Genomic DNA, 72,089 nt, shown 5'->3' with positions numbered 1-72,089 from the left:
TCTCCCCAGTTTCAGAGAAGTGTCTGCCCACCCTTTAAACCATCCAGAATCACTCCAACTTCTTCAGCAGCTTTGCTTTCTCCCAGGGTCCTTTCATTCCATTTGTGAAAAGAAATGACCAGATGATTTAGAAAATAAACATGAACACACAAAACCCATAAAAAAGCATGAGTAAAACCAATCCCCTTTTATGACATATCATCTCTATTCTCTTTAGTCCCTTTCTGAGTTCAACTCTCACCAAAATCCACATCAGATCAAGTCTGATTGTTCCCGGTGCAGTGACCCTGGGGTGCAGCTGCTGGAGAGCAAAGGAGATGCCGCCGTGTTTCGTACGCCAGCGATCAAGTCACCAGCTCCATCCTAACTATATAAACTTCACAGAAAGAAAGAGAGGGAGAGGGTAAGGTGCCCAGCAGCGTACTTCTCCCAGGTACCACACACCTTCCTCTCTGTGAACTCAGCAGATAAGAATGGAAGTCACTGATAGAAAAACAGGACACCAGAGAACACAGATCCCTCTGTGATCTTAATTGCAGCTTGGTGGTGCACAGGCCTTTTGCACATACACGCTGCAAGCATGGTTGAAGAAAAACAGCACTCAGTGCTGTCAAAAATGATCTCATTTAGCCTTTGAAAATAAAAGCAATGATTATGAAAGAGGTGATAAGGTTGTTCTGGATATTCTAATTGAAAAATTCTGCCATTTTCCTAGATCCTCTGGGTATGGGGCTTCAGTTAATCAGAATTCAATGATAAATAGTGCTGGGAATGAGAACGAGTTTTGGATTGTTTGCTCTAAGAAGAAGACAGTCAACAAAAAAATCAACGAGGGGGTCTGAGGCAGACATCAGCCTATCTTGGTGCATGGAGACCTCACAGGACTTTAGTATCAGAAGAAGAACAAGCAACCACCACATTCAGAGCCGCTAAAGCCATGCTCACAGTTCGGCAGCCTGCAGAGCTCTTTCACACACCACCAGCAGGGCTCAGCAATGGGGCTGGACTCAGATGCTTTAGCAACAAGCAGAGCAGAAAGCCCAGAAGAAGACTGAATCTGGAGTCTTTCTTTGGAAGAACAATAGCAAAATCATCCAGTCAGGATTTGAATCAGTAGCTGGTCCTGTCACCTGAACTACTAGCAACCCCAAGGGCTGCTTTAAAAAGAGAAATAAAATCACAAGATTTGTCAGCAGATTTTCATTATAAGGAAGCTGAGGTCAACCGTAGTCCTAAATTAATTTTCTAGTACATATTGGTTAGACTTTAGGTAATTGTCCCTCCTCCATCCCCCCACCCCCCCTTTTTAATAAGTACAATTTACAAGAGTTGCATAAAAATGAGTAATACATTAGTTTCACTTAGCTCCAATATGAAATGAGTCATTTCTTTCCAGCACATGACCAGGCTGTTATGTCTCTGCTAAGTATACTGCAGAAAGATAAAGATGTTACTTTTTGCCCATAAACAGATACTGTAAATCATCTGATTCCTTCAAGTGACAGTATGTTCACCTCCTGAAAAGGTCCATTTGAAATGCACCTTTCCCTGATATACCCACATCTCCACGGCTATGAGAAGCCCTGGGAAAGGGGCACATACTTTGTTCTCACTCAGACAAACCATGTTTATCTCTCTTGGGCTGACAAGGGGGGGAAAGTCTTTTTGACAATGGGGTCCCAGAGGGAATAAACATGGTCCCTTTATTTATAGATCCAAGGCTCAATAATCTGATCACTAGAAGCTCCCTCCCCTTCAGGCTTTGAGTAACCAGTATTTATTCTTTCCCTGTTTTCGGCTTTTCTGCCTCACTCATCTTTCCAGCTCTCTGCAGCCCAAACACACTCTTTAGAAAGGTGGTGGGTTCTGGCTGGGACTACTAAGTGCAGTGTTTGTGTAGATAACATGATTACATTAAAACCCATATTCTCTCTTCCCTAAGCTTGGCTTTGCCCTTTGGTTTTATCCCTTATGTTTGAACAAGAGGAAACAGCATAGGCCAGGGGTCCATGATCTTCTCATAAATCAGGCTCAATTTAAGAAAATCTGGGCAACTAAATCAAGAAAGTTATTCTCTCTTAAACCAGACAAATTTATGTTTAAAATTAAATATTCAGCAGAAACAAACCCTCCAGAGCAGGGTACAGCCCTTCAACCTTTGTGCCTCACACCCCAAATTTTGCCATACACAGGGCAGCACATGCTCTGCAGCACTTGCAGGAGCTCACCAGGGTTTGGGAGCCACTGCTGCCCCAGGAGCACGACACCGGGCTGTTTCCATGCCCCAAACCAGCATCTTACCCGTGGGCAAGGCAGGAGGGATCAGCGCTATCTTGCTCTGTAATGGCAGCAACTTTTCTGCTTGATCTGTCAGATTACACTGAAATTAGGGTGGATTGACTGACTTTTTTCCTTTGCTAAATTTACCTCTCACCAGTCTCTCTGGAACTACTTGGCAAACTTAAAAATATATTTAAGTGGAAATCAGTCAGGATTAATGGTAAAAACCAAAACAGTTACTAACCTTTTTACTTGAACACGGCCTGACAGAAACAGGTTGTTGTGTCCAAAATCCCACCTCAGGGAGAAGCTCCAATACTCCTTTCATGTCTTTTATACCTTCTCTGGTCTGCTTCATATCCAAATCCACAGAGCATATTTAAAACATACAGGTGGATGCTCCCTGGTGTCATTCTCATTGACAGTTCCGATCACTGTCAGAAAACGTACCCTGGCAAATATCCCTGCTATAGTCTAACCTAACCTTGCCCTTCACTGCTGTCCAGAAACCAGCCTATAACTCACTGACTACAGAATACATCATCTTTTTCCTTTCCAAGGAAATCTCTTTATTTGACCAACTGATACGGCAGGAAGAGACAAAATACCTTTCATGCTCCCAAGCCTGTTCTCAAGGCCAGAAATGGGAGTAAGACATTTTTCATTCACACTGGAGTGTTAGTTTGTTCATTGGCTTCACATGACTGACTGCATGTGCCATACTTCCAAATCCACATGCAACTTTCAGCTCTCTTAAAGTAGTAATTAGTGTATTGATTAAAGCATTTTCTATGTGAGGACGTTCACCCTGAACATGAACATCCAACACCACTGATAGTAATAAAACAAAGTATTCACTACATGTATGCATACACCATACTTTAGTCCCAGTAAGGATACTTCAGTGTCCTACTATGAATAGAGATTCAAACTTTTTTCCTCACCTTAATCAAACCTTTGTTTCAAGAAAAGTAAGAAAAAAGAGAAAAAACAAACCAAACCAAAACAAAACGCAAAACGTTATTGTCACTTTTGAGTCAGAGGCAGGCACAAGAGGATCTCTTTTCATGTTTTTTGGTTTGATCCACGATATAGGAAGAAATCATCAGTTTCCACAGGACAACCATATTCCTCCGGATTTACACAAATGTGCTGGTAAAAATCTGCAAAATCTGGTCTCCTGCCTTCACATCTGCAATGCAGATCTCCATGACACTTCTGCAAATTCAAATCCCACCCATTTAGCTGAACCCATGGAGCTACAAATAGGTGACCAGAAGCTCCTCTTCAGATCCCAAATCCTGGAACTTCTCTTGTATTGTTCAAAGCAATACTGAAACCCCATTTTTTCTTTATCTTTTTATATGAACTGTATATCACCGTCTTCTCACTTCACAATCTGAGCCAGTTTTTAATCCATTGCCTTCCACTACCTCAGTCCTGAGGGTACACTGAGGTCACGTTTCCTATATTTTCTTTGAAATCATAAAACCTATGGGGAAAGAGGAGGGATTGGGTAAACTATATTTTAAGACCTTCCATAACTCAAAACCTGGAGCTATAAGAAAGGACTATGCATTGCAGCACTGATGATCAAATCATGAGTTGGCAAAACTGGGCTTTCATTCAACTGAACCACAAATGCACTTGAAACAATGACTTGCTTTTCTCCTTTTGTTTCATATCACCCCAGCATCTTTTCTAAGATAAAATGACCCAGGTCATTTCTGCTCTGAATCATTAGCAAAGAAGGGAAAGGAAGGAAAGTGAAGATATCACTCTTCACATCTTCATCCCGCAGCGTATTCCAGAGGGCACAACTTGATCATAATTTCTCTCACTCTCCCACGACCTCTTGAAAAAGAATCCCTCCTCACATCCAAGTTATAAAGCAAAGCAGTTCCTTCCACACTTAAAGTGCACACTGTCTGTGATGGCAAGATAAAAGTCATCCAACAATGCACAGAATTTCAGCTTACCTTGAGAAAAACGATACCTCAGCCACAAATGGTGAGGGCCATGCAGTGAATGCACCTTGCCCAAGGTTATGGGGGGATCCACATTAAGGAGAACTCAGACTTTCCAGCCCTACACTGCTTTAGCACTCAAGTGAGGCAAGAGGACTGTTGCCCTTAAATTGTGGATATTGAAGATCCACCACAGTCAAACTGCACAACAGCACTCATCCAAGGGAGATGCCTTCCCCCTCCCAAACCTCAGGAAGCACTTGTAGGACATGGCTGCACTGTGCAGCTACCTCCAGACCAGTATCCAGGTGATGCATCCACACGCAGCAGAAAGCCAAACACATGCCCTAAAGCAGGGCATTTTATTAGTTCAGGTTTGAGGCTGCTTCTTACTGAAGCCCGTGCAGGAGGTAAGGCTACCTGTTTGGGACCACGCTTCCTCCTCTATTTTCAGTCACGTGGACACAGCACACAGATGTAGGAGCTACAATGTCCAGGCCCGCAGCCTCACTGGGAAGACTGGAAACACCCAGCCCAAGGAAGCAGCATCATTTCCAGCCATGTTCCTCTTCACCCCCAGCCTCTGCTCCTGGGCAAGCAGCTTTCATTGCCCACCCTTCCTTCAGAAGGTTCACACCTATTTCACTGCATAGCAGAGAGGCAAACACCAAGCTGCAGCTCACCACCAGCATTTCAGGTTCCTTTATGTATCAACAGCAATGCCTGAGCCAAGTCTGGATGCAGGTTTAGGCTCTCCTTGGTTGCAGTGTGTATCCTGGGGAGAAAGTACATCCTGATCCTCTACCAAGGACCTCTGCTAGCTGTGAGACTCACACTGATTACAGCTAAGGAGGGAGAGAGGAGTATGCTACATTTCTTTCATTTAGACAACGCTTCAAAATTCCAGCGTTTGACTATGGAAAACACAAATGATGTGGTTGTTTAAACTGATCACCCTGGCAATGATTTAAAAAGAAGCAAAACAGAGACGGGAAAACCCAGATTTATAGAGCTGCAGCCTATTTCCTAATAGCATGAAGCAGAAAACCTGCCTGTACACACATGTTTTTCCAGCACCCAAATTTGTCATCTGTACTGGTCTTACATCCAGGGGTATTTCTCCAAGATAACTCCAGGTAAGCAGGAATATAATCACAACCCTTTTTAGTACAAGCCAGACAGCACTAAGGCAGCCAAAGTTACAGGCCTGCCCTTTTGTTTGCTCTTAGACACAAACATTAAGGTCACTGAGTAGGAGAAACACTGGGCCAGTACCTCCTCAGGAAACCCCAGATACATTTCCAGATAGCAAATTACACATGTATAAAGACTTGGCAAATGGGACAGGCCTGCTCTACAACTGTATGCTTACCTTCCACATAGCCTTCATCCATTCATTTTCATCATTAGCCATTTTACTGCATAATCATGCCTTTAAAAGAGTGCAATGCCTTCTCCTGATAACATCACCCTTGGGAAGCCAAAGCACTTCAAATGCAATGGTTGGCATTAAACAAGGAGAGTTATTGTTACGCTTCTTACCCCTACTTAAGCTCTATTTGGGCATAGATTAGAAGTGCAGAACAGACAACTGCTGAAAGCAGAGAAAATACTGAGGTTTCTTGTCCAAAGCAAAAGAGGGGGAGGGAAACGGGCTGGAGGTGACTGTTCCTTAGCCAGCCTCTGCTAATCGAAGCAAGCTATCCTCATCAATATCACTTTGCTTTGGCAGCTTTTCAAGAAGAAAAAAAAACAGAAAAAAAAGGAAGAAAGAAAAAAAAAAAAAAGAAAAATCACATTCCCCTTGTGCAACATGCTTTAATTGCTATGTGTGCTGCACAGCAAAGAGGGAATCCAGGGGGCTAGCAGCAGTGTGATGAGCTGCATCACCTTTAATGCTTGAAAGAAAAAATTCTTGCAGTGGGGAGCAGGAAGGGGGAAGGCGCATCCCCCCTCTGACCCACAGGGCACATTCTTTGCCACTCCATCTGCCACCCCCAGCTGCTAAATCCCCGTCACCAGCACAAGGTGATCTCAGACCGAAGTGCGCTGCTAACACATGAAAGGAAACAACTTTGGCTGGCTGCCTCCTTACAAGCCCCGCTCTCCCCACCCCCTTCCTTCCCTTCCTCTCTGACATGTTTAAAGCATCTGAATGTCAAGGTACTGAGATATCACAGGGCGAGTTTCCCTTCCCTATCTTGCTCAGATGGCTCTTGTCAGCAGTTCCCTCCAGCCCTAGTCTCAACCCCCTGCTTTCCATGAGGATTTCCCTCCCTCCTTCCTTCCCTCCTGCTCTGGAGCCGCTGCTCTGGAGCTCGCATTATTTCCTTTCTTGGAGCCTACAGTCTGGAGCCAGCGAGGTTTGTCTGCTTCCCTGGGTTCAGCTAATAAATTGGGATCAGGGGGTCACACAGCAGGGGACTTGGAAGCCTGAGAGCCTCTGACACCATTTTTATTAGTTTTTACTATACATACCATTTCAGGAGCCAGGATGCCATCCCAGTGGGGCCCTACCCATTGCTTAGTAACTAAGATTTTGTAATCTAGGTTTTGACAAGGTCATTTTTTACCTTGGGAGAGGGTGGGGGAGGGAGAACCCCCACGTACATTAATTACACAAACACTGTGGGGACAATGCAAATAGGAACCCATTTTCCCTTTGCATCAGGGCTAAAGAATGAAAAATCTTTTTAGTATGGGGCTATTACAAGCTAAACAGGCCAGGATATTTTAAACGACTTACTGATACAGTCCCATCCTTTGCTTGCAGATTGGATGAGTGCATTCCAGCCTTTCCCCTGTCTATCCCTAATAAAACATGACTGTCAACAAAAGTGACCAAACCTGGAGGTAGCCACAGAACCCTGATGCCCTGGTTATATTAAATGCCCCTCCACGCCTCTGCTGGCAGCATAGAGATGACCCTGATCAAGGTAAAATTAAGTAACAAAACCTCCACCAGCTTCAGCATCATCATGCTGATTAACTCTGTGTTTAGTTAATCACTGCTGGCCCACAGGGTATAAATTACCTTTGGGAAGCTCTAGTCCCAGTAGACAGAGGTGTGAAGAGCCCAAACAGCCAGTGGCCCTTCGGGTCAACCAGAGACAGGTTTTTTCCTGATATAATGTTTCTTAGGCTAACAAGCAGGACATTTAGAAACCATGGGAAACAAGGAAACAGCCACTGAGAGCAAGTCAGAGACAAGAGAATTTCATGGGAGCAGGTACAGATCAAAACCAGACCAGCTGAAGCAAGGCAAAACAGTCATTTGGGCCCACAGCCACACAAGATAGTGCAGAGAAAGAGCCTGTCTGCCAAGCTGGGCTTTCTCTCGTGCATTTAGTGCTGCTTTCTCCAATGGCAGCTTTGCTGTGTTCAATAACCCTGCGCATATCTTCTTTTTTTTTTTTTTTTTTTTTTTTTTTCCCCTTCCTTCCATCTGCTGCTCTGCTCTGACAAATTCATTCAGGAAGGAGGAAAAAGGTCCTTTGGTCACTGCTACCTTTCCCTTCCACTCTCTCCCCTGATCGAGAGCTGTGTGAGGTATATGCCTCTGATGTGGTTAAAGTAGGACTGAGATTGAGTAATCCTTTGAGGTCCTTCGGTATGCATTTTGCTGGCTGTCACCTCACTGGGCTCCAGCATATGCTTTGAGGTTAAGTCCCAGTGTTTGTGTTTTGGGCCTTTGTTGTGGTTGCTTGATTTGTTCATGATGGCCTTGGCTCTGCCACCCCACAAGCAAATGCAAAATTCACAAAGTGGTGACTCAGTCATTTTATCCACTGGCAGCAGAGGCAGCTGGCAGAGGCTCAAAACAGATCAGAGAACAGGGCAACAAGTGTCTCCAAGATGGATTTCAGACAAACAACAGAAAATGAAAAACCTGAAAAAGCATGGAGAGAAAAATCCTGATATTAAATAAAGAGACAGAAAAACAGCTAGAATGTCAAGTATAGACTGAAGAGATGAAAAGTAAATCAGCTCTGCAATACACCAGGAACTGTGCTGTGCTCCTGAACAGCAACACTCAAAATATGGCAACTCACTGGCCCATCCAGCTTTTTCCATTGGTTAAACTCAGCCTGAATGTCAAAAAAAGTTGTGTTTTGCTGCCAGCACTGGAAGCTCAAAGCAGAATCTACAGATTAAGCTGTTTTCTTCCTGCTTCAGGCATCAGCCCTAAAAATAACATGACCGCGGAGGATTCAATAGCTGGCTTGCTCGTTTGGCTGATAGTATATGAACTAGGATAGCAAGGCTTGTGCTTGTTCTTCTGCAGTTATATGGGCTCTGTGGGTTTTCAAATAACAAAAATATGTCCCCAGACATGAAGGGGGAACTCCATCCTGATCTGTTTTTACATCATAGAAACGTCTTCATCCCGGGAGGAGAGAAGAGTGATCCTTATAACATATCCTCTCCTATCTGAGTGTACAGTACCAAAGGCACTTAGTGGTCACACAGAACTGTGAATAACATCAATGAGTGATCACAGTACCAGGGCACGTGTCTGAACTGAAGCTGTGAATTTTCCAATAAAAGCAAGACATTATGAGCTATGATGCACATAAAAAGGACATTTCTACATTAACTGTGTTTCAGGTTGAACACATCAGAAAGTATCACATATGGACTTATATGATAAGGTACTCTATAATAAAATATCAAGTTCATAGAGCGAGGAAAGATGGTCTTGTTCTTAAGCATGGCACTAAAGTCACAACCCCTGGATCTTGTCCTTGGTATGACCCACAGTCATCCTGTGAGACCTCAAGCAAGTCTTGCCTCAGCTATGTAGTTAGTACCTGTGAAATCACTACAGAGTGTAATGATTTCTTTTTTTTTTTTTTTTTTTTTTTTTTTTAATACAGTGCACAGCAATTTACATTCAGAGAGCTTTATAAGTCATTTATGTCTGTTTGATCTCCAGCCCCAACTTTTCTGGCAAAATAGCAATTAGAGCACAAGTGCTGAGCCGGCTGTTTGTTGCTGCCCATGCCCTAACAGACTCAGAAAATGATTGTGACTCAGTCACCTAGGCTGCTTTCTGTTTATTCATGTGCAAACTGGGAATCATTATAATTGCTTTCTAAGCATTAATTGATTATTCCTCATAGAACTACTATAGAATTCCTAGAACAGAGAGGAACAAAACCAACAAGAGGAGCAGACAGCAGCAAAGCTGCAAACTGCTAATAATTTTTTGTTTACTTCTTTCTTTTCTTCTGAGCACTGAGATGCAGGAAGTTCCTTCCACTCATGTCCTGACTTCAACATGGTGTGCCATGGTATGCTCTGTGACTTCAGTCCATCCATCTCAACTTTTATTTGTTCAGACACAACTCCATCTCAGAACATTCCCAGGGGTGAACTAGCAGGGGTTATCCTGACTCCCATGAAGACAATGAAGATATGTCCACTTATATCACTACCTATATTTGCTCAGATCAAGAAATCTTCTATCTTTCCCTATCATTAGGACACCATATAGTCAAATGGATATCAGGAGATGACTCATGAATTTCTAGCTGCAGTTACCTTCTACAACTTCTCTGTGAATTTGTGTGTCTCCAGCCACTGCTCTCACAGATATATGCATATTTTCTCCAGTTGGCTGAAGTCCTTCTGTAGCTCTGCACATCTCCCTACCTCTTAGAGCAAGAGACTGGAAAGCAATTGTGATCAACACACCAATTTGTATAAAAAGAAATTAATCATCTTCCTTCCTGGGGTCTTTCCTTTCCTGAACTGCCTTGAGTGCAGTACAGATGGATCAACAACTAAAATCCCAGAACAGATAAGGAACCAAGTCAAAGTGGCAGTAGGTGTGTTACATGGGTAGATTGACTTCACACACTTAATCATTTCCAGCAATAAAAGATCTAAAATAAATCAAAGACTACAAAACTCAGGTCTGGTTCTCCCTCAGAAAAAAAAAAAAAACTAACAGAAAAAAATCCAAGCCAAACAAAGCAACCTTTGGAAATTACTTATATGGGAAGAGGCAGGTATATTATAGGTTGATAATGCAAACAGTCTCCTTTTCTCTAATGGAGTATATGCTCAGCTCGTAACAAATACTGCTTTACAGAGTCATAGCTTTAGTTTTTATTTTTATGGTGTTAGGCTAAAAATATTTTACTATTATAGTTATTTAGTCACAGGTCGATTAGTCACACAATAACAGCTATCACAGAAGATTAACTGGAAATATGATCTGCACATTTTACTCCTGAAAAATCGGTTTCCTCTCATTTCAGGTAACAACATGAAAACATACTGAAAGGACAAAAGGAACATTCAAACAGAATAAGAAAGGCTAGCTAGTAAAGATTTGAGCAGATATTCTCAGCTCTCTATAAGACACAGAATTGTCCCACCTGAAACCCAGAAATTTCTCATGGTGGAGAAGAAAGTTATTTCGGAAAAATACACAAGTGAAATATCAGACATTTCTGCTAGCACGCAGCTAGATGAATACTCATTTCTCTCTTCAGAGAGTGTTTTAATGGAAAATCTGACTGATTTGGCAGAGACCGTTCTAAGACAGTGATACTGAGTCATAAAGCAAAACCGTAGCTACCATACAGCCCGATCCAGTGCCCCTGAAGTCAGTAGGAAGGCTCAGGAACAGGCCCATACTAATTAAATAAAGTTTGCAACATGGCTGTTATTAGCTCAGACCCTCTGGAGGAGATGACAACGAAAAGCTGCTGCTGCTGCTTTCAGGGAGACCCTTCTTTCACTGTTATCAGTGTCAATTCTGTCCAAGGATGTTCTTTAAATTGAGACAGGCATCAAACTGAGAAGTGTTCTTTGGACTTTGTTGTTCAAAGAGAAGGGGGAAAAATGTTTCACAGATGTAGGTTGAGCATGAAAAATGTAGCAGGTGACAGAAAGAGGGTCACCACACTGTGAGGGGGTCTCTGATGGTGTATGGGCTCGGTTTTCTGTTATATTGTGTTAATTTAGTGCTGGTAAAACAGGGGGGAAATGCTAGTCTATTTAAATCCTGGGATAAGGAGCATCAGCAGCCATCACTTTATAGGGAAAAATACTCTCCTTTAGATGAAGTGAACAAAATCTGTATAAAGGACAAGCAGTAACAGAAATCAGACATGGAACTGTAGTTGGGATATAAGAAAAAAGAAGCGCCAGAAGGGACACTGAACAAGCCTAACCGATCTCCTGGTGCAAGGCACATCCCTTGAAGTTAGACATCTCTTTCAATATGGGATAGGGACCAAAAAATGATGAAGTACAATAATCTGACAATTCAGAATGACAAAGAAGAGACAGAGACCAGATTGTATGTTATAGGACAAAAGAAAAGCCATAAAGGGAGCCCTTGGCCTTCAAGTCTCAGTTTAGATGCAAGACAGGAATAGCAGAGGTGGTAACAGCTTCTTGTGCTGTAATGCTTAGCTGTCACTGGGAAGGACCCCAGGGAGGTAAGGAGAGCACCCAACCATCATCTACAAACAGCAGCAAACCCTGCCCTTGATGGATTTCCATTGGAGACTATGGTCAGGAAGGCACTGAATGCAAAAAGAGGATGGGAAGAAGAAATTATTTAATTAACTATACACCAATGACAAAAGCCCGGATAATAAACAAGAAGAAATAGAATTAGTCATTTACATGCACTAATTTGAACTAGCTCCTGTTACTGAACCTCATAGAATGATTTGCATGACTGAATGTTTAAATCAATGGTTATAATCCACTTAGATAAGGCCCAGGTCTCAGAAGAAAATGAGGAGTAGAAAAGATGGCATTACTTATACTATCCTGAACGATTCCTACTTGATGACCCTGATAAAGCAACAGGATGACATATTAATTGACATCCCCTACCATCATGTTCGAAAGCAGCATGACTAATACAAAACCTGTTTGTTTATGAGGTGTAGGATGAAAAGATAATCTAACCTCAAGGACTCCCATATGAGAGGTTGATGCTAACTCCTACAGAACTGCTAAATATCCCAGCTGTAACCTGTCAAGGTGGCAGAGAAGTCACCAGGCTGGAGAAAACCTCTACCAACTTTCTCTTGACAAACAGAGGAACTGATCGCCTGAGAAACAGTGGTAATATAAGTACAATTATTTATGAATCAATCACCCTTGTTACAGACAACAAGATCAAACTATCTAAACTAGTAATGATACATACTCGGTGCCCTGAAAAACTTTCAGCTTTGTGAAACTATTATGGGCAATTCAGTTGAGGGGAAAAGTCTCACTGACCAAACGTGACTGTGAATTGTTTACAAACATCTTACTAAAAGCACCAGATGCCACAACCCAGTAGTCAAGAGAAGAGATGGTACTAGTCAAATAACTCATCTACACTAACAAATTGCAGAAACCTAATAAAAGCAGGGAAAATTATATAGCCAGTAGGATAATACAAAAAATAGAATAAATCTGAAATTTATTAGGAAACCTAAATGGAATTTGTGCTTAGAGCTACGATTGAAATGCAAAAGACTACTACCAGAGGAAGACATTTTTCAAGACAATACACCTAAGCAATTCCCATCTAAGAGATCCCAAACTGGGAAGCAAATGCTTTCAGCATGCCTTGGCAGAAGGAAGATTCTAGAAAATAAACCTCCTGTTATGCCAGTGATTTAATACAACGAACACATACATTACTCAGATTCTGAGACTGATGAAAACAAACTAACAAAAGGCATCATGTGAACCTCAAAACATGGAAATGGACAAACCTATAAGCAGTCAACATGAGTTTAATGAAACCACAGCCTAACAAACAATTTAATTTCTCTTATGAGATTATAAATGGAGCTAATAAAGTCAATAGCTTATGATCAGGTTTCTGGGAGGCATTTGGAAATAAATTTATATAGAATTGAACATTATACAATGGGTCAAAATGCATAGGCCTATTGTACCCTTTGGCTTTATAACACATGATACTAAGAGGGCTGGGAACCTCAGTGCAGGGAAAGAACTGACTGCCACCTTCAACAGGGGAGTGCAGAGCCAGGCATCCTGCCACTTCCATCACAGCACCAGCACTACTAAGGCTATTTACAGCCTCAGTGCGGATAGAGTTTTCAGATGTAGTAGGAGAAAGAATGGTCTTGGCTTAACAAGATTTTACAAACACGGTAAGGCATATTTACTATCCTAGTTCATTGTTTCCACAATTCCTCCTCCTGACACATGGACAAACACCTGAGGAATGGCAACACCAAAATAAAATGCCATCCAAAGGCACAATACTTCTCTGAGGCCAATTGATAACTATGCTCTTTACTGGTAGATCCCAGTGGCGCTCCATATCCATACTAATACTACATCTCCATTTGTTGGTATAAAACGACCAAGTCTTTAATTTGGTTTAAGTCATATGCGTTATTTCCTGCCGTATCTTGCTCATCTCCAAAATACTCTCTGAGTATAAGGACCTAGCAAGCTATGTGTTCACTATCATTGATTCTAGAAGATTTTTCAGAAAGCAAAACAAAAGCCTTTGTGTAATGATACATACAGTGCTTTCTGCTGAAAATTGTGGAAAGCAAGAAGTGGCAATTGCCATTGACTGACCTTCTAGCATGGTTGGCATGCAATGACCTTGACCTTATTTTTAACCTTTTACATGCCATGCCTTGATGCCAGCCCTGCAGGGTAATGCTAGTTGAAGCTTCAGTGATTATTTCTAAGTGACAGATGGAGTGTCAAAGCAAACAGCATCTGTCCAAAGGGCCCCAGTAGGTGATGCTTCACAGAGTATCTCCTGAACATCTGCAGTAATTAAATGCTTAAGCTGAACAAAATTTAATTTTGCAGGCTGTGTTGAATCAGATATAGTTCACTGCACAGGGGCCCTTGATCTGCTCTGTGCTCCTAGAAAATAGTGTTGCTTCTCCCTGAGCCCGCTTCACCCTGCATTTCAGAACTGTGGCAGCTTGTTTGTTCAAAAATTAGGCATTCAGTGGCTAAATACCTAATTTGGCATCCAGTTAAGTTGTTTCCCATGTCTGAAAGGAGACCACAATCAGAATTTAAAAATGTCCATCTATTCTTAATTCTTTTATGGAAGAGGTGGGTTATTTTACCAGAGAGGAAGGCTTTTTGGTTTTGTTTGCTTCTTGCAGAACTCAGTAATGGTATCTTAATAAACCTGGGTTCTCTATGAAATCCAGGCAAGCTGAAAACCATCAAGAGATGTTACTGATGGGAAAAAGCATGAAGAAAGTGAGAAGTGGGAAAAGGCCAGAAATTTATCAAAGTGGGAAACATTTGAGTTTGACAGTCAGCAATCTTAAAAAGCCCTGTGCAGAGATGAAATACACCCTCTTCTCTCCCATGGAAGGGAGGCAAAGCTCAGCAAGTCAGTACCAAAGACACAATAGAGACCACTTAATACGTTTGCATTTACATACACCTGGAGTGGGATCCACTATTCACTCCTTGTGTCATTCCCAGCTTGTGGCATTCCCAGCAGCTTGAATTGACGTACCCTGTGGTTCACTCGACACTCTCATTCTAAAAGTACAAAAAAAATGTCATTTGCGAGAAAAGTGACAACAGTGTTAGCAATTTGAAGAAGAGTCTGTGACCAGTACAAGCCAAAAAAGCACCTGTAGAATCAAGCGAAGCAGTCAGGAGGCAGACAGGTCTGCAGAGAGGAGATATCACTTTTTAAAACAGGTGATTGCTGTCAGACTGATATATCAAGCCTTGCTGTAATACTCATGGACCTTACTGTAGCCACAGTTTCCTGGCTACAGATAAAACCCATTGATATGTCCTTTCCAAAACAGAAAGGGCAAGGAAACTAAACCCCTTTGTGCTGCACGGCAGGAAACGCTATTATGGAGGGACAATTTTCTCAGAGTCCCAAATATCTAGTAACCCAGATTGTTCTGAACAGGGAACAGGTCATAAGATAAATGTTCAGCCTTCGGCACTTATTACTCAGTGTGCAAGCTTCTCACATGGAAGTTACCATATAATATTGGATTGTGGTAATATACTACATTGCATTGCTGATAGGGTTTTTTCATTGGTTTTCATGTTCATTGCTTAACTCTCCATAGTTTATATTATTTTCATCTATCTATCTATCTATCTATCTATCTATCTATCTATCTATCTATCTATCTATCTATCTATCTATCTATCTATCTATCTATCTATCTATCTATCTATCTATCTATCTATCTATCTATCTATCTATCTAATCAATCGTGTTTCTCAGGCACCTATCACTTGGGGATCCTTTTTTTATAAGGAGTAATCTATTTCTTGGACATACTGGACACGTTGGATAGATACACCAGTTACATGCCAGCACTGGTTCTTTCCCTCTCATTCTGTTGGGGAACCGAAAAAAGATGCACTGTTGATTTCATCCTTTGCCAAAAGCTGAGGCTGTTGGTCTGGGAACTGCACATATTAGGAAATCCATTTGTGCTCCCTGTTCTTACTCAATGGCTTTTCCTTTTCCAGCTACAGAGCAAAAGTCTGCAGGTCACACCATAAGAGGGTAATTCATTATTTTTTAGTTGACAAAGTTGGGGGTGAGTAGGAAAATAGCTGAAACAACGGAAATGCTGATCTCATTCTAAATCATGAATTACATTTAATTCTCTGTTGGTGTTTGCTCTTTGCTCGCTAAACCTAAAATGTTCACGCATCTAGTGGGACAAGTTCAGAGCCATAAATGTCAGCAGGGGTTGTAACTGGAGAATGAGCAGAAGATAAACTAATGGTTGGAGTCAAGGCTGGCATATGCCCACAAGTCACATTCAGATATAACCATCGAAGACCTTCAGCTTGTCTTGCAAAAGTCTGATCCCACTTCAAAACACCCAGCAATTGTGCTCTCCCAGATATGACTTACTTGGACCCACAGTGTCATGGCCAGCTGAAGTTTGTCTTACCTCTGAAATTAAAAGCCTTTGATGCTGGACACAGTTTGAGTAATTCTGGAGTTTAAAAGATTATCAATATAGACTTCTCTATGTGACAAGCCCTGGACCCACTATTACAGAAGGCCTACACCTTCTCATCAGAGTAAATCCTGCACCAGATACCACTTTGGACGGCCAGAAAAAATGAAGGAAGTAAGGAAAGGGAGAAAAGAAAAAGTCTGTGAGAAGGAAGGGAAACTCACAACATGCCCAATATGTGAATGGGGGATGGGAAAAGAGAAGATGAAATAAAGGCCATGTCAAAATGACTCTGCTTTCCCCTCTATTTCGTTTGGAGAGAAGATTAGGTTACTACAGTTCAACAGGACTCAGTTTGCTTATTGCTTTGGGCATTAAGAACTTAATGCAAAAGTAATGAAGTTAAACCTGTGGCATAGATAATGGTCATTAGCAGCCTTCTTTCCCTGCCATAAACCTGACCCTTGTTAACTCCCATTTTATCTTTCTACACAGATGATTTTGAGTGGGGCAGGAAGTATTCTCTATTCTGTCCAATTTGGGAAAAAAAGTCAGCTAGAGAGTATGCATTGATATTTCCCAAACTGAAGGCCCTCTCCCCCACATTACAGCCTGGATTGCATTACAAACTAAAGGGAAACACTAGGAAGAGCGAGCAGAACTGGAACTCTTGACAGAAAGAGCATAACTTGCAGTAGGGATGAGAGCTTCAAGAAGTCAGTTGGGATTGAAATCTCCTAAGAGGAGGCTGTTAGGGAAATGTTTTAGCAAGAAACAAAGCCTATTTACAGATTAACCCCTTTCATTTCTGTCTTCCACCTCCCAGATAATGAAGCTCTTTTGCCATTCATTAATTAACTCTTTCAGAGTTTACTGACTGGGCAAAATTGCCCCTGCAAACAGATCTGTGATAGCTGTTGCAGTGTTTCTGTGTCACTGCTCTGACAAAGAGAAACCTGTTACCCAGCTCTATCAAAGAATATCTCCTCCCCTGGACGAGAGATATTTGAATAGCTCAATATGACCAATTATCCTAATTCTTCAGTAGTTATCCAAAACAAATTTTCTTTTACCAGTGACCCAAAAGGAATATAAGTATAGCCAAAAGGAACCCATTTTTTATGACTGCATGGGGAAAACTCTGTCTTATTATCACCCAGGTCTGAAAAGCTGCTCTAGTTCATCTGCTTTTAGAAGCAAGATGATGATTACTAACTTTTTTTATATGTTTGCCTAATAATAATGGTCAGGCTTTTTTCCCCTGGGAATTATGCGGTGCCATGAAGAACCTTAATTTAAGGTTACAAACTGATGTGACCATGTTGTTGTCTGTCTACAAATGGGGAAGGGCGATATAGCAACATTGACCTAACAGATAAATTAATCAATTTTGAAGTTTCATTGCCAAATGAATCCAAACATACTAAAAAAGCAGTAATAGAGCCCTCAAGCCAATTACAAAATTGCACTACCTTCAAAGGAAGGATCATCTGGCCCTCAAAGTGAAAATGCTTCATAATAATATCAGTCATCACAAGAGTTACACCTATATTTGAGTAACAGGGAGCAGATTAGTCATCACTTGATGAGCAAACAAAAAATGAATTTTTGGGTTATAGTCCCAGAGAATTATCTGTTTTCCTGTAAATTCACTAGAAGGGAGGAAAACCACAGACTAAAATCTCAGCTTGGGGTAATTCTGCATTTCATGCTGAAAAGGGGTCTGTACAGGACATTGCTGAATAGACAGATAAACCAGTCAAATTTTAAGGTGTAGAAGCCAATATGACTGCTTGAATCATCTCCCAATCTCCTGTTCAGCTTCTCATCTACTTTATTTACACAGACATATGTGATTTTGTTGCCAGCTGGTGATTTGGCAATAAAATGAAATCTGAGCCTAATGTGCCTAGAAGATTTGTTTGGAAAAAAATAAACCCAAGATAAAAAAAACCAAACTAAGTAGTACTTGTTTATAGAAACATTACGGTACCTTTGATCCTTTCTTCTGTTCTGCTTCAATATGCTTGAGTAAAAAAAAAATGCGCTGTAAATTTCAGAGAGCAGCATGGGGGCTCCTATGTTTGTGTTGCAAAGACAGACTGAAGCCTTTAATCAAGACAAACTCCTGTAGGGCAAATTTCCCAATCCAGCATTAGTGCGGTGGTGTTGCTAGGTGGATCTCTGTCCAACCAATCTGCAGTTCCTGTAAGTTGTCTGACCCATTTCTGTGGCAAGGCAGCCCTGCAAAATCATTTGGACATGAGAGAAAGTAGGGAGACAAGAAGGTGACACACCAGGAATGAAGACGTAAACTAATAAACACATAAATAAATGGAAAATTAATACAGGACACTTAAGAATGGCTGAGACACTGAACTAGAAATACCAAAGAAGAGATACAAATATTATAGAAAATATAGCATCCATATGAAGAATGTTTCACATACCCATGACCCTGAATAAAAACACTAACAGCCCCTTGACCTTTTTCTATACATACACATCAGACAAATATGTACATGCTGCTCTTTAAAATCTGATATTTATTATATCTCACATCAAAGCCTAACTGTACATGGACAGATTATGCAATAAGCACAGGGAGGGGGAAAAAAGGCATTAAATCTGCCTGTTTTATAAAAGTCCCAGTCAGGTAATAATATCTAAAAATAGTGGATACATTTGTATATGAAATTGCTGTAATAATTATACTTAAAAATCAGATGTGCAAATGCACCCTTAATGTCTGTTAGGACACCACCTCCATAATCTAGAATTTTTCATTGGGATTCAGAGCTAGTGTCTTCATTGGAAAACCAATGGCTTCTCAAATAATTGTCCAAAGTGCATAAGGTACATACTACTATGCTGTGCTACAAACTGAAGTATGTTGAGGAATATAATACAGCATTCAAATAAGAATACATTTTAAAATTACAGAAGTATTGCCTTTAAAAACCCTGTTTTCAAGCAGTGTAGTGTGTTCCTTTCACAACTAAATCTTGTCCCTTTCCTCAGAACAGCTGTGAATATGCTCAGTTGATTCTAAATTCTCTGTGATCAGATAAATAGTTACAGTTAGAAACTCTTAACAAAAACAAATCAGAAGGAACTCCAGAATGGCCAAGGGAAAGCATCATTTGCCTCTGCAAGGATCCTGTGCATAACTGACAAAAAGTAAATTAATTTTTAAAATAGAAGTTAGAAATCATTACCAAACCCCTGAGTTATGGAAAATAAACAGCTGTACTGTAACACAGCACCCAGTGTACTCAGGAGTCATGGAAGAACACATGGAAAAATGTACACTGTTGCAGCTCCTGCAGCAGGAACGGGTTTCATTTAGCTGCTTCCTCACATCAACATGCTGAAGAAGTTGTGAGGAAATCCCACAGCAGCCACCTGATGTATCTACGTGAATATTTCCAAAGTCTTCTCCACGGCTGTACGTTTCTGCTAGGTCAAGCCTCTGAATGCAGATGGTGCTCCATGGATAGGTGGGCTGATTTATGTTCAGTTCAGGGGTCACAGCACAGAGGTGGCTGATTGCTGTTGGTTCAGAGGGATCTGGAATCGGGGCCTTCTCCAGCTTCGTAAAGACAAGTGGAAGCCATATGCAATTTCCTCCAGCCATCCAAAGACAGCAGGAGCTGAAAGGTAACTTCCCCACCCACATGGAGGAGTTTAAAGCCTGCTGAGAACTTCCCTCAGCCAAATGTTCAGGCTCCCTGTGCTGTAGTGATTTCTGCAGACTTCTCTATCTTTGAAACATGAGCAAGTTATTGTTGGCACACAAAGAAGCTGGCAAAGTGTCATCCCATGATTCAGCATATCAAGAAGCATAATGAATCATTGTGCAAAACGGTTGCGCAACACAGACTGAAACAGTCCATATAAAAGCACTGTTGTATTGGAATGGATATGGCTTTTTCATGGAAGATACCCATCTGCCAAAAAAAATGTTGTATAACTAATGTTTTATGAGCAGAAGATGCAGAGGCAGATAGAGGCACCAATACTAGGACCTCGCCTACTGTGACACAGACATATGAGAAGATACTTTGGCTTGCCAGGATGATTTGTTTACAATTGTAACATCTGGTACAGAAGGTTTTGAAAGATATTCATGAATTAGAAAGAGGAGAAAAGAAGTCCTGCATCTGATTTAAACTGCACTGTGAATTGGAGATAATCACTGGAGTCAATGGAGATAACCTGGCACAAAACCATCCTCAACGCAGGGAGAACCAGAGCCAAAGTGTGTTAATGCACAGAGCCTTACTGCATTTCTTTATCCAGCCCACAGGAAAGTCTGCAATACCTCAGGTTACTTCAGCTATTTCCATCATACAACTGCCTTTTCACCCCGCCATGGCATCACCCAACAGCCCCCATCCCCATTAATTCCTCCCCAGGTGCTCTGACAGGGCCAGACACCGGCATCCCAGAGGATTCCAATGCTGCACTCCATCAGGGACCATGCCTTTTGTCCATTACCACCCCTCCATCCGCCTTGAGAACAGCTCTCCAGTTTGCTAACTGGTTATGTTGAGCTAGTCTCCACCAGAAGAGCACTCCCATACCCTTCTTCCCAGCCTTTCCTCCTTTCTGGCAAAAAGAGAGCATCATTCCTAGATGAAAGGCTCCAAAAGGTCTTTTAGGATTTAAAAAAAATATCCAGCTTTTAAAAACATAACTCAATAGGCTCTTTTTGTTGAAAGAACTGATATTCTTAGAAAGAACTCTTCTATTTCAGGATTCTTCAGCTTGCCTTAAGTTCATGGACTACTACTAAGAAATCTGGCAAACATGACTAAGAAAAGCAAGTTCACGCATCCCATAAGGCTGTTCATTTGAGTGGCACTTCTAAACGGGGGCAGCACTGCCTCTGGAAAAAAAATCAGAAAAATTGAAAGGCACTGGGCTTTCTTTTGTAACTATTATTTGTGAACTGACATTGCACAACCACCGAGCAGCACGGTTCTGTCCTGAGCTCGGGGTCGAGGCCTGCCCGTGCCAGCAGCTCTGCACCATGTGGACTGGGACCAGCAACTCCTTCTCCTGAAAAGCCACCAGGCTGTCATCAGATGGTGACAGTGGCTGACCCTGGACAGACCTGACATGATAAGCCAAAGAGAAAAAGCTCTGCCAATCATTAGCCATATCCCTCTGCATCCTTCAGACATCCAGTCCCCACCCTCTACTTCTTCTAATTTAGGTAATTGGTTTCGATGCTCTGTTTGACGTCTGTCTTCCCTGTCTGTGTTCCCTCTTTGCTTCAGCTTCCTCCCTACTGGCTCCCTGCTCCCTTGCCCAAAGACCTGTTTTGTCACCATTTTTCACACTTTATTTTCATTTTATATCTGTGGACTTGCTCAGATGCTATTAAGTCTACCTAATAAAGATGGGAGACACAGGCAGTGAGGGAGGGAAGGCACACTGTTAGAAATAATGTAAATAGATCAAACTTTCACCCTACACACCTCCAATTATGGGAACATAGAAGTAAGGCAGTAGTTAAGGGCCTCAGCCACTTGTATTGGCAAACCCGTCTTTCATAAGTATGCAATTTAGATTTAATAATATGCTTAATGAATGGTAATTAAAAACAAATTGCAATTAAAAGACTATTTAATGAGGTTTAACAGTGATGTGATAGATATGTATCTATCACCAAGTTCAACTTCAATAAATATTTTCTTAATAACAAACTGGCATTTAATTAGTATGGGAAAAATGTTGCTGTTAAATCTAAATTAAATTAAAATATACTTAGGGCACTTACCCATTTAATAGTATGTGTTAATGAAAAATATTTAAAAGCCTTTTTCCTCTTTTTTTTTTTTTTTTAAAAAAAGGGTAATGGTTACAAGAATTAAATAAAAGGAATTTAATTGATTGTAGCATATGAAGGCATGATTCAGACCCACACATAAACACTTTATTGATTTAAGAATTTCCTAACCAACAGTTTCTACATGACGACACATGTAAATGAACAAATAACTTGGCTAGAATTTGAAGTTTAAGATTTAACAAATGCGACAGTTTACAAAGTCATACTCAAAATTCCCACCGCACCTTTCCCACTAACCTTTCCATGTTATTTTATGATCCTATTATCATAAATATCTGAACACCTGCCAAAAATTTTAAAGTAGAAATAAAGTGTTTTCTTTCTTCCTGCAGATATAAAGTTTTAATATTTCATGGATCTTTATTTGTTTAGTGGGAGAGGGCAAGAGAAGAAGTTTAGTATTTTGAGCTTAGCATATGTCAACTATTTTGTTTGAAACTGAGGTTTGTGAAATCTTTATTTCTCATAAAAGGTACTTCAGTAGCTTAAGCCCTGATCCTACCTGTCTCCTGTGGTCCCAAGGCTCCTTATAGTGGCTAATACTTCAATTGCTCCAGCACTTATTATGACTTGGACTAAATTCAAATAAAACATTTTATAGTGAAAAATAGATTTTAGGAAAACGCAAAATTTTTGCAGAAAACATGGATCCTTAAAACATTTAGTATTTTTGATCAACTGGTTGGAACTGGGAAGGACTCATTTTGATAGAGCCTGTGTAAACACAAAATAAAACCTGAAGAAATATTTTACAATTCCCTTTTTACACCATTATTTACTGAGTATTTCAGGACAGAAACTGGGAAAAACCCCAAACTAAAATGTTTTTCTCACAGATATGACCAGACCTTCTTCTGTGTCTTCACAGTACCTACCACAAGGGGTCTGGTTCACAAGAAGGACACAACAGCAACACAGATTTACAATATAAATGCAAACGGTTCCCTATGGCAAAAAAAAAAAAAAGACTTTTCAGTGTTTCATTCTGCAGAAATTTTGTACATAATAACACTGCTGTATAGCAACATGTGTCGCATATACAGGTATGGTTTTTATTATTGCTAACAGTATGTAACATACCTATTTGCAGACAGAAACAAGCTTTTAAGAAAAAAAATAGCACAACATTAAATGTAATTTAAATAAAGAAGGAAAATGCATTGGGACAATATTTGTCATGAGTTCACTATGGCTTCCTTCTCTTTGTAAGCGGAAAAGACTTACAGGAACTAGATATTAAAGATAAAATTTTAGCCCTTAGCTCTGTTCCTCTTGAAGACAACATCAAGAACAGGAGATGATAATCATAAACCTGGTCTCTCTGGATAGCTTCCCACTTAATCCCACCAGCAGCTGCTTGGCTCAAAACTCTTTTTTCCTTACATATCACAAACAGACTAGAATGAGGACTACCAGTTTTAAATATCAGCTATTTTCTGTTGGACTTGAAGTGCCAATCTTGGTTTAAAGTGATTGGTCCAGCATTGCACAATACTATTTTATAAAGCAAAAGAACCAGCCATAGAAAATAGGTAACAGATAAGCAATGTGAGAATGAGTTGCCGAATATAGCATATATTATTATGCCACACATAAACAGAGAGAAATAGTGTACGGACCCAGCCAACTCACAATTGATCCTGAAAGCTTGGATATATTAGTTGCATAATGTGAAGGATGTTTTCCTGGCATGTTCCAGCTTCAGATATGATGCGGATAACACTTAGCATTAAATAATGCTCCTATGATTCCAGTTTTCAAGTATTTCACAATTCACTGCTAAATGTGACATCCTGGATGAAACAAATGACTTGATTAAGGACTTATTAACATTGAAACAGAACTGACTTCATGAATTATGACAGGTCCTACTGTACATGTCACACTGCATCAGAGCTGAAAGCAAAGATATTGTCCTTACTTCAAGAAAAAGCAACTATTCGGTTAGGGAAATACCCACTCCACAGCAGTAGGCACAGAGAGAGCCTGGTTCCAGCAAGCAGAACAGAAATTCACATCCAGTTTTTCAGTCCAGTGTCTCCTAGTGCACAGTGGTGGCTGCTGTGTATCTTACCACACTCCTACTTGGATGGAACAAAAACCATTTAACTTGAATAAAATATCTGGGCATCCTACAAAATTAATAGTTAAACTGTTGTGCTTTCAAGAAGATAAACTTCCTTCAGTTTCTCCACTTAAACTACTTACTTAGAAGCCATGGGAAGAAAAAAAAAAAAAGACCCAACAGGGTCCTCGGAAAGGTGATTTATGACATGGATTATTAGAAGATGGTGGAAATGCCCCAGTATTGCACCTGGTTTTCATATCAAGACTCCAGCTACAATAAAACCCACAGCTCAGTGTCACCTTATCCATAGCACACCCAGTCATCTTATGAAAGCTCCCAGTCACAGACAAACTGTGGAGTTTCTCTATGATGAGTCCGAGGGAAATCCATGGGGTTTTGGCTATGTCAGTACCTGCTGTGGCAAATATGGTGGTTCAGATGACACTGGAAGTCAATTAGGTTTGTCTTCATAATCACTTGAAGGCTTTCAAAAATTCCACTTAAGATGCAAGAAAAGAAAAAGGAGATAGGAAGCACAAAATCAGAAGCTCTAAAAAAGAATTTGTTTAGGTTTGGCTAGACTGAGCCAAGCTTTCCAGTCATTCTGAGGCTGGAGAGCTCATGGTCTTGCCAAAGGGAAAGCAAAGTGCCATTTCTGATGCCACCAAAGATCTAAACACTCAGGAACCATCTATCCTCCCTCGAGTATTTTCCAACAAAAAAGGCAGAGGTGCTGATTAAAGAAAGACAGTGCTTTAACACTCTCAGCTTGTGGCTAGCAGTCTGGCATCTCTGGTGATGCTCAGCTCAGGCTGAGACAAACAGGAGGCCCATGCCAAGTTGTTTTGCAGTCAGTGGCCTGATGCCAGTGTCATTTTTCACAGAAAGGACACAATACCAAGCAATCTGGCTGAGAATGAATAAAAATGTCATCTGTGTTTGCTCCACTTCCAGGGCTCGTGCAGTATTGTTCTCCTTGCGTGCGATACAATTCCAATTGATCCAACAGACACATCAAAAGATGCTTCTACAAGAACCTACTGGTCACTCTTCCAACCTTGACAAGGAACTTACATCAAACTATTACATTTTATAGCAGTGATTAAAAAGGGTTCATTTCCTTTTGCCTACTGGAAATTTGTCTCTTCTTTCACCCAGCAAAAAAGCACAAGAATTAGACAATGAGACAGCATGGAAAAGAAATATGCTTAGCAGAAATAGAAAACCATCAGATTTGCACATTGCTGGAGATACAAAAGGAAAGATGATTGAGAAAAAGCTGCAAAGCCAAAAAAGCACTGACAAGATTTATCTGCCATCTGCAAAAAAGAAAGGAGCAAACAGAAATAAACACACGCGTGAGAAGGCAAGAGGAATGAACGATGGTTTATTATCATGGGGGACCTTTCACTGGTTGAACTCTAAAGACTTTAAGTATAAAGAGACATGTTTTTTGAAACGGTGTATATGTAATTTCTCTCCTCAGTAACCATGGCTGAATATGCACAGTGAGACAGCCTCATCTTGGGCCTGACCCCAGGAAAACCATACAAGAGGTGCCCAAGGAGCATGTGAATCACAGCTGGTTTTTAGGTGTCTCCCTAGAAAGGGGTCTCCATATTTGACTGGCCGCTTGCATACCATCTGCATGCACTATTAGGATATAAATTTAGAATAGTCAGTTGTGCAGGTAAAGAGGATTTTTTTGTTTCCTGGTCAGACTGAATTCAAGATGCTAAGCACTTTTTGAGAGTTGCTCAGCCTCCTCATCTCCTAAAGACAGCAATGGATGTTGGAGGTATTGAGTAACATGCAGAAAATCCCCGATAAATGGGCTGTACCAGCTGGTACTAATGGAAAAGTGTGGTACAGAGCTGGGGAAAGAGTAAAGCTCCCTTTGTCATCTCAGTGCACTCCTGGCAAAAGCTACGGATACGATCTGATTCTAAACGCAACCCCCAATACTAGATTGTCATGCATGGAGAGAGATGAGGAACAACTTACAAGGCTCCATGAACCACCATAATAAAGAAACTGTAATTCCCCCACATGTCTTAGCCATTAGCATGAGAAGCCTTGTGAATGGGAGCTGCAGGGAAGACATCACAGCTATAACTGTATGCAACACCAGCTTGTTCTGTGACCTGAAGATTCACCTGGCTCCAAGCTGTGAGAGGAAGGGCCACAGCTTTATAGTCCGATCTGCCACCTCGCTGCAGCAACCAGGCATGGTACCATGTTGATGCTGGCCTTTTCAGAGAGGAAGGGTAGGACTGACAGCACAATTCAGTATCCAAGGTGAACTGCACAAACCATACATGTGATACATCACTTTAAAAGGGGCTGCAGAAAGAAGTTACCATAAAGTTTCCATTCCAAAGCACTAAAATCTTACATTTGCTTATTAAATTTCAGTTGAGGCCCCAGGCAATTGAACAGAACACCGGTGTAGCTAGTGCATTTTGCTTTGCTTACTGCTACTGACATACAGCCATAACTTACATAAAGAAATTGCAAAGCCTAGGACTTTAATCTTGGCTAACCATCCCTTCCACCTCTGGCTTTCAGGGTAAAACTGACATCACGTTTCAGGTTTGGGTTTTTGGCTTTTTTTCTTTCCTTTTTTTAAAAGCATTATGGGAATGTGGAACAAAAGATGAATAGCATATCCTCTGTTTAAGAGCCCCTGATTCAAAGACCAGTTGAGACAATGGCAGGATCCTCATGTATTCTGCAGGCATTTAATAATAACCCAATGAGTTCAACTGGAAAGTCAGTGCTCTCAGGGGCCTGCTGGGAATCCGTGCTCCCCCTGCTCGCTGGTGCTTTCACACGGCTGCACGCACAGGCAAGTGGCATCCCTGCACGTGCCGACACCGTGGCAGCCCTGAGAAATCCCCTGGCAGCCTGAAGCTCAGACCCGCAGCCTCACTGAGCCAAGCAGCCACAGGGCTGGGTGCCACAAGGGCTCTACTCCTGCGTGAACGCTGCAAAATGGGGTTCGAGAGGACAAAACTTGTTGCAGTTGTAGTTCCTACGCTTTGGCAACTGTTTTAGATGGTACAGACTTTAAAGCCCCAACCCTCTCTCATGTGGTGTTTCTATAATGCTTGGCAGAGCAAGGAAGGATGAATTTTCTAAAAAGTCCAATAAAAATCTGATTCCCCATAAGCTAGGCTTCAGGGGCTCATGGAATTGCCAGCACTAAGTGCTCAAAACCTGTCAGGTCTCAGAAAGGCTTGAAATTGCCATGAAAATCATGAAAAAAATAATAAGAAATGGAGGGGACTTTTTATTTGCTTTTTGATTTTGGAGCCTAGAACATCATACCCACATCATGTTTCAAGCTCTCACCACACCACGAAGACTAGAAATGTGTGGGTGGTTTGCCCCTCTGTAAAGAAGAACTGGAAGAAATGTGCTTGGGTTTATTTGTTGTGTACTGAAAGTGAGAGTTCAAAGAAATAGCAAGATTACAAGAGCTCAGGCTTAGAGAGAACCCTCAAGCATTACTGGAAAGATTCACAGTAACATTCCCAGGCTTGATACCTTCATACTCTTCCTCCTGGATCAATAGTCTCCACTGACAGATGAGGATCTCCTTCCCCCAGGTAGCACTACAGAAAAAGGGTTTAAACAGTGTCAAGGAGAAACCAACAAGCTTGTAAAATATGTAGTAAAGAAGCAGGCTAACACCACTCAGCTGTTGTTGCAACCCCAGAAAATTATGTTGGATAATTAATATAGTAACCATTCTTCAGCATTTTCTAATTCCAAAGGTTTATTCTGCCAGTTAAAACCAAATATAGCACATGTCAAACACGTAACGGGAGTGGCACATGCTGGAATCAAGCAGCAGTAGAGCAAAGGACAAAAAAGCATATGCTTAAATCTGATGAACAGGAATGCACACATGCTTAAAAGGTTAAGCATGGGATTAAATATTTTTCTGGATTGAGACCAGATGAATTCTGTAGTTAGTTTATTGTTATCATTACTACTATCATCATTACTGCTGAACAGAGAACAGTCCATTTTAAAGCTGGCTAAACTTTTTTAAAACAATGTTTTTATGCAATTTATCAAGAATATACTGGCATTCACACATTTCAAGTTAATGATACAAAAGAGAAAGATCAGTGACTGTTCAATTTGTTATGACAAAGCTGAGCAGGTCTAGCTACTACTGTGCACCCCAGGAATGTTTCTGATAATCTGCAGTACCTTAAAAAAATTGTGCTAAACACTAAATGATGGAGCAGAATGTGCAACAAGTAAACACTAGCTGGAATATCTGGATATGCAGAGCAGCAGAATGAGGGGAGTTTAGGCATTGCTATTTTGTTTGTTCTTAAACACAATGTTCCTGCTGTAAAGAGATGGTTAAGAGCAGATGTTGATATCTGAAACTCTCTCCTTTTGTTTTAATTTAAAATACTAATACTGGATAATATTACAAAAGACGAGACTATAGTCCTCCTTTAGAGAGATTTATTCTTTACTTTTTTGTAGACCACCGGGCATTTCAGATGTTCAGGAACTGTGACTGTAACACATCTGTATTTTTATTTAATTACCTTTTTCCTAAATGAGATTACAACATGGCATGTGGTGTCTTTCAAACCAAACACCTGTAGTCAGAATTAGAAGCTTCACAGCTACCACCACTTAAGTTCCCAGGGGTTGGGGAGGTGGTGAGGAATTGTTCAGCTCAGACTCAGGGAAAGCTGGCAACCTCATCAGCAGTGTTATCAAGGCCTCTCCAGATCTGAATAGCTTTCCTGTCTGCATACTTTTAAATGTATGTATATATTTATTTATTAATTTTATTTTAAGGCTAGTTCCAACAGGAAAAAAGTAATAGAACAGTGAGAATTTCCTGTGACAGTATAACCAGAATAAATTTAAAAAAGCCCATTAAATAAAATAAACCTAGACAAAGCCTTATGTGAAACTGAAATAAGGCTGAGATGCCCCAGGTGCAACATGGGTCAACTGTCCTTCTTACAGCTCAGCGCTGGAAACGTGCCCAGCTTTTGTAAAAGGTCCCAAAGCCACGGTATAAGGCTCAAGATGTTGACTGGCCTTGGGCTACACACTTGGCTGCTGCAGAGGCAGCGACCTTTGTTCCTGACAGGGTTGGATTATTATTTTTTTTGTTTTTCACCAGAGTTCTTCCTTCTCACAGGAAAAAGAACTGCTCGGCAGTTGGGGTTTGCAGCCTGACATTTTGGCATCTGATTTTTTTTCACAGGCAAAACTCTATTTAGAAAATGGATTTAAGCCCATTGTTCACACTGGTTTCACATGGCTGGCAGCTTCAGGAGACTGAGGGCTGAAATACAGCTGCAGAACATGCTGCAAAACCCTGTCAGTATGCATTTGATCCTATCCTGCACGGGCCAGGACCAGAGAGGCTCTGTAGACTCCACGTACAACATTAGGATTCTCCAGTGAACACCCCAGCAAGAATAAAGGAGTGGAATCAGATGTGGACCAGTGACATTGCTCTGTCTCTTCTCATAAACAATCTCCAGCTCATTTTCTTCAAGTTCCCCAAACTATCTACCAACTAGCAATGACTTCTGAACAGAGTGCACAGAAGACCCAAAAGTGGAATTGCATGATGCTGCTCCCACCACTCACCATCCTGCTTTTTAAGCCTTTTATGTTCAACTTAATGGAAAATGGAGCAGTGAAAGGGCCCTGTGCAAGAGGCATGGAGTAGGGAGGGGAATCCACTCCTCCACATTTTTCTAGAAGCAAATAAAACCCATCAACTTTCTTCAGGATCAGTGCTTGTTCAGTGACACAGGCGTAACAACAGACCAGTGACAAGCAACACATGGTGCTATTAATGCTTGCTCTTTTAATTACTGTTATTATTTTGTATTACCATAGCACCTGTGGATTCCCTTCGTGGGACAGTAACCCACAGTGACAGACACCATGCAAAGCCAGCACAAACAGATGGTTCTTGAACCAGAGAGTCTTCACGCCAAAAGACGACAAAGGGGAGTCCATGGAAACCACCAAAGTTTGCATAGTCATCACAGAACTCAGCACACTAACAACTTCACTGCTGTGAAGGTTTTATAGCCATCTTAGAAAAGGAGTTTTAAAGAGAAACTGGGAAGAGAGTAATGAAGCTGCCTTCACAGCACAGGCAAACATGTGAAGGTGCTTTCAAATTTTAAAAACTGGGCAACAGAGAGTGGCACAGTGGGCTGATCAGAGGCCAAAACTGACATCTTAACCACAAAAGAAAAATACTATATTGGGTGGAGAAAGGCCATGAAAGACCTTGGGAGCAAAGACAAGCAGATTACATTTGATATGATCAAGAGCAGAGACCTGAAAGATAGATGCAGTGAGAGGGGTGACAGTCAGGAAAGGCAAATGATCTTTTTTTGCAGCATAAAGAACACTTGTGAACAGGGTGAGATAGGATTTGCCAAAGCCAGAATTAGCTATGTTGTAATAGTGATTAAGGAGCATGATAATGACAGCCTGAGCAAGCATGTGAGCCATAAGTGAGGACAAAAACAGCAGCATTTTAGAGAGGCTATGCAGAAACAAGTGGCAGGAGTTCGACACCGCCTGGAGGCACGAACCAAGAGAGACATCAGAGTCAAAGATAACATCCATGAGTCCGAGTGAGAGGCGGGATTGTAAGATTGTTCATGGTGCTTAAGAAAGAGCAGATCTATCTGGAAGAGCCTTGTTTTAGGTGTGTTGAGTATTAGCTGCTAGCTGGTGACCTGCAAGGGAACATCATGGGGACAGGAACGTCACTGAAATGGGAGACACGTGGTGTAAGCAGGTAGGTCTCCATGGCATCAGCATGGGGACAGAAGCTGAATTTGGGTTTGCAGAGAAAATTACCAACAGATATGGTGTACAAAATTAAAGGACATTGACCAAAACCAAGTCCCTCTGAGCCTCAGAGGAACACCAGGGAACGCTGGGGAGCGCCTGTTTCTACCTCTGCTTTCTTCACAAACTGCTAAATTGCTCCCTCCTGAGAGGGCTTGTTTTTAGTGCTCATAAAAATACTTCCAAGAAAGTAGCTACATTCTCTCCAACCTTCATGCCCTCCCTTTTCAGCTGAAATTAAGCAATGGAAAATAGGACAACTTTTCCAGCAAACATGATTTTACAACACAAGCCTCATCGCTCCTCCCTCCTTGTCTTCTTGTAATAAGAGTATTTTTGTTTGTTTAAATGGGAAAAACAAACAAAAGAATACATTCTGCAATACATGCCTCTATCCCTCATCCACCAAAACACTCCTAAAACATGAGGTTTACAGCTCACTGCTTGACAACTCCCTTTCGTGTCAGAACCCACACTGAAACCTTGGCAGGGCAAAGCTCTGGAACCAGTGCCTGCTCTCTGCTGCCACCCCAAACTTCCTCCTCCTTCCCTCTTCCTAAATATTGCCTCACCCTCCAAAAAGCCCCCCCACAGAGAAACAAACCAAAGCTCAGCTCTGGCTTTACGTAAATTAAAAAGCAGAGCATTTTACACGATCCATCACCCACCATCCACTTCCTCCTTCTGCAATGTGCAAAAGTTTCACTGACGTACAAGATGCGATTATAAGGTTGGTACTGAAGGCAGATATTGCATGTGCCAAAGTAGACATGCTATCATGCGTGCAATTACCAAGGACCTGCTGCATAGCTCTCCCAACTCTCACAAGCATTTGGCAGCAGTCACTGTGTCCAGTTCCACTTCAAAGCTAGCTCTGTGCTTTCAGAATCACGGTAAGTGCTCTCTCTAATTACTACGCGTTTCCAGTATGTTTTTAATCATCGTCATTAAGGGATTGAACATAACCCACTGAGATACAGAAGTGTAAACATGAGCAATAATTATTCCAACCTCTCCACTGGTTTCAGGTAATGATCACACTATATGTTTAAAGTTGCTGCTAGGTTTATGATGGTCTGTTTTAGAATCACATTATCCTGGGTCTTTCTGGTTAAGGCCAACTAAAGGTTAAGGTCTGTAGAGGAGGGGAAAGCATGTTTTAAAATTATTTTAAAGGCTTTTAGTTATTTAAAGTCAACGCCTGCGACCTGTTAAGAATCAGCAAAGATGAAGACATCTGCCTTATGCTATTCCAGGGTAAACAGATCTGCTGCAGTACTATAAGACAACTTAAAGTTGGAATTTCAATTTAATTTATGGAAGACATGCCACTGGCATTTCTCAGTGTACAAATGATCATGTTAGCTTTAATCAAGCTAACACGGGTGCTAGAAGCACTCTAAACACAGCAGCCCAATGCTCACAGTTGTGCTAATATTTGCCCTAGTTTTCAAGAAATGAGTGGGAGAGGACGGGAGAGCCTGTCATTAAGGCGTTACTTTGAAAGGGCCTCTAAGGCCATCGGTCAGTGCCACACTCACCAAACGTCCCACGTAATACAGAGTGTCCTTTATTATACTCTTCAACCCCATCTCCTAGAAGCAAAGTATACAGGGTACAGTTTTTCCCATATAATTTTGTAGTTACTGGACACTTTTCTGGCCACTCAGCTGACATGGTTGGGCTATGTGCGGATAAATAATATATGCTCAGAGCTCACCTCTAGCTTGCCTGCATGCCTGACTTCAATCACAGCACAGTGTGCAGCCACCCCACGCATGCATGATTTTTTGTTCTGGGACCGTCCTGAATTTAACCATTTAAAATCTGATTGATCTATCATATAACAGAGACCTACAGCCTCCCAAATCCTTAAAATAAGCTTGAGGGTTTAAACACATGAAAAGGCTATGCAAGTGCTTGCTGATGTGCCTTAAATGTCTGTATACGTCACTTAATGCACAGCAAGTATGAATTTGAGCCAGTTTAGCTGTTTTTCCTTGACAGTTAAAGTAACATAAAAGACCTTACATCGCCATGGACACAAACCATGAATGTCTGATTTTGTGTGTCTAACCCTAAGCTACAATCTTTCCTGAGCAAAACTGTTCGAATTGTTTTCATCTGGAGGTATGCTTTGTTTGAGGGTTTGTTGTTTGACTACTATCTTGTTTGTGTTTTAAAAAATATTTTTCCTTGTTTTTCAGTAAAATACCAGAAATGGAAAATTATTGTTGACATGGTTTTAAAACCTTGTGGTTCTTTTATTTTTCTTGGTAAAATATAAAGGAACTATCTGGCCACTGGAAAGTTTGAAATAAATACAATATTTGCAAAATACCTTCCAAAAAGTTTTCAATGACCTTCCACCAGAACTGTTACAGTTTATCCTTGGCTCTGATGTGGAGCTCCTGGGTGACCTTGTGACACAATTTTCTGTGCCACCATTCCCTGTTTGTCGAGATAATAGGAATACTAGTCTCCAAATAAGTGATTTTTCATCAGAAAAATGACAGTTCATCAGATTGAAGGTTACTGCAGAAATGTATCAGCTTTGAATAATTATAGCTTTTGTGGGAAATAGTTCTCCAGTTCAAGATGGAGATTCCAGCAAAAAACAAACAAAAAAACAGTCAATCATCATAATCATAATGGTAACAATAAAAACCCCAAAACAGGGTATTTCAGACTATACCAAGGCTTTGTTTTTCCACAAGCTATCTGGCATGAATAATAGGCCAAGCTTTGATCATGGCTGCAAAGGTGGATTTTCATTGAAAGTGCGCTAACGCCACCCACCATTCATGTCTAAACATCCAATATGTAAATGAAAATCGTTAGGCATGTACTCCAACCAGGCTGACACCCACTTTCATGGGCGCAGTCCAAGGCATGTCCCAAACTGCCGCACGAAGTTGGCAGAGGCACACAGGGCCCCCGTCAGCCCCGCTGCCCATCAGCCATCTGCACCCACAGGTGGGGATGGGAAGAAAGAAAAGCTCCACCCTGTTCCCAGAGGATGGGTTCAACCTCTTCCCCCAAGTGAAAAGAGCTAAGCCAGGCTCACAGTCTTCAATTCATAAGTGTTCATCTATGAAATCGGATTCCCACCCCTCTCCACTAAGAATCTGCTATTTCAACGAAGCACAAGATGTCAGGATTTTTGCCAACATGAGCACAGCTGTCAAAATCTCATCCTTGGAAAGAATCCCAGATAGACACATGTTTTACCCCAGCCAAAATGGTCAAACTTTGCAGAGAAACATTCAGAGGAAAAAGGTTCCATATTGTCACTGCAATATCTTGGGATTGCTCACAGCCAGACAACTGGGATGTGATGTTTTAATAGCTGAGCCATTAAAAGCAACAGGCATCTTGCTATTGACAGCAATAAGAACAGATTCAGTGCCTTTGGCACAAGATTATCAAAAGCAGCATTGCAGGAAAGGAAATAAGCTTGTTTGGATTTGGGAGACAACAAATAAAGGGGAAAATATGTTTGCAATTTTCTATTTCTATAGTATGTTTTTCTAAATATCTTCAGCACTTTTGTCTGGTATTTCCAATGAAAGTGTGAGGAGTCTTGGGTTTATATTGTCCTTGGGTTCATGTTCTTTCAAGCCTACCTGGAAATACAAGCCTAAGAGACTTGGATGGACTTGCCACAGGTACACTGGGGGAGGATGCAGAAAGCTTCCTCTCTGGATTATCCCAAGGACTAGAGACAACCACAGCCCTGCAGCCCTCGTGGGCATTGCCACGAGCAATCTTGAACAGAGGGCAGGGAGGAGGAGGCACTGAGGCTGTGGCCCTGCTGACAGTGCAGACCTCTCACCTTCTACGTTTTGTGGGGACATTGGGAGGGAGATCCCTATCCTGGAGTTTTGTAGCTTCCCATTGCGAGTGCATGCTGTCCAGCCTGAATTGAGCAAGATTCCTAACCCCCCTGAGCAGGCAAGCATCAACCTATTTTCTCCGATCTGAGATGTGAAGATGACAAATGATTTTGCTCCTGTCACATACAGGGGCAGTAGTAAAGCCAGCAGAGGCCCAGCAACTCCTCAAATCTTCAGGCAAATGGGACCTGTATGTGTTTCTTTTCTTTGCACAGCCCAATTTGCGTGCAAGCAGCAGTCAGCCAGCAAGAGGTGAACTCCTAGAGCTAAGGGGGTGGGAAGGGGTGGTGGCATCAGAAACAGCAATCATTATCCTCTTTACTGGAAAACGTGTATCTGAATGGCCAAATTTACTAGCTGTTCCAGATCTTTATGAGATTTATGAGGCTTAAGAAAAAAATTTATTAGGAAGACATAAAACTTCAGTGGTTTGAAATGGAAATGTTTGCAAGGGACTTGGGATCAGCTGGTTTCAATTGCAGTCCTGTCTGAAGCAGGGAGGGCTTCACGTCAGGGCTGAGGACCTCAAACCTCTCCTGACCTGACCCTCCAAAGACAGCTAGAGATTAAAGCTGAGTAGAGAGCCAATGCTCCATCCTTCAGAGGAGCTGTGGTACCCCAGATAAAGGAAAAACACAGATAATGGAGATGATGAGGAGCACATGGCAGAGGCACTCAAGTCTTCTTGTGCAAACCAGCCCAGTCCTGCGGGGCCAGTCTTGAGTTGGAGCTAATAATATCTGGTGAATCTAAACTGCTTCCTGATCCTACACCGCCCGTCCCGGCACTCCTGGTTCTGCAGGGCTTATTAAATTGCATGGAAAGCTAAACCCGAGCCGGCTTTCTGCATTTACACCCTGCTGGGAGCAATACAACCTGATCTCCTGGCATGCAGAGCTCCGGGGAGCACGGGGCAGGGACACCTGCGTGGCTCTGCAGTTTAGCCCCAGTGCTCTCAGCACAGGACTTGTTCCCTGCAGAAGCACTTCAACGTCTCTGTACCCTGCTCTTTGTTTTCCCTCCGTTCACAGAGAAACCCCTCCTGGTCCTGCAAAGCACACTGCACCAGACTCAGACCCTGCCTTCATAGAGGCAATCCCAAACTCTAAAATTTGTGAAGAAATCTTATCTCCAGGCTGAATTTGACCCAGTGCAAAACAGAAACTGAATTCCCCTCCAAGCATAAGAGAGAGGACAACAAAACACTTGGAAAGTGTTGATTTTCCCATATCAGAAGCCCGAAACCACATTACACACATCTCTTAAGGAGGGTAATAAGCTTTAATTTAACAGCCTCTGAACTGAGCTCATCATCCACTTAGAGTAATATTCCCTCCAGTGCCTTGGTAGGGCATGTTGGGATAGGTTGGCCAACATCTAACACCTTTGCACTTGCCAGCATTTGTTCCTGGCCCTGAAATAAACACAAAACACACTGAAGATTTCCGAAGGGTATCTGAGGGGGGTGGGGAGTTGATGCAGACGTTGCTGATGAGCTTATCACAGCGCTCACACCCCTCCTCACCTTACAGGATGCTTAATTACAGCGGGCTCTTGTGGGATTCGCACCTAGCAGCTCACAACTGCTCCACTGGCAATCAGATTCAGTGTGAGATGGAAGGTGCGTGGGGCTCCTTCTGCCTCTCTCTTCCCCCCAGATTACCAGAGAATATTTCCTTTCCTTCTTCCTCCTATTTTATCTTATGTTCCACAGACCAGGCATATAGCTGTCTGGCTCACCTGGCTGGCAGATACTCACTGAAAATAGCCAGGCAGATCCCAGTTCATAATCCTTTTCACTGGGACTGCCTTTAATCCTGTGTAATTGAAAATACCAAACGCTGCATTCTAATATGTAGGAAACTTCTTTTATGTAAAGCCCTAAAGACTACAACGAGAGTACTGCTGTCGATACAGGAATTCCCACAGCGGATCAGCTCAGCTCCCCGATCTCCTGCCTCCGCGTTGGCTCACGCTCGGCGGTGCCACAACATGAAATGCACTTGTCAATATTCAGCATTGCTGTCTGAGGAGACAGAGTTTTACATAATTCTGCTCAGGCATCTTTTATGTCTCAAAATGTGATTTTTGGCTCACTTTCCTTAGCTTGCAAATTACTTACAGCGCTTACTTGTGTACCAATGTTTAAAAAATCATCTCAATCTGTTTCAGACATCCAACTTCACGGCTTGTCCTGATAGCATCTTGAAGGAAGGAAGTCCACAAATTCACCTTGCTCTGTATAAAGACATATTTACTCGTTAGAATTAACATCAGCATTATCTTTGTAAGATCTCTTACCTGACAAGCATGATTATGAACCTTTTCTGGCCCTGAAACCTGTTTACTCAGGTAGTTTCACTTAGCAATTAGGTTTTCAAAACACAGAAAGTTTTCAGTCTACTTATAGCAGAAGTTAAGAGCATCTCACCAGTTGAGCTGGTGCTCTGATCAAGACTTCTATAGAACTGGCCAAACGTATTGTCTCAGAATCTGTAAGCACAGGTTTTGACAAAGAAATGCAAATTTGGGACTAGCTTAGAATACACTGAATTATGTTTTTTTTTCATCAGCAGCATCAATGTGAACTATTGTCTGGAAGGAAAGACGATTCTGGCTCTTATCTACTAGCTCATTCCATGACATGAAGCTTATGTGGTTTACTCCCAAGCAGTGCAGTTCAGCACACGTCAAGCTGTAGCTGTGGTCCTGCTGTAGTTTCTCCAAGAAAGTAAATGACTAAGGGGTGTTTGCCAAGCCTCGATCTTTCAAGATTCTCTTTCCCTGGGACTCCCATCCCCTTCTCCCTCTCTGTGATTTCAAAAAGAAAGTTTACTGTTACTGACATAGTATTAGAATTAGCTAAATCATCTGCAATGCACTGAACTGTTAACTGCTTTTCATTACATGAAGCCCCAAATCAACCAAGGTCCATTGTCTTCAGTTCATAACAGGGCATCCCACAGTCCGAGACACACATCGACAGAATTTTTTTCATTTCCCCACCAATACAGAAATAGACTGTGATTCTTTATTTCCATATTTGACTATATTCAAATTTCTTAGATAAATGCTTTTCATTAACATATTTCAGCCAGCAGATTGCTCATTAACTCTTCACACTGATTACTGACCGAGGTGCCAGTTGTGATCCAGGGCCTGCACCGCACAACTGCTCATGTAAGTCACAGAGCTGTTACTGGTCCTGGCTTGCAAAGGTGATAGAATATACTTGAAAGGAGGGTTTCAGGAGTGCACAGGCAACTATTTTCCTTACTACTGCGATTAATTTCTCTTTTTTCCCAAGAATTTCCAGAAAAAGAAAACTAATGGTGATATGAATAAACTGGTTAAGGAATAAATGTGACTACAGAAGTTTTTCTCCTTAATCTCATTAATATTTTCCAGTGAAAACACTCAGACTATTTTCACTGGCGCTCCGTACAGGATAAAGTACTATCCAGGCTAATGAAAGTGAGGTCAATGTGAATTTCTGGTTTTCACTCAAATATGGTTTTATTTATATTGTTTCCACATTTAAAAATTAGAGAGCTATTCCCTGATAAAGTATTTATGCATATTTATGTTTTTTGACTATAAACTACTGGTAATTTCTTTGTCAAATACTCCATCCATGAATAGTGATGTATTCAGGTTTATGAAAGACCCTGGAGTTTGGATAAACACACTCTTATAACCAAATTTAGCCTTTTTTATCTGTTCTGTATCTACCTATATATGTTTCAGACCATTAACTAAATGCCCATGCGTTAACCAATTAGTTAATGAGCAATGTTATTAGGAAGGAAATGCAATTTTCCAGAAACCTGAGAAACTGTGAACACTGAAATAACAAACCAAAATAAATCAACCAACTTGAAACCCCTGTCTTATTATTTGTTAACACACAGGATTGTAAACATTTTCTTCAGTATTATTCTTTCTCCCTTTATCCCCAGCTCAAATGGATTTGTAGGTCAGGTCACTGTAATATACTGCACTCTAACACGTTTCGTCTGAAATTTCCAGGAAGGCACGCAGATCTTTTTGGCTTTCTATAGGCACCAACGACTAAGTCTTTCAGGACTCCCTTTAATTCTCACCCTTTAATACTGCTGGATATCACAGCACATATATAGATTTCCTACTACAGCTCTCTTTAACCTACCAAAAATAAAACATGACAATATGGCTTTGCCACTCTGAGGAATAGGCTGCTATAAAAAAAAGATGTATTTGGCCTTGAAATTAATTGCTGATATTGTCCCAATTTTTCAAGATCACCAGGACATACATAGAGGGGAAAAAAAAAAAAAAATGGAAGAGAAAGAGGGACTGTTTGTAAATGTAGACAGATCCTTCCTCAGACGTCATTCAGGGGATATCTGGTTTCACTGGTCAAGTACAGTTTGTCTAATCTGACTTCGAAATCATTGTTCGCTCCTTAAAATACCTTGGTTGTATGAGACAAGATACGAGTCTTTAGGAGGCTGGCAGGGTGACGAGAGGAAGAGAAGGAGGGAGACAGAAAGTCAACAGATCAATAAAAGCACTTTAGGATAATGGCTCTACCTCAAGCAGACCAGGTCTGGCTTCCAGGCCAGCCCCAGCACTGCCAGGAAATGTGCATTTGCATGAACGAAACGCTAAATCCACAGCGTCGCGGCAGAAGGCGAGGGTCTGGTCCTGTCCCCATCCTGTTTCAGGGCTGCGTTTCCCTTCCTGCTCACACCCGCGGTCCTGAGCAGAGTCAGGGAGCCTGGGCAAACTGAAGATGTGAGTTTGCAGCTTTTTGGAAAGACAGACAGAAAAAGAAAGCATTAGGACAGAGTGGAGTGAAAAGATAGGGGTACGGAGGTGTATGCACGTTGGTTCCCCCCTCCCTTTCCCCCCTTTTTTTTCTCATTCTGGGCAGTTACATAGAAACAACAAAGTGCCTGAGTCAAGTCAGAGCTGATCTTCCAGGAGTCAGCGCCAATATACTGCGTCTGGGCACCATCTCCAGAAGGCTTCCCAACTCGATGGAATTTTATTACAGTTAGGGCCCCATCTACTGCCAAAAATTTGCAGTGAAACAAACCACGTATTTAAATATCTTTTGTTTCATTAAAACACTTCCATTAAATAACTCCCAACCATTCCATTCCACTTGCCATCTCTCACCCCCACACATGAGACAGCATCCATGAGCAAGAGCCAGCCTCACTAAGCACACCCACAATGAGATAAATGGCTGATTAAAATAGCATACTTATTGAATGTTACATCTAAAGCAGTTGCAGTAACCATGATGAAAGTATTACTTACATGTGAGTTTTATGAGAGGAAGGAAAGAAGCTAGATGGGCTGGTTAGATCTTTCCTTCATTTCGTCTTATGTCAGGTTCATATGGTATGTGTGAAATGAGATTTCTTTCATGTCTACAACATGGGCTAAGGGTCTGAAATGGCATCCTGTGGCTCAGCAGCCTGTGTTCCCCTGGCTGGCTGTGCTCTCCTCTTGCTGATTTCTCAGGCTGGTAGCAAACTGGCTCTGTTTGCTCAGACAGGAGAAAGTACAGATGCGTTTTTCAGTATTTCCTTCCACCTTGTTGCAAGCAGGCTTGCTCCAAACCTGCACACTAGCAGGCCCTTTCTCATGATTCATTCACCAGCCATGTCTGAAGGGAACTTTTTCCATGCAGGCGAACATAAGAGCCATGTTTACATGCCATTTCTCCTCCGAGAGCTTTATTTCTCTTCAGCCTCAGGGACCTCAACACCAGCCAAAACTCAATATGGGGCTGAAATTGTACACTGGCCGTCCCCGTCCCTGGCCGTCCCTGTGGCAGGCAGCGAGGGTTGTGTTTGTGCAAGTGTGCACGTGCTTGTGCGCGCACACAAAACCAGATGTGTGCTGTCCAGAATAAATGAGGCTATTCAGAACGTCACAAAATGGACAATTTATGGCCAGTTTCAGCACTTAGTCACATATGAGGTGAGTCAGTATTAAAACCTCGCTGTTTTATTTACTTTAAAAAAGCAATAGGGAGTTCCAGCTGATGAGTGAAGATACTGAGGGAGGGTAATTAAAAAGAAACAATCTTTGATGTTTGTCTTATTACAGTTTCTCTTCATTTTGTTGTGCTCCCTTTACCGAATCTTGAGTAACAGAGCTGCTGCTTTCTTTTCAGGAGGGCGGTGTGTGGGCGGCTGCATGGGCAGTTCTGTCGCAGGAATTCGTTACTCGCTTCCTGCCGGGCTCTTGCACCTTGCAGTGAATTAAGGCCCTTTGTACAGAAGTGCTGGCACCTTAGCAGAGCTTCTTGGTATCAAACTGTAAGACCACCCACTTGTTGTGACTGTTTTTTATTGTGCTAATAGGGGAAGAAAAATCCCCTGAAAAATATTGATAGCTTCTAAAATAACCCCCCAGACCAAGTGTAAATTCAACTGTATAACTTAAACCTTGAGAGTGACCCACACCCCATAGTTAACCACCTTATTTTAGTATATATATTGTGTTCCCCTTGGATTAACTATTTTGTCTACTCTGGTCCCAGTACTTCTGCTTCCAACACCTGATTTTGTGCCACAGTCATAAGGTTGCGGATTTCAAATACGTTCTTAAAAACTCCTGAGCAGCCCAAAGCTTTGGACTGTATGGAAGTAGGCTCTAGTCCTGCAGTTGCAGGTTGTATGTGCACAGTAAGAAAGTCAACTTCTTTGCATGACTTTTTATGTTTCCTAGCCCATGGACAGCCTTACCCGACTGGTTGGCTACGCAGTGTGGATTGGGAAACCCATTTCTTGTTTTCTGCTTACTAGTTCTTCATCTAGTATGTCTGGGATGTAGAAGGGGGGGGACAGTCTTTTTGTTTTGTGGGTTACCATGATGGGTGGACCCTCTGAAGCAATACAAAAAGCAGCGGCAGGAGCAGCTGAAGCCCCTTCTTTGGCCAGTGATGTCTGCCTGGGGCAATTCAGAGCTTCCTCCCCACCTCCCCTCCTGCCCTCCTGTGCTCCCGCAAAGGCAGCGCAAACAGCTGGGAAAATGAGAAGGGTTCTCTGGGCAAGTGCAAAAATTCATCTTTACTCATAGGGGAAGATGTTCAGATGCACAATTCACACATGACCATACATCAACACAAAAGGAGAATTTCTCAAGAACTCTGATAGCACGAAACATTCAGGGCTTTTTAAGAGGTTTTGTCTTTAGTTTTCAAGAGGATTTTTTTCTTCATTGCTGGTGGGAAAGCTTATGCCTTTAATTCTATAACTATAAACTAAATAATATATCAGTTTTTTTCTGTCAGGCATGGCAATGGTACTGAACGTATGCAAAGTTTCCACTAAAGGTTTTTGTAACTTAATTTTCCTCTAGAGATTAGAGGAAGCCAGATATTCTGTTTCTTGCTGGAACTTGGCTGGTAGCCACACTGCGCTCCCTTTCTCTGTCATCCACCCTCAGCCCCCCCCAGCCCCCAGCACTGTTAATCAGATGGCTGTATCTTCCCTATATTTCTCCTGTCAAGCTATTAAGGGGATATGGAAGAGAGAAAGAAGAGAATCAGCTGAGATATAAACCAGCCCAGATCCCAGAGTGCCTCTCCCCCTTCTCAAGGTTGAGCTTGCTGTATTACTGCACACACTCCTGTCAAAGCAAAGGAGCAGTGTGCTTTCCCATGCCGAGAGTAAATGGCTGAAGTTTATTTCCCAAATGAAGAGGGGCAGGCAGAAATTATTCTGCACAGAGCCATCATGGACCTGTAAAAATAGGAAACTGCAGCGCAGAGAGGGAGCAAAATCACTAAGCCTGGGCTACATGCTCAGGATACTCCAGTTTGGCCACGCCGAGCCCCTGCCTGCACCGGGGAAAGTGCAGCGCTGACAGGGAGCTTCATGCCATTCGATAGCAGGGGGTTATCACAGCTCTGTGAGCTCTGGCAGCTTCCTTCGGCAGGGAATTCCTGGCACGTGCTCAGTGGCTGGTGGAGGTGGCTGGCTGGAGAAAAAGCTTTATGAGGTTCACAAAGAACCCCCAGATCCAAGTCAGACTTAGGGCTGAAAACAACGATTTTATCACACCCCGCGCCCTCCTCCTTCGCCTTTGGAGCACAGCAGAAACACTCAGTCCAACACACCTGAATTCCATAGAGAGCTTTTCCTCCCATGGAAATGTTCCTAGAGGACCCTTTCTTCACTAGGAGACAAAATGAACTCCCACCTCTGGATATCTTAGGACTTTGCAAAGATCTGGATCCCAACATTTTTGGCTGGGTCTAGATCCCATTCTTGTACATATCAATAAATAAGGAAAAAAAACTAGCTAACATGGCTCCAACACATCAGAAACAAGAACTGTTGCATGATTCTGGCCTAAGCTTTCTCTTTGTAACCAATCAGGTAGCAAACTAATCAAGAACACCATAAAACTGCTTCATTTTTCTAGTAATTTGAGAACTTCCAACTGTATTGGAGACCAGGCCCTGCACTCCAGCAACACACTGCACAAAGATTGATTTTATTTCAGGCAGCCCCGCTTTTCTGCCAAGTGGTCCAATTTTAAAAGTCTTAGAGATGTTTTTAAGAGACACTCAGTGAACTGAGCTCTTGAGCACCTCGGCTGTTTTGAAAAACAGAATTTAGCTATTTACTTGGGTAATCCTTAAGTTCCTTTAAAGACAAAATGTTCATGTACTAGATAAACGTCTGTGGATAAGCATGATGGCACAATGGGTCACTGGACAGATTTCTTCCAAATTTATGTTAAACAGCGAGAGAAGAAAATCAAATTAATTTACCAATACCCAAATTCCTTATTCACGCAAAACATTTACTCACTTTAAAAAGACTCTCAGACTAAGGAAGAGTCTGATGATTTCTGAATGAAGTGTTTGCTCTAGCCATCCCCTCTATGGGTAAGTTTGAGCTGATTTCTTGGTTTTATACATGCTAATAAAATATCAGTCCCCTCTCTCTGGGATTTTTGTTTGCTTTTGTACTTAGAAAAGCAAAAGACATTTCTATAAGTAACACTGCTAGAGAATGTTTAACACATATGCAGCTTGTGTTTCTAGATAAATGTTTGACTGCAGAAAGTCCACGTGAAAGGAGGTGAGAACGAATGCAGGAACACACGTGTATGCCTGAAACAGTGAGCACACCTCCATGCCAGGCGTGCGAGTAGGAAAGGTGCAACTGAGTTCTTATCACACCCTTCTCTCTTCCACAGGGGCACAGCTTTCCCCCATTCAAACACGCCTACTCAAGCACCCTCCCCAGCCATGCTGCCCTTGCTGCAACCTTTTGTCTTTGACTCGCCTTTCCTTCCTTTATCTCTGTTCTATAACCATTATCTCCATCAGCATAACTCCTTAAGATACACCTAGACATCATTTCGCCAATGAATGCATTTCACACAACATTAGTCATATTGTACTGTGGATAATTTTTATGATATTGCTGTGCCTCTCCTTGGTACATTGTTACAGTTTAATTTGTACATATTCTGTTGCTGATGTAGTGGCACTCAGCTGTAACCAGAGATAGCATGATGGTTCTGTATTACTGCAACACATTTTCTCTTAAGAAAAAAAAAAAAAAAAAAAAAACAAAAACAACAGAGAGACTTTTTCTTAAGAGTAAGTCTGTTTGCTTTCTCTTTCTAAGATTAGTTAACTGTAGATAGGCCTGCCTGCAGGGTCAGCAAAGAGCCAGATCCCAACTTTGCCCAGCAGAAAAGGATTTGGATTCAGGGTCACATTTCAGGCCCGTTACATAGCTAAGTATATGCTACAAATTTGTCTTTTGAACCAATTTTTCACAAAGGCCAGGGTAAGGATTTCATATCTGCAACAGTTCTTCAGACCCTTTCTAGCTACTTATCTTCACCAGATGAGCTAATACCAGCTATCCTCTTCCCTTCCAAATGATGATACCCATTTTGTGGTTGGAGTTTAATGATATAGATCAATTTTCAGCTCGAGGCATCAGTTTTACATTTAGACATGCAGAGCAGCACTGCAAAAGCCTGTCAACTGTTTTAGGTATTCACCAGTCAATATCAATGTCTGCCCAAAGAACTGGCCACACTATTTTCAGCACTTCTGCTCAGTGATCAAGCTTCCCACATGGAAATGTTTTGTAAAAATAAGGGATTACTTGGAAAGACACTGGGCTAACCCTGCTGAGTATCTGCTTTTCTTCTTCTTAGCTCTACAGTGTGAAATGTTACCGCTGGTATTTTGGACAGTGACCATAAGGTCATAAGACTGAGTGAGTGACTGAGACTCCCTCAGCTCTTTTGTTTACCTCTAGAAGACAAAACAATTGTTAATTTCATATAATAAACAAGAGTTTTGTTTAATTCTTCAAAAATACTGATTTATTTTTAAAGGAGCTAAGTTTGTCCCACATACTTGAATGCTGCCTGACAGAATATATTCCCTTGAGGAATGACATCTCACTTTTGTTTTCAGTCAGTCATAGTGGTAAATCTTTTTTTTTTTTTTTTATCTCCCCTATTGATTTTTAATGGAAGATTTATAAAAATATTTCTTGCCCTACGGATTTACTCCTCCAAGTTGATTACATTAAGCAGACATGACTGCCTTTTTATACTGTACCATAAGTAGAGTTATGTGGCTCTGAATATAAAATAATCTGAGTTGCTAAAGAAGAGCTAATCTCTTGGGCTGAGATCCCTGAAAAAATGTTGGTACCTTGAAGGTCTTGGGTGTTCAACTCCCTGAGTTATTATGAAATAGTCACATTCTTCTGGGTTGAGGGAATGCCAGTGCAAAAAGTACTCTTTTTCTTATTTCAGGTTCCTAGTCTGAAAGTATCTTATATCTCCACCATTTCCTTTAAGGAAAAGAGTTTTGTTGATCTTCTCTGAGGACCAGTCATGACAAAGGACCTTGACATACTTAATATGCTTTGCATGCCCTAATCTTGTAATATGGGCAGATGCAAGGAGAAACAACAGAACAATCTACTTTTATTCCTCCTTAGATGCTCTAAACACATTCATTCACAAAAACTGCCCTGAGAGGAGGAGAAATACGCTTGTCTTCTCAGTCCTCCTCAAATCTCTCATAACAAACAGATGTTTAGAAAGGGATTTAAAGCCCCGCTGCTAAAACACCTGTAGCACCAGCCTGCACAGGGCTCACCATGACATCCACCACTTGATCCGTTTATATGAGGGCTATATTCACCTCAGTCAGATTTACCTAAATTCATTTACATATTTGTACAGACATGGACTTCACAAAATACTCTACCTGTTTATGTTATTTTATAATTGAGGGACCTATTTAATGAACTAGTTTAGACCAGAAAAGTTTTGGTGTGAGACAAGAGGTAAGCTAGAGCTAAGAGGCTGACATACGGACCAACGGGATCATCTCTTACAGTTAAAAGTGTAGGCAGTGATTCTGCAGACCACATGGGTTTCAGGCCTGAACCTGAAATGTTACAGAATATAATGAACAATTCTGGAATACAGCAGTTTGATGCTGTGAAGAAAATTACCTGACATTATCCTACTCTACACTGTACCAAAAGAAAACCATACTATAAGGTTAAAAAGTCCCAAATTCCATCTATGGGGAGATGACTGAAAGAAAAGCAGTTTGTGAAGATGTAAATAATTAATCCATTTCAGACTAGAAAATTGATTCAGTCATAATATTATTTGTCCTACACTTACAGAAACCTGTTATATTAGTCTTCACACAACTAGAGCACATATCCTTGACATGTTGATACACGTGTGGCTTCTCTAGACAGTTGCACCATCTGGGAGACCAAGCCAGTGATCCTCCTGCTGTTTACAGAGTCCTAGATATGTTCCCTGGCTTATTTTAAGTGGAGCCCAAGAAACAAGGTCAGATGTTACAAGAGAGAAGGTTTCTCCTCAATGCCTATGATATTCTTCTACAAAAGAACAAACCCAGTCCACGCTGAAATGCAGGTGTTAAAATGTCCATAAGCACTTGGCCCATGTAGAAGTTCTTATCATGCTTTGCTCCTGTGAATCAATCATTTCAATTAAGGTAGCTGGGGGATATAATGATGTTTTTATTTGCAATTACAGCTTTAAATTAGGATCAATAGAGGCAGCTACAGCCCTACCATACCAACAGTCCTGAGAGGTTCATAGGTTTTCAGAGAACACACTTCTGAAATAAACCCGTCCGTTTTCTATTAAAAATATAACAAAGTATCATAGGAAAAAGACTTAGATCTTAATACAAGAAAAAGACTCAAAGAATCTTACTATTTATTTTTTGTTTTGTTTTTAGGCATCAAGCCAGCAAGGCCTTCTTCCCTATCATTGCTTCCCCTATGGGCACATCTGGAATAAAGTGGGTAGGCACCAGGCCAGGTCAAAGCTGACTCTGTCAGAAGAGGAAGGAAAATACACATCTATTTAGTTACCATTATGTATTTCTGACTTCTTGTTCAGTGTAAAATTTTGCTCAATATGAAGCTTGCGCCATAGTCAAGTTCTGTTTGGATTTTTTTGATTGACTGATACAAGCTGGGCAATGAGTGGATTAAGAACAGCCCTACAGAGAAGGACTTGGGGGTGTTGGTGGCTGGAAAACTGCCCGTGAGCCAGCCCCGTGCGCTCGCAGCCCAGAACCCACCCGTGCCCTGGGCTGCAGCCAGAGCAGGGGGGGCAGCAGGGCCAGGGGGGGGATTCTCCCCCTCTGCTCCGCTCTGGGGAGACCCCCCTGCAGTGCTGGGGCCAGCTCGGGGCCCCCAACAGCAGAAGGACACGGAGCTGCTCGAGCGGGGCCAGAGGAGGCCACGGAGATGCTGGGGGGGCTGGAGCAGCTCCCCTGGGAGGCCGGGCTGAGAGAGTTGGGGGGGTTCAGCCTGGAGAAGAGAAGGCTCCGGGGAGCCCTTCGAGCGGCCTCCCAGGGCTTAAAGGGGGGACAGGAAAGGTGGGGATGGACCCTTTATCAGGGGGTGTGGGGATAGAAAGAGGTGTAATGGTTTTAAATTGAAAGAGGGGAGATTGAGATTAGATACAAGGAAGAAGTTCTTCCCTGTGCGGGGGGTGAGGCGCTGGCCCAGGGTGCCCAGAGCAGCTGTGGGTGCCCCCTCCCTGGAAGGGTTCAAGGCCAGGTTGGACGGGGCTGGGAGCCCCCTGGGCTGGGGGAAGGGGGCCCTGACCGTGGCAGGGGGGGTGGAAAGAGATGATCTTCAAGGTCCCTTCTGATCCAACCCATTCTGTGATTCTATGACTCTTACAAATAAAGGATGCTGTATACCAAAATACGCAATGCTTTCAGTTTGCACAAACTGTGACTATAAAAACCAAAATAGCCATTGCTAAGTAGAAATTTTAATACAGTTTTCTAGGGAACTAGGGCTGTTTACCCTATTATTAAGAAACCCCTCAAAAAAAAGGTATGACCCTGTGTCAAATTACATCTTTTCTGAGAATGAAATGCAACAAAAGAACCTATTTCGTTACTTTCACATTTCATAGCGTATTTCATAGTTGTTGTACAAGTTGGGGTAATATATGTTATGATTTATAGAGGAACAGTGCTGTAAGAAGCCTCCCTTCTAATTATAACTGGTTACGAGGCACATCACTCATATCAGATTGAAATTTACTTCTATCTCAAACGTGATCTTTTTTTGCCTGTTTATTATCATAAACTGGACACAGAAATGCTGATAAAGAGATTATAGAAAATGTTATTAACTTAATCCTTTCCCAGTTGAAGTTCCTTCTTTTAATACAGACCTATTTTGAGTCTTTGTTTACAAGTTGCAATGTGTCAGACAGTAAACACTATCTCTTTATGGAAAGTTGTGCAATGATAGCCTTTCCTATTCCTTGTGCTACATTAGGCAGAAAGGCTGACTTTAACAGAATGTGCAAAAGAACCTATAAATCCAGTGATTCCCTTCACTTTCACAGGCAGCGTACGCAAGGGCTTTACACATATAGAAGTTTCATTTGAATGCAGAACATGCTAAAATTTGTCCTGAAAAGCACTTACGATTTAAAAACATACCATAATTCTAAGAAGAAAAATGCCTGACATATATTTTGGCTGATTTCAAATTCATATATATTTTAAATGATCTATATACCCTAAGCTGTGCATTTTATACAACAGAATGATAACGATTAACATTCCACTCCATCTAATGCACTGATGGTCTTGATTTATTGGCTAGTCATGTGTAGTGCACCGCCCCTCCTGAAATTCATGCTGTAATTTTAATTTTTGTTGTTGCTGCTGCTGTTGCTATCTGGATGCAGCACTTGCCATGAAGATACCATGGTCTTACTCACCCTGTAAACATAATTGATGCTATCGAAGATAATGATTTAGGATATCATCTATCTCCAGTACAGCTTGCCATTACGTGACTTGTTCTTGCAGGTATCTGATTTGTATCATAGACGAGTTGGCTTGATTGCTGTTTTGCCATAGAGTAATAGTTTCCTGGTTTCCACTGACATACTGAGTCTCCCTTGATCACTCAGGTGATCAGTCAACACACAAGTTAATTATGGGTGAAGGGGTGTCTGAAGCCCAAAGATCAAAAGATACGCACAAGGTCTTCTCCAAGTCATTATTCACCTTCTTAAGCATCAAGCAGTCAGTTCAGATTCTTGTCTCCCACACTGTTCCTAAATAAAGTGATATAACATTAGGAAACCTGAATTAGAGCAGCTAAAAGACACAAAATGAAACTTCAATTTCTCCAAAAGAGGGAAAAAAAAAAAAAAAAATCCATGTGGGCACTTGCCTGCATGGGGAAAATCAAGAGTATGCTCATTTGCTTATTGTCTATTAAAAAATTTTAAATAAGGGTAGCTCTTTAGAGGTGCATCCACCTCACAGTTTGCCACAAGGCTCTCACCTGCTTCCCTGGTAGAACTTCTTGGGGTTTAACTGGCATTGCAAGGAAATGCTTTCAAATGCTGCCATCATCTTTACTTCCATGCACAAAAAATAGAATTTATTGGCAGAAATTAGGAGCTACCAGACAAAAACATCAGAAGCTCTCCCAAAATGTAAAGGAAAAGCAAATCTCCCCAGAACTTTTTTTCCGTATTTCAATCACCCTCAAAACTCAGATGCATGCACTAACATCATCTGACGCTAATCTGCACAAAGCTGGCGATTGGGCATCACAGCACCACAGTGTCCCTCCTGCTGCAAGATCCCATGAGCTAAATATAATTTGTTAGACAAGTCCATCGAACAGATGGGACCTACAACAGTAAAGGGGTTGTGGTGTGGTGTTACAGCCACAGGGTTATGCTTTTTGTGGGTAGAAAAAACTCTCTCCCTGACAGTAATGGGTTGTGCTCACTAGAGGCTTGAGTATCAGCTCGACACCTGCAGCACTGAGCTACACCTGTATTCGTCCACCAAAGCTGGTTTTTCCGTCTCTGTGGTTTTCATGTTACTAGATTAAAGGAGATGTAACTGGGCACTATGCCTCAGAAGTTTATTTCCTAAAATAATATCATTATTACTCTACCCAAAGTCACCTCTGCCTTTACTTTTAAGGCAAAGGAACTGAATCACTTCGCAGATTTGAAGAGATACTACATAAGGTCAAACATTCAAAGGACCTCAGTGCAAGCATAACTCAGTGCACACAATTTCACATATGCTTTCTTTCATACGCAAATAAATGCTACAGATGCACAACCCACTTGCACGTATCTACACATGCCAAAGGGATTTACACATGTTAATACTTGGAAAGCAAAGTGAGAATGTATATAAAATGGCATGCACAAAGTACGTTCATCCATGTGTATATCCCTCTTGAGGCATCTCTACTTGGATGTATTTCTAGGCGGAAACGCAGTTAAAAAATTGATATGTCACCCTCTCTCCAAAACCTAATGATTACAGTCTGTTAATTACACTGCATCTGTTGAAACCTTTAGCAAATAAATTGTGGACCTGATCAATTATTTATAATACCAATAGAAATTAAAAGTAATGTCTTAAAGTCACACTTACGCAAAGTGGCAGCAGAAGCAAAGCGTGCCATGTTATCCCTATCCTGTAACTTCCCCCATGCAAGTACTACATATTGTGACAAAGCAGCTATAATAACCTTTTCTAAATCTTACTTTCTGCAGATGGAGAGAAAACAGTGAGAGAATAGAAAGACTCTCATAGAGGAAGGAAAAGAACATTAAAAAGAATGTTTAAAATGTCATTTACAATTAGTCCCTCAGTAGCTCTGAAATACTGTAGGCCACATACTGCCATCACTGTCAGCCAAGTTTCCCACAGCCCAGAATTCACTGATAGCTTTTGAATGCCCAACAAAGAGGTGTATGGCAGTTTCTGCTAGGGAGAGAGTCATCTTAGCACAGCTATGCCTTGAATTTAGGCTCTAATTGTGGCACCTCTACTCCTGGTGTGAAATCCATATGTATTTGCCAAATCCCCATGCTTTTTAAGGCACTTTAATGCTAGTACAAATTCACAGGGCTGTTGATTTGTTCACGTGTCAGAAAGCAGCTCTCTGTCCTGTCTTGCACAGATCTCTGAACCACAGCCCTGCTTTCTTCCCACCTCCCATACTCTACAAGCACTACCTAGCAGTATTATTGCTATGGTTCCTTCAATGTAACAATTCACCTTTCAAGCAAAAAAATAGATATTTTTTTCTCCCAGCAGCTGGCCCAGCAAACAATGTAAGATTTGAAAGTCAAGCTGGATCCCTTCTTCCTTGGCCTTCTCAAACTAGTAACAACACTTCCCCAGAGCAAACAGCAATTGCCTGGGGTAAACTGGAGCAAAACTGCCACCCTTTCCTGTGTAACAGAAACAAGAGTCTTTGCATCTCATTATTATTACTATGGGACCTGAGCATTAGTTAGCTGTTCCTTTTATACCACTTTATCCAGCCCACTTATTCACCAGAAAGCAAATAATCACTCAGGCTGAAGTTTATGAAACTTCTGGGATTCACAAACGTGTTTCATGAATTTCTGGCAGTTGTCTGAATGTTCACAAATAATGTGATGCCAGTAATCAGAACAAGTCAAAACTTGACACTTCTATTCATAAATCAGGAGATGTTTTATTTTTACTGCTTGAACAGTTCTGTTCCCAAGCACGACTGGATTTGAACCACCAACCTGGAGGTGAAAGGACCTTTATTTAATGTATTTGTTTAGATTTATACGAAATATAAAAAAGTGTCTATCCAGGACTCTAGCCACCTTTGCCATATATTAAAAAAACAGGCCAGCTCACACAGACAAAAATAAACTCAGCAACCTCCAAAAGCCAAAGAAGGCACAAAAAAGCTTCTTGGCCAGAGACCTCAAATCTTTCTATATAAACTAAAAACTTTTGCACACACTATTTCTCTCTTCTCCAGAGCCTGGGACATGAGAAGATGTGTCCCTCAGGTCAGCAGAATTGGACTCTCCCAGGCTGGAGTGGAAAGAGAGCATTCAGTCATGCTCCTGCTGAGGAGATGTATCCAGTATTCTCTCCTTTAAACTGAGAGGACTTCAGCCAAAATGCCTCCGTGGCTTGCAGCTGCAGTGGTATTACTAGGGAGACAGAGCAATCTATTAAGGAAAGAGGATCCAAGATCCAAGACCTTATGCCAAGAATCTGTTTTAGCCTCCCCCGCAAGCCTGCAGACACAGCGTAGGTCCTGGAGCACCAGTGTTAAGTGCCGATAGTGAAAACTCCCACTCATCACTCGCCACACACGGACAGCACTCTGCAGACCCACGTCCCACCGCTGCCCAATGTTCCCCTCCACTTGCTGCACGCGCACCCCCCCTGTCCCCCAGGCCCAGGGAGGTCTCCCACTCTTGTACAGTACAGAGTAGTTGCATTCAACCATTTCCTCCTTCCATGGTCAGAAAATAATAAATTTATGACTCCAAAAATAGGAGAGGGAAGAGAAAACCAACCCATTGACTTCAAAGTATAAAACAAAACAAATTTCTATTAGGATTTTCTACTGCAAGGTAGAAGGGCTCTGCAGACCAAGTTCTGTCCTTCTGCTGCTGGCATGATCCCTCCTGGTGCCAGCCAAGAGCACCATTCACTGTCCCACTCAGCCATCCTCTTCCTTTTCAATCTCCTTTTGGAGTGGGGACAGGTAGATGTGGGTAGGCAAGGGCAGAGAAGGGAGGCGTATCTTTATAAAACTGGCTTTTCTCCTCATATAGTCAGAATATACAAGATTTTTAATTACAGCTTGGTCTCTGAGAGACAATCCCAGTTCTGCTATAGAAAGATCCATTCCAAAGTAAACAGAAAAGTAACAGTGGAACAGTTCTTTGCTCGTTTGAATGCTGCAGAAAGGAAGTTCCCATAAAAAAGGTTGTAAGAGATTGTCAGTCTCTGACACGCTGCAGGTTATATTTTCCAAACCTTCTATGCAAACATGAAACACTACGTTCATTTTTTTTTTTCTTTCACTAGAGGCTGACAATGGTAGGAAAGGTTTCCATTTAAAACACTGAGCTGAGGCTTCTCTTGGGCAAGAAGTACTAGTAGGAGACAGGCTGAGCAAAGACCAACAGTCCTTATCCCATGCATCTGCCGCGCCTCCCAGCAAGGCATGCATCACATCAGCAGCTGCCAGTGGTGAGAGAAGGCTGTACGCAGGAAAACTAACTCTCTCTCTGAGTTTGTGCTCTAGCCAGAGTGCCTCTGGATAAAGAGCGGGATCCATTGCAACAGGGCATGTAGAGCACAGTCAAACTTCCTACCCTTCAAGTGTCTAAAAAGCAACCTGACCGGCTTTTCTCCTGGACAGCTCAGCATTTAAACAGGCTGATTAATCAAAAGCACCTCCCAATTGAAATTACATCCTGCTTGACTTTTGACACTTACCACTTCAATAACATCGTTTATAGCTCCGCTGTTGCAATATGAAGCCCTAAGGAGAACTGGCTCCTACAACATGTTGCCATTACATTTTAGCCAAGGCTGAATGTAGCTGCAAATCTCTCTGCAAAATACAGTGGAGATCTATTAACTGCATAACTTCCCTGGCACCAAAATGTTATTCTTCTAGCAGGTTTGCTTCTTCCCTGGGATTCTGATGAAGTGTGCTCTGCTATGTTATGAAATACACCATGTTTTGGTGTGATACACAGAAAACGTCTTTGTTTAACGCAGCTTATCTTTTATCATGTCACTTTTCTATTGGATTTCTTTTCTGTGCACTGGAAGCATATTATTGTGACAGATACACTGCTTTACCAGGGGGCTTTGCTATGTGACCTGCAGTGTCAGAGTGAGGATCAGATCCCTAAACACAGGCTGGACAGCTTGATACAACATAAAGGAATATGGAGCGAATAACCAGAAACAGCAGTTCAGCAACACTCCCATCTAAGTGGGCTGCAGAAACATTTTCCAGCCTGAAACACAGGCCTTCACAAAAAACTGAAAACTAAACTGTTATTTGCTGTATGATGTTTATTCTTCCATTTATACACACTTACCAGAGTTAACATGAGAGCAGAAGAAGGTCAGGGAATACCACCGGCACGTCCCTTTTGCGAGGAAGAGTCAACATGATAACAAAGCACAAACCAATCTTGCCAACCTGGAGTAAGTCCCCTCTCATCACCATCACTCTTGCAATTTCTTCCAGATCCTTCAGCAACTGTAAACAGGAACACGTGGTAAATAAAACTGCTTGGCAAATAAGGTGCTAGCATAGTACCCCAGATGCAAGGATTCGATTTTCTGCTTCATTGTGAACTTCTGCAAATATCTGACAGGATGAAGTCCCATGAGATACTTGCTCTGATAGCTCACCACTGCTGCAGTCAGTGTGGGAACTGGTTCTGCAAAGATCTGACAAGAGCTGGGTGGTAAAGAGAGACTTCCCTCTTTTGACAGGCGTGAACTGTTAGAGCAGCTCAGACACCTTGCACAACTTGCCCTTTGGGCACCTTCACTGAAAGAGGTGATGTGCCTAATCCCTAACTTTATGTATCTTTGTTTCCAGTAGTAGAGCTCCCTACACAGCTCAGCATCTGCACATGTCACCACTTGAGCTGGGCTGTACACCAGGCCTAGACCTGGCTTGGACTCCAAAAAACAGGCTTTCATCTCCCTAAATCCCTTGCAGGACCTGTGGGCGAGCGCCAAACATTCCTTAGTGAGGTGTGTTCCTCTCAGAGCAGGCTGCCTGGGCCTCCTTTCATGCCAAACCATGCCACATAGGTGCTACTGCTGCTTCACTGAATTACTCGCAGCTTCTGCACTCCTGTAGATCCTTCAGATAAACATCTCCCATGACCCGGAATGATGCTGTAATTCCCTGGCTACTTGTTCTTCTTAAAGGGGCTCTCCACTCCTCTTGTCAAAGCCCAGCTACTTCACAGAAAGACTTCACCAAGTGAACAGCATGAGGAAACACTGTGATTTTATCTTTCTTCTCATGACCACAATGCCCACTCAGGGATTTCTACTATGAGCTGTTTTCTATAAACGATATAATGTGAAAAATGGAAGCCATTCTTAAGAAAGATGATGTCACAACTTACCTAACTTTTCTGCTTGAGCAGAGGCAGGTTACCTTGGATTTCTTTGGCAACATCACAAACCTCCAAAAGGAAGGATGGACAAAAGCTCCTTTAAGGATAACCTAGAAAAGTTATAACTTTTTTTTTTTTTTTTTCCTGGAAGAGACAAGATACGACCTTTAAGTCCTTTCTACTCAAATCAGGCAACCTGAGTAGCTGATTGAGGTCCCAAACCCTGGATAAAGTGAGGGGTTGCAGTGCCAATGTCATCGCTCACCCGTGACACATTTGGTATCAGCTCGTGTTTTCTGAGCTTAGTAGTTTGAACCAGTCATGTCTTTTCCCCATAAGAATGCTCAGGTGGGAACCAGCATCTGACAAGCACGTTGACCCAGTCCAGAGGACAAACCAACACTTAGACAGTAAGTAGATCGGGGTCAAGTCCAAAGTCAAGGCCCAAATTCACCCAACAGTGGGTGAAATTTGTGACTTCCCCTCTACACCTCAGTCCCTCTTCTGCAAAGTACACAGTAGCACTTTGTTCTAGGATTGCTATACAAGAAAGTTATATTGAAGGTTATTCAGGTGCCTCTAGTAAAGAAGACCATGCAAGTAGCTAAGGCAGGTAGATGGGTATGTCACAAGCTCCCTTCCCGTTCCCCGCAGCAGAGGAGACTTGCCATGCCTGTTTTTGGTCTTCAGATTCATTACAGCCAGGCAGGAAAAGATGGCTCATATGTACACAGTACTTATCCTGCTGATCAATAAGCTTCCTTCCTGCCTGATAACCAAACACTTATAATATTAACAGTGTTATTTAAGATCTGTGGAAATTTTGTCTGATCCAAGCAAACCAGAAATATCTTGACCTAGATACTGAGAACAAAACAATGTTGAGAAAACTTCAGGATTGCCAGTTCATCTATCATTGCACTTGACATTTTATTGAAGAATCGGAGCAAAGCTATTTTACTCCAAGGGTTCTTACACTAGCATTCAGTGGATGGGAGGAGAAAATCCTGACAATTTTTGCCCTCTCAATTTAGATTGTAAAGGGGTGAATTTTATAGCCCATTAATAAATACATGAGTTGTCTGTGACTCCCTTTCAATGTCTGCAGATAGCAAACATAGTTGTATCAGAAAACATAGATGAATTTGAGACTCATCTATGTGTCTTTCTGAGGAAAAAAGGAGTGTGATAAAAGAGCAAAACAAGAACACAAAGAGTATTTCCACCATGTTACAAGTGACCTGCACTGTAAAAGATGGTCACTGATGCAGAATGGGTCAATAAACGTTTTCAGAAGCACCATCAAGCTGTTGCTCCTTTTGGTTCTAAGTAATGCTGGGCATATATAGCACCTTTGGCAAGCAAGGCCTTATTTTCTTTAAGGTCTATACCAAAATTCACAATGGTTTCTACAAAAAGACATGCCTACACAACTTGTCTAACATATCCCATTGCAAAGCTAAGAGACAATCTGAGTGTCTAAACTTCTGTCCGAGAGCCGGAGCTTCACTGAATCTCCCAGTCTAATCTAGCAGATTTCTGCTTATTCCTCTTATCCATGCAAATTTTGGTGCTTACCTGTACATATTTCACAAGGTGCAACATTTTAAGTATTTACCTACCTGGAACACAGACTGCTTAACAAAAGGTAGAAAAGGAAAAGAAAGACTTTCAGAAAAGATCAAATACATCATAAGCCTGGCAGACACTGTAGCCCTGAAACAGCAGTTTGAAACTTGCACCATAACAAATCTTCTCCTATACATTATCTCACAGGAAACAACACATGATAAATTCTTAGTACAATGTGATTCCCCTCCTTCCACCTCCTCCCCACTTCAGAAAGATTTAACATCTAATTCAGCTTTTGACGAGCTGCTTCATCACTGCGGGAATGCTGTTGATCTCTGTCGGAACCCTGCGGCCTTGGACAGAACAAACTGAAAGGGAAAAAAAAAAAAAATTTGGCCGTCTGTAATGATAAATAAATACATTACAGGATAGAACTCTGGGGAATGGAGGCTGACACTGACTGAGCACCATGACCTCCACACAACTGCCAAGTCTCTGCTGCTTAACAAAAGTCAACTTTTGTTTGCCTTCTTCCCCCCCTCCAATGACAATTTCTTAAAGTGCAAACGCAGGATGGAAAAGGGGGGAAAAAAAAAAAATCCAAACCAATAAAAGATAGAGGAGAACTCCAAAACCCTCCTCATCTGCTGCCCAGAGGGACTCTGGTTTTCACAGAATGGTATTTAATTTCTTTGGTATCCTGGAAATCAGTGAAAACCAGTCCATGCTGCATCAGCTGCAGCAGGACAGGCAAGTTGTGCCACAGGGAATGCTCAAATCCTTTTTTTCAAAATACTTTGCACTAGGATGTGCCTGCCCTCGGGCTAGTTCTAGGCTATGATTTGATTTTCTGTCTACTTAAGTCCAACTCACAAAATCAAATAGGTATGGCGGATGTTGGGTCTTCACATTGATGGCAACAACAACGAGAGAGAGGGAGCAATTTGTTACCCCATCGGATAACCTACCTTCTTATCCTTGGAAGCCTCACCTATCTCCCAGACTCTCCTTTTCAATATCTGATTGTCATTTCTCTCCAATCATCACAGAAAGGTGATACTTACTGACACCTCATTTTACAGGTGCACAAAGCGATAAATAAAGTGTCACGACAAAGTCAATCAACTTGAAAGCCAGGTACAGCGTGCAAGCGTTAACTCTTATGTCTGCATTGTGCTTACTGTAACATATTATTCCATTAACTCCATGTCCTTTATGGGAACCACAGAGGATTCAGCTTGATCACATAAGTTCATGGTCAAGCCCTCAGGGTTCATCACCACCTTACAGCAAAGCACAGCATAGAAAACCGTGTGCTAACACTGACAAAGCTAATTCCAGTGCAGAAAGAGAATAGCCTCACCAGTGTGGTGCTAATCAGTCCCACTAGCTTGTTGAGCTATTAATCTCAGGCACAAGGCTAATGTAGCTACACCACTCCTGAAGCCCACACCACTATTTCTTCCCAACGCTTCGCTGCATAGTGCAGACGCTCCAGCTCACTCCGAGCTGTCTCAGGGATACACGACACAGCTTGTTCCAAGTGTTTCTTTGCTCCCTTCACTCCCCTAAGACACATCTCCTGCCGGCTCTCTACCAGTCTTACTGCCACTGCCACTTCACGGCTCCTGACTTGCAGATCATTTAACTCAGCTACCCACCAAAGCACCTATTTAATCCACTCTGCTCACAGTTACTACTATTAAAACACTGTATTTTCAAGTGTCCTGTGCTTCATAATGTCCTCCTTATTTCCCCTGTCGCCTGCCCTTTGTATACACAGGGAAAGTGGATAAGAGAGAGATGATTCAACTCACCCAAACAATGGGAGACTCACAATTCAATCCCTTTATCTTTTCTCTCTGGTTTACATCTTTAATTTCTCAATCTATCTTGTTTCTTTTTTTTTTTTTTTTTTTTTTTTTTTTCTTTTCATTCTCTTTAGGTTTAGAGGATTTGAATGGTTCCTCTTCAATTAAAGGCAGGATCTTTCTAACATGTCTTCTTACATTTGAATACTCTCCTGAAGATTTTCCATTGCTTCAAAATTACCTTCTGAGAGTAACTGGAGAAAAACAGTTTTCTTCAGCTTGGTCAATTCCCTAAATCTGTTCTGCAAGGGAATACTTACTTCACGTTAATTATATCTTTGATTGTCCTGTAGTTGTTTCCTGCAAGAGTAAGTTGTGTGCATTATGCAGTCTCTGTTAGCAAATGGCTGCTTGATGCACCACAGGGGCTAGAGTTACAGATAGAAATCCTTACTGATTTTATGGAAATCTAAGCGGTGCACAAGCATTCCTCAAACCACCATTGAGCTCATGCCTTGAGCTGCTCATCAGGACAAGCCTGACACTTTATAGGAGAGAGTGGATCAGGAAAAAAAATATGAGAAATAAATATGAAATCCATTTTCAAAGTTATAATTCCCAAACCTTTTACCTGAATCAAATACAACAAAAATCAAAAAGCAGGACAAAACAAAACCCAAACCGAATTAAGATAATCTCTACCTCTGAACCAGCTACAACAGAAACACAAGCCCCTCTAGCTCAGTCAAAATTTTAGAATGTGTATTCCTCCCTTTAGAAACCAATGAGGCCTTTGCTGTACTCCACAACTCATCCATCCCAAGCAACAGCAGAGTGTATCTGCTGTGATCTATGCCTCTAGCTGAGAGAAAATGCAAATCTTCTACAGAAGTCAAAGTGGGGGGGCTGGGGGGGAAATCAGACTTGGACATCTGGGTGGACATTATCTGCCAGCGCAGTCCCGTTCGCTGGCATGCATTCTCTCTTGCTATAGCAGATATCCTACGTGTGCACGCTCTGCGTGTATGTTTAAACAAAAAAGCTGATAAGCAGTACTTGTCTGTCAGCAGTATCTGAAGCCCACGGCTCTTTGAGAGCATTTGGGTTTACTTGGCGGGTCATGCTGACTCCTTGTGAACCATTTATCATCGCAAAAAACTCCAGAAGTTGGCACTATGCCAGTGTCTTGTCTTCTCTTCCCTCCCCCCATCTCCTTCTCCCCTCCTGGGTATTGATGCTACATCAAAACAAATCTCCAGTTCACATAGCAACTGAACATTTTTATATAACCTTCACATGGGAACACTACACAAACCATTGGACAATCACTTGGACCACATTAGGTAATTCCAGGATATTTTGCTGGTTTCTGTCAAAAACACCCCTGATTAAATGAACTATAAAAAGGGAAGAGGATCTTTTGCACATGGGCCAGACTTGAAACACATCTTGGCACCAAGGACGTCAGGGGATTAGTGCACCTATTGGTTCCATGTTCTAAATTTTGCCATTTTCTATCTCACTTGGAACTAAACTGGGGAGTCCAAATCATTTAAAGCCAGTTTGTGCATAATGTAACTGAAAGCAAAACGATGCTGAAAGGATCTGCTGAGTCAGGGCTTTAAGAAGACAAAGACTGAAATTTAGATTTTGGTGGACACTGAAAACTCCCATAGCTATCTGAAACAGAGATATCTGTACAGACTGTGTACTTACATAGCTATAAAACAGCTAGGTCATCTTAATTTTGTTTTCCCTCATCCTGTCACAAAAGGTTAATACCTTCAATAAGGACATAATAAATATGTTACTTCTAATCTTTTCATAGCATGCCCACCTCATCTTTATATGGTGTTAATCCCATTTTTCAGGGCTTCCACTAGTTTGCTACAAGGATCACAAAGACTTTATACCTCAAAAGGTGGAAAAAAATGGAGTCTCAGGACTGTTACTGCTTTCTCTTGATTCACTGAAAATAGCCATAACTAGAAACAGGACATCAAGAAGGGCACATCAGACTATACAGTGACATTAGAGCCACTGGTTATTCTTTGTTATATCTTACTTGTGTACACAGAATTCAACACATCACAAGATACTGCATTAAGAAGGAAAGAGGTTTCCTCCAAGCCATATTGACAGCTATCACTGAAGATTTTTTGCCTGCACTGTCAGCATCCTAGAATTTCCTGGGAATTTCAGCAAGTTACCTGCAGTTCCCAGACCTCAGGACACTGATGATGACTTTGATTTCTCCTGCTCTCTTCCTCTAGTGTATTATAGCCTTTTGGTCTTTCTGATTAGGTCTTAAATAAGTCATTGGAACACATTCTGTGGCAAGTAGGCGGTGTGACAAATATATTCTCTGGACCGTTCCAGACTAGACATCTACAGTGTGATTGCTTGCAGTTGTGGTGTAATGCATCGGTCCAGTGCTCCTGCACCATTTGGGAAAGATAATAGTTAAGGTGTATCTATCTATCTAGGTTATTATACTGTGCACATCACTAAAGGATAATTTATGCAGGAGCTAGAATACAGTTAATATACGACAAAAATTATGGACTAACTTTTGTAGCTCTAGAGAAACTCTTTTCATGGTTGCAATGATAGATGTGGTAGATTGTCTTAATTAAGCCATTCTTTCTCCATTTATGTCTTATTTCCTTTGGATCATTCCCTTCTTCCTGTTGACCCTTTAATTGCCTATAACTAATTAGTATGGATTAAAATCTTTTTGCAGGGTTATTTTCAACTTGGATATATTTACTCATCTCATTCACAGCACAGTCACATGGATGTATCATCAGCCATCAAAGGGTCAGCACACCCCAGCAAATGCCTGGAAACAAACAGCAGCCTAGGGGAACGTGACATCTCCCAGTACAACCATCAAAGCCTTCCTCTTGTGGCACCCGCAGCCCTGTCTGCAGAGCTGTGAGTAGACCTGCATGTAGGAATCAGGAGAGACATTAATTATGATTATTTCTGAGTGAACAGCGCATTAGTCTAAAAACATATTTAAGAAAAAATCACTAAACTATGACTTTTTAAGAGAATTATCACTACAAGAAAAGGACAGAGATAAGAGCTTACAGCACCTAGAACAAAGACTGCCTGCTGGAGTGGGAGAGGTCTGTGCATGACCTTATTCAGCCCACAAAATCTGGTACTCCACTGTCACTAAAAGGGCAGGAATTTTACTGTCCTCCCATTTTGCCAACTCCCAGATGCACAACACCTACCCTGCCCCTGCACCAGCTCTGCTGCTCATGGGACCTTTCTCTGAGCTATTTGAGCTAACTCAGGAGCTAGCAGCTAACTAGACCAAAACAACCTATTCTGGGAACCTATTCCTCTTTTCAGCAACAGCAAACAGATCAGATCAGCCTTTCTTCATTAACTGTACCCTAAGACAGTGACCCTGAGTGGAGTCTAAAGGAAATTCATGTGAAAGGCAAATCAGGCTCAGACCCACTGTAACATCAAGACCTGCAAAGACAGGCTGGACTCCACATTCTCCAAGAAAGTTGAAAGCTAGTACAAAAACACCTAAGTGATAACTCACAGTATCCCTTCTTCTGTCTGCACCAGGGCAGATGAGCAGGACACTAGTGTAGCAGCCCAGAGGATCCACCCTCACGTAAACCCTGACATACAACATGCTGGCCACTCATGCGGAAAAGCATTTAGACATATGTCCCCCAGTCTCAAACAGGCTCAAAAAATCGTCTGAAAGCCTCTAGTTTTGCTGTCCCAGGAACACTTGTGATTTCATATAGGCTTCAGCTTTTCAGTCCTTATTCTAATGCTTTTCAGGTTCAGTGAAGCTAAACCATAGAGGATTTTTACGAAGTGTTAATAGGCTGCAGTGACTCTATATAATCCAGCACTGGCTGGTGAGTTATCACACCCCATTGTCACTTCATTAGTTGGCACTCTGGGAGAACACAGGTGCCTCCTTTGTGCCGACAGGCGTGAGGTTGCTCACATGGGTGGAGAGCCCAGGAAAGCACCCGCAGGCAGCTGCCCATCCTCAGGAGCAATATCGAGAGCCCTCAACACACTGCGTAATCTTTGGATCTCAAGAGAGGATTTTTCTGTTTTTTACACAGCAATTTGTTCAGTAGTACACCTGTCAACTACTTTGTCAAATCTGTCTCCACCCATTTCTTGTCTCAGGCTTTCAACAACCTCCCGTACTTTTGTTTCTGGGAACAAACTTGGGAATCATATTGGGGAACACTTAATTCCTTGTATCACAGAGATAAAACAGAACACAACCAGCATATCTGAAAGGTTAAACACATCATCTATTTCAGGTGCATAACACAAGAGCAATGCAAGGACACAGATCTAGGAGGAAATTCAAAGCACTAAGACAGCTTCTCAGAATCATCATGAAAAGCTCTCTCAAATGTAAAAATAAGGGAAACCAAATGTATGCAGCCAACTTGGTGAAGCTCCATTGGCAACCAATTATGCCCCAAGCCTTATTTTCAAAAGTATGTGCATGTAATGGTGTGTGCAAAAATGAACAATCAATAGTATCCTTCATTTATATGACCTACCATGATTGCATCTTGCAGCCATGGTAACTGTGCACCCACCTGAGGAACTGCATGAACAGATATGCAGATACGCTGGGATAGTTCCCATCCCAGCTGCTGACAATACCTCATTTCAAGTAACTTTGAATGACAAAGTCGAGTTACAGAATAGCCTTCACATCAGCAAACTTATTTGTGTGCATTATATATATATAAATGCACCCACATGCACATATTCATATGTAAACAAAACAACATGATTGACTTAATCCATTACATCAGCGGTGACAGGAAAGAAAAAGCATCTAGCAAATACCTTCAACATGCTGCTACTGTGTGCAGGGTCAGTGAGGACCCTGCTGTGCATCCATTCTTCACCTAAGCAGATATGCACTGGGACAAAGTGGTGACACAAAGTGTGCACCACACAAGGGGAGAAGCAGTGCAGAGTGTGACATTACTGACAAACTCAGTTGCATGAACATCCATGCAAAGGTAGTGGTACAAGAGCAAGGCCAAACAAGCATGTATGCAACTTTTCTACAAAGCATGAGGATTCATTAGCACTCAGGTCTAAATAAATGAGTCAGAAGGAGACTTCCAGGGAGTGAAGGAACCTCTTACTCTGTATCATGCTAAAACAATTATAAAAAACATGCAAATCCAGAGATTTGCATCCTTGCCTTTTCTTTAGAAAAAGTCCCATTCATATTTCTAATAAGGAGGAAAGGGGGGACAGCCCCAGTCAGCACAGCTTTTGGAATCCCAATTCTCCATCAAGAGAAGCCCAAATGTATGATGGGGAGGTGAAATTGCCAAAGTGTTGTAGCTAAATGGGGAAGTCTAGCCACAGCTGAGATGACCTTTTCTCTTTTTTTTTCTGGAACAGGCTAAGAAAAAAGGAAGAAGGAACAAGAGAAATATTTATTGAGTCTACAAATGCTCACTTTCTATATATAATTGAAACCCTTTATTTCATAGTCGGCTAAGAGAGGAGAGTAAACCCTGCAGGACTACTTCAAGCCCACAGCATTGCTGTTCTGATGTTGACCATTTTGAGGAGAAAGCTGCACACTGGAGGAGCCGACCGGGGGAGTCTGGAGAGAGATGAAGCACGCTAGGTGAGTGTCAAGAGCATCAGAGGTGTTGAAAATGGATTGAAGATTGCTGCTCTCTTCCTCACAGCATAGATTCTGCAGTCTGCTCTGCAACATACACAGTTTCTGTCCTGTGATTTGCAAACATGCACTTGGCTGGCCTTGATGCTGTTCAGGTCAGTGAGCTCCTCTAGGACTGTTATTTTTGAGAACAGTGCATGGCATCTCCTGTTAAATAAGTCCTAACATAGAAAAACAAGGCTCTTTTAGCCAGTTTAACCACTGGATAAAGCCTACACACATTGGATAAAGCATTCTACAGCCTCTACATTCATTACCAATTAATTATTGAAAGGGTATCTATTGAGTGTTTTAATATGCATAAAAATAAAGACAATTCCAGTTGCCACGCAACTGGCTGAGAATCATGTAAACATAAATGCAGTAGTTTCATTTTCATGAATAATCTTATGTATCTGGAGAGGAGGGCTCGGCACAGCCACCATACATCAGAGCAGAGAAGTAGCATTAAAGGTGCAGGGGAATTAACCACTTGGTAGCTAGGAGCCTACATTTTAGGAATTAATTTGATTATCAGTGTAGCAAAAAAGGCCAGGACCTTGATCTGTGGACTAAGGTATTGTTGTTTGGACCCTGGAATTGCATCCTACAGATTGACATGGAATATTTATATAAGATGCAATCAAGAGAGGTCTTATTGACAATCAGACATAGCTCAGCATGCAGCCTGGTAAGACTTGTAATTATACAGATGAAAAAAAATGACAAAAGGTGTATGTGATCATTCCAGCTGATCTCTACTGTTTCATACAGACAGCATTAATCTCTGTTTAGTTTTGTTTAAAGTACAGATGGTTCCTCTAAGCATCAGAGATTCCAGTACATATCCAGAATTAGATTGCATACTTTCTCCCCCATGAAATTTGCTAGAGATGAACTTTAGAAAGACAAAAATATCTGTGAATTCAGGACAAATACGGGAATTATTGCTGTAAATAAGAAAATAGTTCAAAAGTTTTTAAAAAAATAGAATTAAACAAAATATTTTTATTTCAGAAAAACTACATTTTGAGTTGACCAATGTTGTGGTTTGATTTTTTTTTTTTTTTTTCCATTATTCTTTCAGTTTCCCCTGGAGTAAACTTCACTTTTTGGTTTGGTTACAAGAAAAAAAACAATTATTTGCACAGTGCATAGACTGAGCAACATAAAACCAGCAGAAATATCTCCCACATTTAGAAACAGCAAGTACACACATAGTTTCAATTCTAGTCCATCTCTTTCTTAAAAAAAAACCTTTCTCCTGTAGTCTAAACAATCTGATTTGGTTGTTAGCAAGCCCAAGTCCTGCCTTAATATCTAATTTACAAACCCCTGAGCTTGTTTATTTTTCCTGCTGTACTCTTGCAAAGGCTGCAGTGTGCCTTATTCACACTGAAGACCTGCACCCGCCAGGTGATGCAATTGTTACTCTCTTTAGCTGTTTCACGAAGTTTTCTCTTCCACCTCCCCTTCTCCTTTGCTGCTGACAGACCTGCCAGGGAGCAGACTCTCTTAGGTTGTAATTTAAATCACAGGAGTGAGAACTTGAACCAAATTTGTGTAAGTGATTGATGGGTTTAGCTGGTATACATCTTTTTTCTTAGGGTTTTGTTGTTAGTGCTTTTTTATACCTGCATGCAATTTATAAGAGTAGGCAGTATGGTCTTAAACACAGCTAATATTATTCCTTAATCCACTCAAAAGAAATGTTTGGCATTTAACTTCACAATAAAAGGTATCAATTAGGAACTGTCAATGTTTTCAGTAGCGATATCTAATTACTGTAACTTGCTATAGGCTATCTTGTTAAATTCTAGTTGAATGACTAAGTATTCCTGACAAGTTTAATGCATTATTAAAGGTGTAATTACTTGGTTATTGCTCGTGTAATTCTGAGTTAATTACATGACATCCAAATTCATCATTTTTATGTTTATTGAACTTTGGTAAATTCACTTTTAGCTATTGCTTGATATTTACACCATGACACCCTCTTTGACTCGTTTTGAACTTAAAGGAGAATGGTGCTGCATTTTCTCAGCACAGCAGGAGAATAACAATTTGATTTTTCCTACCAGTTTTCCATTTTCCTATACTTTCCTTGCCTGCTACCATTTAACCACATCATGATTCAGTAAATTTGCTCAGTTTTCAACAGAAGAAAATTAGGCTACAAGTTTTTAAAAGAGCTGAAGTCAAATTGTGACCCTATTGACAATGGCAAAGCTCTCATTGTCTTGAGTAGAGACGGGACTTTACATTTGGGAACCCTTGTTCTGGGAGCAGAGCGCAAACTACCCAAGAGGCTCTGGAATATGGGATTTTATCAATGTTGGCATCAGTAGTCAAATGCCAAAGGGATGTCTCCATGAGTCATTCACTGCAATTTCCACTCACAGCATTCATAAGAAATGTATAAGTAAACAATGTATTTGAAATTCCCTTCTACCACTTTGCTTCCTCCCTGTATAATGTTTTTTTTCCACCCTTGATTTGTAAACATGGCTTCTTGTGCTCACCTAGTACATACTGCAGAGTCCTTTGCTCCCCAGGGCCCACGCTGTGTTGACCCACAGCAGGAGGAAAAAGTAAGCACTGTCCATGCCACAGCTACCAAATGAAACCCTTGACAAGCTCAAGTGCTATCATTATACAGTCAGTGAATCTGAGGTTATAAATCTTGCTTCATTCCCATTTGGAAGAAGGTTCTTCAATTAAGCAAAAATTGATTTTCTAATGATTTTTTCCTGCTCATGATTGGTAGATTGTTTGAAACTGTTCCAGCCCAACAATGTACAGACAGAACAATTAAACATGCATTGTAGTTGAGAGCAGGACTGATTTTAAGTCAGTGAATGCAATTTAGCCCTTTGATTTTTGGCAAGAAGTGCACCTTGCAACAGTTATGAAGGAAGAAAACACTATTCTAGCAAAACGTTGCAACCATCAAGCCAGTCAGAAAGCAGAGAGGAAATGCAATGAGGCATTGGGAAGTTGTTTCTGATCTTATGGAATCCCTCACTCCTCTGCACCGCATGTACCACTGAAGTTAGTGCACTTTCCAATTAAGTAAATGACTCAAGTAGTTAGTAACAGCTGAGACATTAGTAGAGGTTTGAATAAGTTATTTGGCAGATCAGATACCACATTGTCATTGTTGATAATGATTCTTAGGAAATTAGGGACCCACAATCAAAGTTTTCAAAGCATATTTAAATTTTAGTGTTGATGGAAAAGACTCAAAACCGATTGATTCAAAGCCCACTAAGCTTAGCGGGAGCTTTCCCATTAATTTCAAAGCCCTCTGGACCCAACTTTAAGGCATGGGCCTTCAAAAAGTATGATTTTAAAGATGTTCACAGAGAACAATCAGAATAGGATTAAAATCCTATTAGATATGAACTAAATTAATAATTTAAACCTTACTCTATAATGATACATTGACAGGCACTGGTTTACCTTCTAAACTCTCTAGATGTAGTTTTGATCCTACTCATTTGGTTAATAAGGTATAATTAAGATTGAGATCCTTACATCTACAGGACAACACTGAATGTAATTATCCATGTTGTGGTAATGTTTAGCAGTACTCACCTCCCAAACCAGGACACAGCTGTGACAGGTATGATATGAGCACAGGACAAAAAGACAAATTGTTCCCTGAAAAGTTACAATGCCACTGTCACAGCAACAGACAAAAGTAGACTCAGAAAAATTGAGAGTTCAAAGAAGCTTAGAGACAATATTATTTGTCAAGAAATACAAGAGATAGTAGTATACTAGCAATTTAATCCTTGTTGTAACTTTATGAGCATCATAGCCTTGAACAAAACCGTTGGAGCACAACTGATGCTTCTGAGCCAGCCTGAACTACAAGCCACAGTGTTTTTCAAAGCTGGACCATGGTATGTCTCCAGTTTAATCCACTTTAATCTTTTTGATCTGCAGATGATGTTGGCCAGAACAGTCTAAACCTTGCTAGAATGAGTCAGTAGAAGTAGGTGCAACATTTTCTTGAAGCAATCAAAGTAAATCCTATTTTCTATCAGTCTAATAAGGAAAGTTCGGAGATTTTCAGCTTGCATTTCCTAATATGTTAATTTCATCATTGCCCACATATTATTCTGCTTGATCTGACCTGAATCTGACTTACTGCATTTCCCAAACTACTTTTCACTCAGCGGTTAATTAAAAGATTTGGTCCCTGACACACTGCTTACAGCCCTTATTGGCACCCATTAGCCCAGCTAGACTAATTCTCCTGAAAAGCAAACCTCCTTATATTCCCAGGGTCAAAAGTTCACAGCCAATTCCCTAAATCTTTAACATTCGCTATTAGTTCATTATTTGAACCTACTCTGCTGTAAAAGGCTGTATTCAAATGTAGGCATAAAAAGTCATTCAAGAAAGACAGTTTCTCACACAAATTCATCTCTTGCCAGTCTGCTCCATCACTGTCTACACAACATTGGGATTGTAAAGTGCAAGACATATGAAATTAATTCCTTTTTAAGTCTCCTTTGAGTATCTTTTTATTTAATATACAACCAACAAAAATAGAAAGTGCATGTTCTAATTTACACTAAGCAATTAACATATGTATTGTGCCTGAAAATTACCTCAAGCAGTTTATTTTCCTGTGTACACACCCAGAGCATAGCATTGTCTGTCAGACACATATAGGACTAAAATCCATACACAGACATCACTATCACACTGAAAGCAACAGAACCAGCATTCTGATAGCCTATTTAAATAAAGAGTCAAAATTCAAGACCTGACCCCAGCTGAGACTGTAAACAAATACACACATGTGTTCATACACACATAACCACATTCTCACACACACACACACGTACACTCTTATAGGCACATTGAATTCATCCCATTTTAGACAAAAGATAAGACACAAAATTTAGATTTGGATCTAGGTGGTAGAGTCCCTAAAGGCCGGAATCTCTGAGAAATCTGGCTCCCGGGCTTTGGTTCAAGCCCATCTTTACTGTACTGAGATAAAGCTAGGAACAAAGTCCACTTGGATAGGTGTGTGGGAAGAGAAAAAGGCAAAGTTTAATTATTGAAACTATGTGGCCGTGCAAGCATCCTACTTAAGTTAAGAGGAGTTGTCATTAAACTCAACCTTTCCCCCTTGAACCTGGTGTCTGGAATAGCTCAGACACCAATGACGACCTTATGTATTTCTTTTAATTATTCTGAAGTAACCTCCTCCAGCTCACTACAAGCCCTCAGCTACTTCAAGCAAAGACATTCTAATGATTTCGATTAAATCTTGGCCTCTCCCCAGCAGAGCACAAATTAAAAGCATTACTAGGAGGATACAAGCTTCAGTGCTTGGAAGTGTTATATAAAGAATGGGGAAAGCTGCCAAGAGCTTGTTGTCATTTCATATGCAGTGGGGGACGATTAACCCCTTGGTGGCTTTTCATACCCTGGGAAGATCACACAACAGGTTCCCTGTGGGTTTCCTCCTCATGACTGTCTCCCCTGCTACACTTTAAACTCTTTCAAACTTGATATTTGGTGAAAATGCTTCTTCCAATGAAGAACTGTCATATTTAGGCTCTGAAATCAGCTGTGTTAGACTGACATAATTTAGAGAAAAGAAGCCTACTGAACCCTACAAATACAATTCCAGAGCGTATGTAACCCATCCTATAGATGGCTGCACTTTTACACATAATTTTCATTTTGACATACACATTGCCTCAGTAGAAATCTGTGAATGCACAGAGCCTGAGCACAGCTTTGCTGACATCCATCACTTCATCTGAAGGATCAACTCCATCCGCTGGTGGCCCAGCACCTAACAGGGGTAACAATACACATTTTACTAATGTAATGCTCACCACACTATGTTATGTCTCCTATTGCCAATATTAGAAATCTAAGTCCAATCTGTGATCACAGAGATTTGTCGGTTTGGTTTTTTTTTTTTTTTTTTGACATGAAATCATGGGGATCAAAGCAAATTCTTTCTTTTGAAAAGCAGCCCTATGCATTATTTTTTAACAGCACATTCAGCTGATACTGATTTCAAAAAAACACAAACTGTGGTAACCATGAAGCATGCCTGAAATAAATACATAAAAATATCACGTAAAACAATTGTCTCAAAGTAACTATGCAAGAGTGGGAACCAGGCAAACTTGGGTTAAATCCTAGTGTCATTATAAGCAAGAGACTTGCATATTTAGCCTCTCCCCACTTTCTTTTGAAAAGTACTTTCAGATCTTTGGATAAAAATAATTAAAAGGTAGATACCAGACCAAACTGGACCTAAGAAGGAGTAATTATCAAATCAATTATCAAAAGCTGCTTTACCCAGGTTCCTATATGCAAAAACAACATAAGCCTACAAATCCTGAATCTTATCGTTAACGTGGCCATTTGCACTCAGGTAAATGAAAAAAAGACATGAAATCAGCACCATCCCTCCACTCACACCCACTTTGCACAGTGATAATTGAATACCTGGGTGCCAGGCAGCATCCATGTTGTCCTCTGAGTGCGAAAACACCCCAACATACAGAACATCCCATAGGGTCTCATGGGTGACACAAATCAGAGGGTCAAAGTAATTAGCTTCCAATAGAAAGGTAAAATCAGTGAAGAAAAAAATTGCTTTATTCAAGTTTTTGGTCCAGTATTAAAAAACAAGAGAGTAAAAGCATCCCAGCAAAATATTACAGAATTGATTTAGAAAATATATTTTGAAATGTGGTTGAGATGAGACACTGTTACTCGGAGGTGGTGTGGGGGAGCTGACGCAGCCTTGCGATGCCTCATTCTCCAGATTTATACAAACGAAATCAAGAAAGCACTAAACCAGCAGGGGATTATTATCTCTAGAGATAACTACAGTTTCATTTTAAAAACAATCAGCGTCATCATCACTGTATTTTCCATTTCTTGAAACACAGGAATGTGATGGAATATCCAGTTCCTTCCAGAAGTCAAAGCAACTTTCTGCCTAAAGAAAAATCTCTGTAGAAAGAACCGGTTGACTTAATTTGTTCAAATTTTTTAAAATGCCATTGTGCTGAGCCTGTGCTTCCCCTCTGCCTGCATCTCAGCAGCCCTACCATTCACTGGTGTTATCATTTCTGCCCAACACTAAAATACAGTTGGCTGCATTTCCACTTCAAGTTTAAGGATATAATTTCCCAAATATTTCTTCTGATGACAACACCACCAAAGTCTGAGTAGTTGGGCAAAAAGGGAGCACAGATACAAACAGCTTATTGCTTTAGCCAAGCTGGTTTTCACACAGAGCGTGTCTCAGCAGCCAGGCTGGCACAGCGGAAGGGGTGGCACTGGGGGGAGTGCCGATGCCAAAAACAGGCATGAGAAAGCCCACCACAGCAGCACATCACATCCCATCAACCAAATGCTTTCCGGTCTGACTGAGGGCTGCTAGGACTTCTTACAGTTCTTAGGAAAAGCTGATGTTCAGGATTGCCCAGTTCACATAGAAGAGAGCTTAGACTTACAGTAATGCTACTAAACCAGATTTTGCTCAGCCAAGCAGGGTGGATTTTTCATTGCACAGCATCTTTCCTTCACTAC

General features: G+C 41.4%; 1 long non-coding RNA gene across 1 annotated transcript; it reads right to left on the bottom strand.

Annotated features, from left to right (window-relative positions):
- Positions 1–27,659: 27,659 nt before the first annotated feature.
- Positions 27,660–49,523, bottom strand: LOC116964314. Its single transcript, XR_004408689.2, has 3 exons — positions 49,194–49,523; positions 37,006–37,121; positions 27,660–27,728 (listed from the first exon to the last, which is right to left on the bottom strand). It is a non-coding gene; the product is annotated as an uncharacterized LOC116964314 (long non-coding RNA).
- Between the last annotated feature and the right edge of the window lie 22,566 nt (positions 49,524–72,089).

The sequence above is a fragment of the Tyto alba genome, unplaced genomic scaffold, assembly GCF_018691265.1.
Source record: "Tyto alba isolate M040663 unplaced genomic scaffold, T.alba_DEE_v4.0 Super-Scaffold_33, whole genome shotgun sequence".
NCBI classification, from domain to species: Eukaryota; Metazoa; Chordata; class Aves; order Strigiformes; family Tytonidae; genus Tyto; species Tyto alba.
The sequence above is the reverse complement of the archived record's forward strand: the minus strand, read 5'-3'. Positions and strand labels throughout refer to the sequence as shown.